Here is a 60,948-nt window from a genome sequence, read left to right on the forward strand (position 1 = left end):
CAAAGTATAACCCATTAATTTTTGTATATCTAGATAATTGTTGGCTCATAATAAAATCTTTTACCTGTTTATTTTTTTTTTATTATTTTTTTTTTGAATTGATGAATGCATGGCTTTGGGTCCAATGCTGATATAATAATTGACTATTCGATTCTTAGTTATCTCGTTCTAATTACTAAAAAGGAAATAAGACATCCCTATCTCTTAAAAGTTTATCGTTTTTTAGTTACATCTGAAGCAAACGAGAAGTATTATCAGAAAAATTATACTGTAATTCGGAAGCTAATTTATAAGCATAAAAGACTTCGATCTTCGTGATTAATTTCCATAATTACAATAGAAAACATCTTGATATCAATATTAGATCCATATAAAACGTAGTATCGTTGATTGATGGATAATAAAGGAATATGTTTATTTATTTATTTATTTTCCACTGTTTTTTAACTTAAGTATCACTAGATTTTTTTTTTAGGGAAGTACCACTAGATTAACGCTAATATAGTGCTGTAAAAAAATAAAGGATATTTTGTCAGAAACTACCTATTAAAACCAAGATTTTGGGAGAATTTACATAATAAAGGTAAAATGTTGTAAAATGCTACATATGGCTTCCGACGATCCCACCTCAAAACACCCCAAAACCACTTCCTTGTTGCCCGAAACTACCCCACCAACTCGGAATATCCCCAACCACCTCGAAAATAACCTTACCACCTTGAAAACCAACCCCTTGCGATAATTTTGGGGGTGTTTTGAGGTGGGTCAACGCTAGAAAATTAGGTCAGTGGTGGAAATTTGGTCCTATGTACCAATATTCCAATACACCGTGCATTAATCTAGCAGATAAATTTTCTTCAAAAAAAAAAAAGAAAAAAAAAAGCAGATAAATTGGTACGTAATACTTACTAGTATATTTTTCAAGTAGATTAAAATCCAATGCAATTGTTAAATATTCTTGACAATAATATTACAAAATATAAAGTACGTAGTATATAAAAGATATTCAGAAGTATTATTTGAGTATATATGGAATATGATTGGTCAAAGTGGAAAGAAAATATCATAAGGTATAAATAGTTTACCTAAAGATTTTGCAAAAATCTAATCTAATATATATAAATAAAGTAGGCATTTTTTAAGAGCATTCGGCGCGCCACATAAGCAAAGGTATTATTTCGACCAATTAAAAATTAGAATTCTATTTTATTTTAGAATTAAAAAATTCGTTTGCCACCTAAGTAAAAGTGACGAATGAAATTTAAGAGTCTTGCCACGTAAGTAAAACAACGAATATTGATTTATTAGGATTTAATTTATTTAAAAAACTAAAAGTTATCTTTTAAACTAATCATCTTTAGATATAGGATTTATATACCTACTATTATAAGATAAATTTTGATAGTCTTTATAATAAGAAATACAAATTATTCCTTAATTATAATTAAATTAAAATTTGTGATATTTACCATTATAAATTGATGTATCATATCACACCAACAAAATTTCGTATCAATACAAAACCAAACCAAGCAAATTTTGTGTCATTAATTTGTGTCAGTTTTATTAGGTCATCAATGGCTAGGTAATTCTTAGCCTAATTTTTCAAACCCATGTTTAAATGTATATATGTGATTATTGATTAAATTGTGTTTATTTGGGATACTTAATGATGATATGTTTATGTTTTGTTTACTGAATTTTGTTTTTACATGCAGATCTAATTTAATCAGAGAATTAAATTCGGGCAAAAATCTTTGGAAAATCAAAGTACGAGTTTTTCGCTTGATAATCTTATTGGATGAGAAGGTATTATATCTTTATAAATCGTTTAAATTTATTAAATCTTTTAATGAACCTTTTAGTTTTTATCAATTAATTTTATGATTAAAACAAATTTTTTGTGATTTAGGTAGCTTAATTAAGTCATAAAATTAACTTAATTTTTTATTTTTAATTACAGGGTGATTACGTTCCCTCAATTAAAGTCAACTTTGTTCTACAATTTTTTTCAAAATTGATTATTATAATTTTATTTTTATTTTTTATTTTGTTCTATGAATAATGATTTAGGATTTAAATTAATTTAAAAATAAAAAATTATTATCTTTTCACATTAAAGATTTTATGCTAATATGTAATCAATGAAATATCATATTTATATTATTTTTAAAAGATATCATATTATTGTCATATAACCAAAAACAACGAATAATATACAAAACAACAAAATTAAGTGACATTATAAATTACATTAAAAAAAATATACATACTTTTGTAATTGGCAATATCATTTTAATTAAATTATTATTTGTTTTTTTTTTGTCTGAAATTATTAAATTGTAAAATAAACAAATAATTATTGAAAAAAAAATATAAATTATACAATTATTATATGTTCAATATTTTAAAAAGGAAAATATATGTTCATTTTGTTTTTAAGAAAACGGTCAATCAATTATTTAAAAAAAAAATTAAAAGAAATATAAATTATTAATAATTAACTAATATTCTTCAATTTTTTTTAAAAAAATCAATATTCTTAAAAAAAATAAAAATAATAATAACGCTCGGTCTTTATCAATATTTTTCAAAAAAAAAAAAAACAATGATGTTCAATTTTTATCTTATCTAGCAACCCATTTCATGATTAGATAAATTTTTTACAAGAGATTTATTTGCTACTCCACAAATATATAAGATAGGATGATATTAAAGATTTGTATACATCCTCTCAAAAATATAATTTTGAGTTTATATATATATATATATATATATATATATATATATATATATATATATATATATATATACTATACTATACAAAAAACACAAACATGTGAATATTATTTATCTACACTTTTTCATGGTGTGAATTTTTTTCGGGTCTAATTCGTTGATTAACAAAAAATATTGGAAATAATGTAAGTATATCAAGGCTTTCTGATGGTAAACAAAATAAATTGATTGTCATTCATTATTTTATAAGATGTATGTTTTGTTTTATTTTACCTAATCTAATTAAATTACTTATCGTATTAAATTTTGTTAAACAACTTAATTGTAACTTAATATCAATTATTCTGTATTTGAAGAGATTATATCCATGCGCCAATTGAAAGAAATTATTGGAAAAGTAAGGGTATGTTCTCTTCAGCTTATTTTCAGTTCAGTTCCTAATTTCATTCTCTCATAAAATATTCAGTTCAGTTCAGCTTCAATCAGTTCAGTTCACCTAAGCTCAGTTCAGTAAATCAGAACAGACCCTAAGTCAACTATAATGTTACAATAGTAGGGAAAAAAAATTAAAGATTGTAAGAGATGTCTCTGATAATTTTTTTTTTTTTTTTTTGTGTATTATAGTTTCTGGTAGAATATCTATATTATTATTATAAAAATCATTGTAGTAGTGTATACATATAACTCTATTATTAAGACATATGATAATGAAATTTCATTATAAAGATTTAATTTTATTCAATTAGATTAATTTTAGTAATGCAACACTCTTGGTAGTATATATATAAAAACCAAAAATTAAATAATAATAAAAAAAATGCTGCCAAACAAATAGCAACCAATAACAGAGTTAGCCAAATTTCCTCTTTTCTTACGTGTCCCCACTCCTCACCTTCAATATCTTTCTCTTACTCTCAAGCAATAATGTATGTAAACACCTCAATTGCAAACAAAAACCAAAATTAATCTTCTACTATGCCGTCAAGGAGAGGTCAATGACGATAAGGTCGAGGAATTCTTTTTTTTTTTAACAAATTAAAACCAAAATTAACCTCAAATCAATGAAATCGGTTGATGACGTTGTTTCGGCGAGGCGGCGACGGCGGCAAGAGAAACGCTTATCTAGCTATTCCTTTAATTAAGTTTCCCAAAGGTTTCCAAAAGTTCCAAATTGTATGAGACGTTTCGCGAAGTAAGGAAACTCTTATAGGCGTTTAGTAAGTTTCCGAAACGTTTCGGAAACGTACGTTCCATGCATCAGAGAGGGAATGTATCCGAAGCCCATTCTCTAGCTCAAAAGGGTAGGAAAGAAAAATGGGTTTAGATAACCCCTGTCTTTTTATCTTGTTTGCTTCTTGTAAAAAATAAAAAAAAATAAAAAATAAATAAAAAAAAAACCTCAACAAGACAAGTAGTATTGAGTATTGACCATAGAGGCAAAATTAATGGAAGAAAGTGAAAAACCTTTATAATACATTAATACCTAAAGGTTTGAGATTAAAAATCAGTTATTATAGTAGCCCCGATTACTTTTAATTTTTTTGTTATCCATACATTGAAAAATATAGAAAATAGAAGATCGATCAAGCTCAATTTTAAGCAATAAATAATCTAATATATTAAACAAAATTCTCTGATGCTAATAATATAATGACTTATTATATTAAAAATATCAAAACTTCACTACTCTAGTAAATATAAAAACTTAATACATAAATATACACTTGTACGTACGTACAAGAAAATAAATCAACCCGATGAGATCGATTAATTAAAACATACTCAAGTAAATATACCAGTCTGGCGTTAGCTGCCGGATGTTTAATTTTGAGGTTGCGAATGTAACCTGCAAGTTGTTCATTATCAGGGATGGCCTGAACCTCTAAGGAGGTTATACCAATGAGGCAGTTTCTACCAATAAGAAGAAATATTTGTATTTTATTTTTGAATTAAAAAATTATGTCGCCATCTAGATAAAAGTAACCTGAATTAGATTTGATATATATAAAATTTTAATGCCACATAGATTATAATCCACGAATTAAATTAGTTTAATGAAAAAAAAAGTAAAAATATAGGAAGTGATAAATTTATTAATTCAATACTACGAGTATAAGAAATCCAAAAAAATATACTAAAAAATATTTAAATGATAAACGCTTATAATAAAGTTTGATACCTATCATTATAAGATAAATTTTGATAGTATTTATGATAAGAAATAAAAATTGTTCGTTAATTATAATGAAATTAAAATTTGTGATACTTACCATTATAAATTGACACATCATACGACACAAACAAAATTTCGTATCAATAAAAAACCCCATCAAGCGAATTTTGTGTTAGTAATTTTGTGTTAATTTTTGGTCATCAATGACCAGGTAATTTTTAGCTTAATTTTTAAAATCTTATGTTTAAATTTGCAGATCTAACACATCATACGACACAAATAAAATTTCGTATCAATACAAAACCCCATCAAGCGAATTTTGTGTTAGTTTTAGGTCATCAATGTCTGGGTAATTTTTCATTTATTGGTAAATATAATGATTTATTTTATATAAATGTAAAGATTTATTTTATGTCAATTTCAGTTTGGCTAGCATTTCACGGTTCAATATATGCATTGATGTAGTAGGTTGGTTGTGGACGAGGTTGGTGATTCTATCGAAATAAAAGATATGGTAAAACAATGAATGATTTAGAATTTAAATTATTAAAAATTTATCATTTCACATTAAAAATTTTATATAACGGAAAAAATATCATATTCACAATTTATTTATATTTAATAAATTCATTATAAATTATAGTAAAAAAAAACAATATTAAACTTTTGTAAATTTGTCTGAAATTATTAAATATAATAAATCGAATAATTAAAAATCTTAGATGAAAAAACCGTGCATCATATGGACTTCCATCTAGTTTCTATTATTTTAGAGGTTTGATGTATCCCATTGGGTTATTCTTGAATTTTTCATCATCATCCGAGCCAAACCAAAGAGTGTTATCGAAGCCTTAACAAGTTTTTGCAATGGTTCATGGTTGTTGATGTAGTTTTCATTGGCATCACCAAATGCGAAATCATAGGCTCATAGCTTCCTTTTTCTGTAGTTTTCAGTTTTTCACACTCAACATTGTTATTTAGTCCGTAGTTCCGTACTAGCAGTATTATGTTGTCACATGAAAAGTCAATTCAAGTAGTAAATGGGAGTTTTTTCAGAAAGTTGGCCTTTTCCGACTTTTTATTTTAACCCTAAGTTTGAGGCCATGTTAAATTGGCAATTTAGCCACCTCCATGCTATAAGAATGTAACAAAACTCTAAGGTACCTAGTCAATCTAAGAATTTTATATCTAGTTATAAAAAAAAAAAAATTGCATATAAAATGTTTAAGTATAGTATAATCACTAATCATAACTCATTGAATCAAATAAAGAATGCTTTCATATAACCTATGATCATCGAGTATTCATTTGATCGACTGACCATATTCGAGAAATTGAATAATCTCACATATGAGTAATTCATTACCAAGAAACAATTTCCCACCAACATCTTAATTAGCTTATTTAATAGTCAATAAGCTAATATTAGTCAAATAAATTAATTTTGTTCAAATAAGCTATTTATCAAAAACAGGAGTTAAATTTTAGTAAGAAGTTTAAGATCATGTTCAAGTTAAATCTAGTTTGCTAGCGTTCAATTTTTTTTTTCTTCCCATTGTTTTTAACTTAAAGTACCACTAGATTGTGTCAAAAAAAAAAGTACCACTAGATTAACAATTTAACACTTCGATAAACCCTACAATCAGTAAATCAGCCCTCTTTTAATTTTCCCTCGCAATTCCATAAACCCTAACTTCATCTTCCCCTTATCTCGCTCTCTCTCTCTCCTCTTCAATGGATACTTTGCAAAATACTTACAAAGACGATGAAGATGAAGAGCCAGAAAACATCCCACCTCAAATTTCCCCAAATCAAAACGACCCAATTCCTGAATCTACTGCAAACGACACTGATGACCTCAATACAATCGAAAACAACGACATTGTTGTTTCAAACCCTAACCTAAATCCACCTTCAAGCCCGAAAATCGCTACAATTGAATCCGAATCAATGGCTGTAGAATCGGCGGAGAATCCGACCCAATTGGCGTTGAAGTCCGAAACTTTAGGGTCGGAAGATATTTCCTCTGAATCAATCTCTGAAGATGAGCAAAACCCGGAAAAGAAATTATTAGGTTTGGGGGAAGATGAAGAAGAATTAGACCCACCTTCGAAGAAACAGAAATCGCTCTCGAATTTTGAAATTGATCAATTGGATTTGGATTCACAATCTGCGATGAAATCGACACCGGTTGGTGGGAATGGTGGTGGGAGTAGTAAGAAATCGTCGAAGAAGAAGAGCAAGGGGAATAATGTGTGGACGAAGACGACGTCGAGGAAAGGGAAGAAGAAGTCTAAGAACAACATCAATAACAGTAATCACAATCACAATGCAGTTCCACCGAAATCGGAAGATATTGTGTTGATTACTCCGATTCCGAGGTTTCCTGATAAGAATGATGATTCCCCTGAATCGAAGATATGTCTTTCCAAGGTTTATAAGGCAGAGAAGGTGGAATTGAGCGAGGATCGAATGAGTGCCGGGAGTTGTAAAGGGTATAGAATGGTGAGGGCGACGAGAGGGGTGAGTGATGGCGCTTGGTATTTTGAGATTAAGTTGGTTAGTTTAGGAGAGACAGGGCATACGAGGTTGGGGTGGTCGACGGAGAAAGGGGACTTGCAAGCTCCGGTGGGGTACGATGCGAATAGTTTCGGGTATAGGGATATTGATGGGAGTAAGATACATAAGGCATTGAGGGAAAAGTATGGGGATGAAGGGTATAAAGAAGGTGATGTTATTGGGTTTTATATTAATTTGCCAGAAGGGAATTTGTATGCTCCGAAACCGCCTCATTTAGTTTGGTATAAGGGGCAGAAGTATGTTTGTGCCCCGGACCCAAAGGAGGATCCCCCAAAGATCATTCCCGGTGAGTTGCTTTTTTCCTGTCCAACTTTTGTTGTTCTTGTTTTTTAGCCTGCAAAAGTTTACAAGTTTGGATATCTTGTTTGCTGGTTGGTTTTGGTTGAGCAACATTTTTGGGTTGTGTTATGATTGTGTTTGTGCAAAGTGTAGGTTAAAATGAAGTAGTAATGATGTTTGTGCAAATTCGAATGTTGTTTTACTTTGCTTTCAAGTAATGCAAAGGGGGATTGCTATTGTAGTTTGAGTCAAAGTCTAATTCCAAGACTTAAATAACAACTTATACTAGTGATTGAACTTTAGTGCATCAGTTTGTTGAGTACTTCCACCAAAGCAATAAGGTATATGGTTAATGTATGTTATAGCAAACAAAACGGGTCCCACAATATATTTCCTGTTTTCCTTCCTATTTTGGAGACCCAAAATGTTTTTCCTATTTCTATTTTTGAATAGTATATAAAGATCATTATACCCTCATTTGTTTTAAGTATATTCATTGAACTTACTAATTTACCCTTAAATTATCCATTTGCATTGTACTTTTTTCCACTTTCTCTCTAACTTTTGTCTATAATTGTACTTTTTACTTTTTTTTTTCCCTTAAATTATCCACTTGCCTTATACTTTTGTTTGGCTTTTTTCCACTTTTAATGTACTTTTTCCACTTCTTCTCCCATTTCTTAAATACCGTGAAAAAAACACAATAGGAACTATATTATGGGACGGACGGAGTATGTTTACATAGCTGCATTCTAGTTTCACTTAATAACCTGCTTTTCTCAATATGGGTTAGCTTTACCTCCAATTTATGACGATTGGTGACTACCTAAGAACCTTAGCCACGGCAACATACTTGTGAATGGCAATATGTTTTCTGCCTAGTTGGAACAATGAATCCAACAAGTATACATGATGAGAGATTCCCACTTAAGTTGGATTATAGAAAGTTGGCCTTTGGCATCTACGTGTATCATTATTAATCATCAGCAAGCTTGGGTCTTATGGTTATCTCCACCCAAAGGCTTTAGTAAACAACATCATGTCTCATAAATTGGAGATCATGTCAAGTTGGATTATGTTAAGCTTCTGATAATTTTAGTTTAGATCATGTTTGCTAAAGATATGAAGCTGATGCAAGGAAATTTACCGTGTGTATCTTGTATCTATTTCATGGAATATTGTGGTTATGTGGATGTTAACTTGTTAAGTCTCTTATGAGATGTGCTCTGATGATTTTCATATCGTGCTTGTTGACTTTCATTTTAAAGATTGTTCTTGTTTTTGGGCAGGATGTTGTGGAAAGAAATAAGGTATTTTAAGTTGCTAATGTCATGAGTAGGCAAATATGTCAGATTTTGGTGATCATGGAAACATATTGAAGAAAGTGTTTCTAGAGGAGTATTGGGTGATTGACAAGCCAATGAAAAGCTTCTGTTGGTTGATGGATGATATGTGTATTTTGGTAACTAAGGCTTAATTTTATTATGTATGCAGCATCTCCTCATAGAGTCTTAGGATATGAAAACTTCTATTACATATGAGAGTTATGCAATGAATAACAATTGCTTGCATGTGTGAGAAGGAACTGTTGTGAATATAAATCAACTTAATGGAGTATTAGGAGGCTTGCTACCTTGGGGCAAGACAGGGTGATTAACTGATCACTGAGAAGTATAGTAGTAGGACTAATACTCTGAAGTTGTACACTTGTAGGGCTGTACTAGACCTAGTAGGAGCACATTACTAGATCATCTAATTTGAATTCTTGGAACGAGCAAGGCACCTTAATTTTGACCCCTCCTGAAATCGATCCAATCTGACCTGAAAATAGTTAATTGAATTTTCTTCAGAAACTTACTAGCTGCAGACTCCAAATCTGACTTGACCCGAAATAACCTAAATAATAACCATGTGTCATAACTCATAACCCAAATATGACCTGAATTGTCAGTTTGAAGTCTTGAACCACCCTTTTCTCAGGTCTAGTGGACTGTAATTTTGTTCCGTTTTATAGTTATGTATGTATGTATGTGAAATGTGGCAATTTGACAATTGGTATTGTAATGCCTTTATGTCTTTGATTCTGTTGAGTTTCTCTGTAAGATTTTGTAATCTACTAATGAACCTTTATGTTGATTGTAATTAAGAGTTTCTCCTTATCCAATTTGTAATGCAGGAAGTGAAATATCCTTCTATAAGAATGGCATTTGTCAGGGCGTTGCTTTTAAAGATCTTTTTGGCGGACGCTACTTCCCTGCTGCATCAATGTATACCCTTCCTAATCAACCCAATTGTGTGGTGAAGTTCAACTTTGGTCCTGATTTTGAATTTTTTCCCACGGAATTTGAAGGCCGTCCAGTTCCAAAGCCCATGATCGAAATTCCTTATCATGGATTTGACAATCGAGTTGAAAATGGTGTATTAGATGAGGACAAGCAGTAGGATGTTTTCTTATAGTGTTGTATGAAAAATCTGGTGCTAGGGATCCTTATCCTTTCCTTTGCTCATTTGCTTTGAAAGGAAAAAGATAATCCTCCTAGGAGTGCCCAGTGTCCATGCTACAGAGAATGAGTTTGTACTATGATGAATGATTGATCTGATATGTTCTCTTGGTGAATACAAATGGCTATTTTTATTCGTTGCATCCTAAGTGAAAAAGTTAATCTTTATTCTTTTTGGTTAATGGTTTCTCATTCCTGCCATGATATTACTTTGAAGTATCTATGATGTAACTTTAAGTTTTGTTTGGTAAATTTCTTATGCAAAGTGATGAATGCTATTTCTAATACAATCTGTTGAAATTCTGATGCTTTAGAGCTATCACAAGTGTGTGATTTTTCTTTTTCTTTTTTTTCTTTCTTTATTTATTTTTTATTTTGATTTTACGCCATTTAAGTATAAATTGATTGCCTAAGTAACTGCATGGACCTTGACTATTTTTGTATCTACTTCAATTGAAAATATTAATTGAAAATACTGAAAGGTGATATGGCTGTCTTTTATTTATTTATTATCACAATGATGCTACCTCTTACTGGCAGGCGTGTCACACTAGCACATGCAGAATGTCAAGATATTTTAACAGTTCTCAGGTCAGTCAACCCTGTAAATTCATGGCATTCTTCTTACCATCTGCAGGCAGGTTTCCATGAGATAAGGTGAACTCAGCGTGAAAGAAATTCACTCTGACTGCAACACAGCCATTGCAGCTGTTTATTTGAGGATGATGGTCACCAAGGTAAGAATTTTTTTTAGGCCTCTATTTTGGTTTTTAACTAATCTTTTTGCTGTAGTATTTAAAGTGAATATGTTTCTCTAATATGCATTAAAGACCATAACTAGACTTTTTACCAATTGTTGCATTTTAACTGAGTTTGTTATTAATCCACTGATTGTCCTGCACCTGGGTTTACATTCCTTCTGGCATTCCTGAAAATCTGAAATGACAACATAAAGGGCCAATGGGTGGAAATTTGACTAAGTGAATTTTTTATGACTTGCCTGCTCCCCTTCGCCATCTGAAAATCTCACATACTTTCTGCTTAGATGCTATGGGAAGGGCTTTTGCAAGTGTTCAACATATAACTATATTTTACCTTCCCTTTTTTGTCGTGTTAGTTGCTAGAACCTTTGCTATTAGCTTTTTTACACTGTCCACTATATACAGATTTTTTCCGCAGTTTCTCCCCCTTGTTCTTTGCATGAATACCAGCCCAGCAAACTCATTTTTTCCTTCCCCATTCTGCACTAAAATCCTCATCAAAATGAGTATTCATGCAGTTCGTTTCTTGTCAATATGTGTCTTACAACTCTTTCATGATCTACCATGGCTGACACTGCTTCTGTACCGTAGTCTGTACAACTAGCTTGTTTATTACAATCAGAACCTTGTTATAGGTTGATCTTGTGTTACTGTATAAAGTAGATGGTGCAAGTGTGCAACAGAGAGAGAGATTGAGAGGGAAGAGCCTGGGGACATGGAATATTATTTGGATCATATATCAGTGAATGACTATAATTGTCTGTCTTATAAGAATGAACAATATTTCTTCTACATTGCGTGTCTTCTTGGTTCAACATGTATTCTGTATAGAGTTGCATTACTGTTACAGAAAAACTTTGTAACTTCATTTGTTTTCCTATATATTAAGATAATTCGTACTGCTCTTCAGCTTGAAATTTGTCTCCAATGGGCCTAACACCATCTTTGTGTTGAAGGTCTTGAGAGATATAGAATCATAGGTAAAATGCACAATGATAGAACTCTCTTATGAACAATAAGCTTACGGAATTGACACTGTAGATACACTTGAAAATTTTACTATAGCTTCTTCTAGGGGATTGGAGAACTAAGCCCTTCTTGATATGACAATGGATATTGAGGTTGATATCTCCTGGAAGGAAAAGCAGTCCTCCTGAAAGAGGGTCTCTTCTTAAGATGGTTCAGAGTTTTCTTTCTGTAAAATGTCTGAAACATTGGTGTCGCTTTCTCTCTGATCTTGAAGACAACCAAAAAGAGTAGCCTGTAAGTTAAGATGAGTAGGAAAATTCCGCCTAAGTCCCACCACTTGGACCGGTCCAAGGGAACCCCAAACATTTTTGTGACGATATACCTTCCCGTTAATTTGGGATCACCAGGTATAAGTGGATCAAACGTGAGACCAACAAGATCGTTTTTGTATCCACCCTGCATTTACCAAACTTTAAATTAGTAAAAGTCGACATCTAAATTTGACGGTGGTATGATGTATGAACCCTCTGACCTTATTGTTAAATGATCTGAACTTAGTGCCAACATTAATATGTGTTAAAAGTGTAACTTGTGTTTACACTCTTTAGTATAATTTGGCATGCATAGTAGCAAATATTGATAATTATTACCTGTATTGCCCAGGATCCAAAACTCAGGTATGAAATAGGATAGCGCCAAAACACCTTAGGAAGATCAGGTAGTAGACGGAAAAAGCCTGAGGTCATCATCATTATTCCCTGCATAATAACAATTTGTGATCAGAAAAGTCTTGTATTATAAGTACATGTAGAATAGTCATGAAACAATTAGTTGGTCTTACAATTACTCCAGCCCCTGTGACTAGTCCCATTAAAAAGTTGGGAACTAGTGAAGCCACCACCATCATACAGCTCTCAACTGCTGAAATGCTTGCAAAAAGACTGAGGCAGTAGTATACGTAGTGAGAGAATTCTGGACGGAATTTCACCATGTACCAAGTTATAGTCCCTGAAGCTGTTGCTATTGCTACCAGGTATGGGAATGAAGAGAGAAAGTTCGATAGAATATAAACTACAACTCCATAGTACCCACTGAGCCTCTCGCGATAAAAGATCTGCAATAGATAGAAATTTAGCATTGTGATTTAAAACAACAGTCCTTTCCTAAGAATTTAGAATGCAATGCTTGCCTTCATTTCTTCGATGAAGGATGGAAAACCTCCAATAGACATAAAAGTCATGAAACCTGATACGAATCCACCACACGCTCCTCTAGCCAAGATTGCACTGTAACCAGTGCCAACATCATAATAGATGGTACCCACACATATAGATACTACTACGTAGACAACTATCCGTAGCCAATAATATCCGATATCCCTGGACATATTTACAAAAGACCTCCTAGTCAGTGTTGTTAATTGCTTCCACCAGCTGGCTTGGCTACCCTTTGGTGCTTCTGTTGGTAGTCCTGCCTGCAAATAGATGGTTATCATTTAGGACTGACATAAGTTGCGTGGTTTTTTTTTTCCTTTTTCTTTTTTACTTTTCATGTTTAGATGAAATTTAGATTACATTGACTTAGCAAGCTTGTGTATAGGATGCTTACAATTGATGTTATTTCTTGGATCCTTGCTCGGGTCCGTTCTGCATACTCTGACCGCCTGTACTTCTCAATCAGCATTGCTTTTATCTGTGCTGTTTCCATTTCCATCATAGGATCTGATAACGTTGTGATTTGCTGCAGAAATCGGACAAGGAAAAGGCGAAAAAACAATATTAGATTGAGAAATAATTTAATTTGTAAATCTTAGGGTAACATGATCTTAATTTGTGCACATACTCGGGCTTGGTAGGATCCCTTCAGTGTAGCTGTAACCTTATCAAAGTCTGAGTTGATACAGCGCAGAAAATGGTCTGAGGGATTCCTTTTACTTGGGCATGGGAATCCAGCTTGTGCAAAGAACTGTAATGGTTAATTATATAGATTATAAATTTTTGATCTTTAAAAAATCTAGAATAGAATTGAATCATTATTAATTTTTTGCATTAAACATAGTTTTCGTATTCATTTCCTTACCAGAACAGCTTTTTTAGCATCGCCAAAGTAGACCAGCTCACCAGAAGACAGTAGGCAAAGGTCATCAAACAAGGTGAAAACTTCACTGCTAGGCTGGTGAATTGAAGAGATGACTGTCCTGCCCCCATCTCGTGCCACGCTCCTCAGGGCCTGGACTACGAAGAAAGCTGAAGCACTATCAAGCCCAGTGGTTGGCTCGTCAAGAAACAAGAGTCGAGGGCGTGTGAGTATTTCAAGGGCAATGCTTAATCTCTTCTGCTCTCCACCACTTATGCCCCTCAGATGCCAGTTGCCAATTATCGTATCTGCACACTCTTGGAGACCCATTTCCATTATGGCCCCTTCTACGATCCCTTCGATCTCTTCTTTCGTCAAGTTTGGTGGAAGCCTCAAATATGCCGAGTAAGTGAGTGTCTCTCTTACTGTCAGAGTTCCAAGGAGTACATTCTCTTGCGTCACATATGCCTGAAATTACAGTTAAGTGACTTAAGTCAACAAGTTTATTCTTTTGTTGTATATTTATGTATTTTTTGTCCAAAACTTTACTTCATATTAACTACTTACCACTCCACCATATTGCAGTCCCTTCTTTTGGCCATTTAGTAGAATTTTTCCAGTCATGACAACATTTGCTGAGAGTCTGCCTGCGGAAGGGACAGTTGGAGAAACCAAATGCTATCAAATTTGTATATACAAAGCAGATTTGCTGGTAAGCAATAAAACTCCTACTTCGTCTGTGTTCTTTTCTATACTACTTGACTATTATCTTCCGTTAATTCCTTTTTTTTTTTTTTTAATTAAGTATCGAAAAATATACCACTTAGAAGCTACACAAATTATGGTTTTTCTCACTATCAGTTTAGCTCTGTTTTAAGCTAGTGTTGCCAAACATAACCGAAATCCTTGATATGATTATGAACTTACATTCAACAAATCAATCATGTAAATGGGTGATCCATGAATTTGCTTAATATCCAATGGTTAGTTATCTCTAATACATAATCTCTCCTTCCGATGTTACTATAAGTTAAACTACTCATAAGTTTTAAGGTGCTAGTTTTTGCGCGGACACTTAAAAACTGACAAGTAATATCGCACTTTTATCTTAACCAAACAAATAATATTGCCTTAGTTAAATGGTCATATATTGCGGAACAAAGGGAATACTGTATAAATTTTCAACCACCATTTGAGTTTCAATTGACTTGTATAGGACACATTAATTGCTAAAGCTCAAAGTTGAGCAGTAAAATGGCACAAATTTAGAGAAAAAATTCTAAGTTTTTGGCATACCCTACATTGGTTAGCTGTTAATGAAGCTGGCAGTGAGTTTGGTGGAAGCATTAAAACTGAGTTTATGGAGGGTAGTTGAAGTTCAGTCATCTCTTTACAACTTATTTAAGAGAGAAAGAGAAATGTCCCTTTTTTGCAGTTAGATAGATCTTAATGCTCTTGTTTCCCGGGCTGGTGCACTCCTTTAATATAGGATGCTTAAAATTCCACGAGTTGTACGTAGACGAGATTTGCACTCATATCTTAACTACACTCGATATATTCCAGCTGTTTCGATTTTATAGGTGTATTACGAAATTTATATGGTTAGTCTTTAGAATAAGGAGTAGATTGTTTTATTTTGTGACAGAATTAATTAACCAAAATTGAGTTAATTGCTCTTAATTTTGGATATGATCCACCAAACCAAAATGGTCCATCCAATGCAATCTAGATATACCTCTGAAAATTGCACCAATTAATTAATCAACATGTGCTCTTTAATGATTTGATTTATTGTTTACAAAAGGACCACTTAACATTAAGATTAGTCACCCAAATTCAAGAAAAGATAAAAATGTGAATAAATCCAAATGAAATTCAAAAGGAAAAAAAAAAAATTGAACCAAAATTACCTCCTCAAGAAGGAAATGATGCTTTAAGTTGAGACATAAATGTAAAACACTATACACCTAGAATGCAAGATTTCCAAAACCCATTTTCGGGGTTTCTTTTCTTTATTAATTTATTGGCATATGATTTGTTCATGTACTTGTTCCTATTTTAAGCACACAATCAATGTCTTTTCTTTTTGAACTTAAGCAAAAAAAATGATAAAGTGTAAATAAAGTTAAAAAGATTCAAATCTATAAAATTACCTGTATCATTATGGACAAAATAATGGCTTATCATCTAACATTAACTCCAAAAAAAACCCATCAAAAAGATAATAATTGACATATCACAAAGTTGAATATTCTATTTATTTATAGATCTAAGCATCTTAACTCCTAAACTTTCAAAAATGGTGAATTATTATAATGTTTTTTCCCAAATCCTACAATATATAACTATTCTTTTTACACTTTTTCTATCTATAAGAATTTGTATGAGCTATTTTAGTTGGTATAATCCAAGTAAAATACTCCTTATGTGAGATTAAATTCCGTTTACATCGGTTATACTCAAGTGATGAGAAGAAAGAAAATAATCAAGTGAAGTGGGGAGAAAAGAAAGAAAAAAGAAAAAACCTGCCAATGAATCAAGAAGAGTAGATTTGCCAGAACCAGAAGGACCCATAATAGCCATAATCCTACCAGGCTCAGCATGACCATTTATCCCTTGAAGTATCCTCTTTGTTGGCTTATTCCCAAAACTTGGTAGCACCACCGTTAGATCTTCCCATACTAGATACGCCACTGCTGCACCACCAATACCACCGCTTCCTCCACCGCTTGTCTCCGAATCATCGTCGTCTTCATAGACGGCGTTTTTGTAATTCCTGTGTGAACCACCTGGTTCGTTTGTTGCTAATGCTGTTGCTGCCTCGATCTCCATACTACTATTACTATTACGATTACTATTATTATTATACATAGCTGCTCATATAAACCCTCTCAAAAGAATAGCTAAGTATATAGTATACGATCATATAACTTATGAGTCTTAACTCCTAAGAGTCCAACTGCCAACAACGTAACACTTAGTATTTTTTTTTGTATGATGTGATATAACATTAATAATGATAATAATGTATTAATTATGATAATGTGGTGTAGTTGAAGTATACTAGTATTTGATGTTATGCACTAGAACTAGTAGTACAAATTCTAATTTACATAAGATTTTTAGAGAGAGAAAGAGAGTGAGTTAAAAGGGTTTAAGAACACACGTAATGTGATATATGGGTGGCAAGTGGAGAGAGAATTTAATGCAAACAACGCTGTTTTTAGGTAGAGGGGAGGAGTATGAATTTGTTTCACCGCTACCAAAAAAAATTAAATTAAATGTGGTTTTCACATTCTTGCTATTTATGGCTCCATCTACTATCCAATTCTTTCTTATTGTTAAGAGTTGTCAATTTGTTATGGGTCTACTTGAAACAATCAAATATCTTAGATCATTTTGGTGGGTGGATTATCTAGCTATTTGATTTGTTGAATATTGATACGTGATTTAATGAGTCTAGTTTGTTTGCGAGCTGTTTGTGTTGATGTTGGTTTGGGATCGATAGAGGTTGTGAGTAGGTTCGAATGTACCAATCAAATGAAGTTAATGAGTTGTGATTATCAGTATTAATACGTATTAGTAAGATAGCAATTGTAAAGTATAGCATAACTCTATAAGGTTAGAAATGTAAAAAAATATCATTGTGTGAAAGAAGGATATTATATAATTTTGAATTTGAGTATGTAATGAGAATTGAAATGTGGATAAAAGGGATTATTCCCCATCGTATATTCTCATAGGTGGATAATCGAAATATTAGTTTTAATAAAAACACAAGAGACCATTTTTCCATCAATGAAAGGGACGGGAATAGATATTCTTTACACTATGGAGTTGCAATATCTTATTTTAAAGAAACTTGTATCTCCAATGCAACATACTTCGTAATTACATAATGACAAATAGACATGCATATATCATGGGTAGTGAGAAATTAGTGTGATATTGTCCTTCATTAATTTGGCCTTATCAAGGCCCAGTACCACATTGATCAAGGCCCAATACCACAGTTATTCTGGGTCCTGGAAATCTAGAAGCCATTAGGCCCACTAGGCCACTAGAATCATGGGTCCTGAACAATGTCAGACACTTAGAATGTTGGACATCTGAATACTTTTATTTGGGTCCATATCATTTATTTTAGTAACTATAATTTGAATTAAACTATGTTAAGGTGTTCAGGTTGATACGCACAATTTATTAATCAACATTGCAATTTATTAAACTATGTTATGTCGATATGTTTATGCTCCACTATGTTATGGAGTATGTATGGTGGCTTTTGTTTGATTAATTATGTGTCAAGATGAACATGATAACTTACTCTGTCAGTTAATAATTTTGTAATGTATTTTTCGCCAGCAAATTCATGGATGATTTTAATGTTATTATAATTTCATGAAACTAATCAACATTTTCTGGCTTACATAAGTTTCTCACTGCATATATATTGGAGTATGTCATGTTGCTGAATCTTTTGGTTCTGCGTATGCAATTGCTCCGTACATGTGCAAATGTAAACCTTACAGTTGAACTTTGTCTTCAGGATCGAGATGATGAAGTGCATAATAAAGTTGGAGACCAGACACCCCTTGGTCTAAGATATGCCTTCTTGTAAGTACTTTACTTTGCTGATTGTAGAAGCGTTTTGTTTTTGCTTTCGGGCTTGGAAAAGCTAGCAGTAAAATGTTGAAGAGCCTTATGTAAGGCAGTGTTTCACACTTTCACCAGGACCACTGCACCACTCTTAAATATTGCAACGCAAGATCACAATTGATACATGAACTGTTTGAATGTTGTTCTGCAATGCATTTCACATCCTGTATCTGTGTTGGACCCTCAATACATTCAAACACTTGACAGTTCATATATTTTACTATTAAAACAGCTTATCTGACACTTGGACACGAGTCTGTGTGTAGAATGTGTACACACTTCTGAGTAACATAGTTAAGAAAGAGGAATATCTCAATTGTATGAACTTGTTAAACTCATGCCTAGGAATTCCTTTTTCTGCATGTAGGAGGATAACCTAAGGACTTTTAACAATCCTTCGGAACCATTACAGGTTAACATGCATACGCGAACTGTATGAACTTGTTAGCTAATGAACATGACATTATACGGAGTAGTAATTAGATACAATAATATTCATTTTGGTTATCAAATTAGTGAAATTGATGTGAAAGCTTTGCCAATTCTATGATCTTGTTATCTGTTTCAAACTTTTTTTTTGTTGTTCTGTATTTCAGTTTTTCATTTTTATGCTAGATAGTAGAAGATATTGTATTTATATCACATTTTCATTATTGTTCCTCATTAGACTTCAACTTTTCGCTTTCTTAGAAATTTGTATAATACAGAGTACCTTCTCATCAATAACTACTTCATTACTTCATATTGTTCCCAATCTATAACACGAGTATCTACGACTTCTGTTTACTCCCTTCGTTTCGGATTAATCAAAATACAGAGTAGTAGACTTGCCCCTATTTGGACCAACAAGGGGAAAGGAAAGAGTTATGTTTGTATCAAAACCAAACACTTCTTCTCATACCACAAACTGCTAATTCAACGGCCACGTGTCATTACCTTACTAACTAAACAACCTTTTTCCAATAACGCGGGTTTAACTTTCATAACCGATCTTCTACTCCACCTCCCTTCCTCCATTTTCACGTGCTTTCCACAGATCCTAGCCGTAGATTCTGTTATCTCATCTCCATCCTTCACGTGTCCCCATTAACACGTGTCATCATATCAACGCCCAACCTATTTATCCGAAATCCCATCAAAATTCCTATATAAACACCCCACTTCTCCTTTCCATTTTTCAATCTACTTTAAATCTACTAAAAGAAATTAATTGATTGAAAAAAAGTGCGCAATATTTTTTAATTTTTTGAGATCTTCAAATTTGAATTAGGTCCCACGTTAATGGCGATGAGCTTAACACACCAGATCGGAGCACTCTCAGGAACACCACTTCCGGTGGAAACAACCGCAACAAACACCGGAGATTCATCATCGACACTGAACGCATCGGCGGTGTGGAAATCTCCAACACCGGCGCTAAAATGCAAAGTGACACGCCAAAGCGGTGACCTAACCGACATGCTATCACCCCCAGTGAGCCCATGTCGGTCTCCCCTAAGAGCTGATCTAACCGCAGCATGCCAGGCATTTGCAACTACGGAACATGAAACCGCGGTTGAAAACGAGTACAAGATATCTTCAAAAGATAAGCACGAGAAAGGCGTGCCGGTTTACGTGATGATGCCGTTGGATAGTGTTAAGATGGATAATACAGTGAATCGTAGGAAAGCGATGAATGCGAGTTTACAAGCGTTGAAAAGCGCGGGAGTAGAAGGGATAATGATGGATGTGTGGTGGGGTTTGGTGGAGAGAGATAATCCTGGGGAGTATAATTGGGGTGGTTATGTTGATTTGATTGAGATGGCTAAGAAACATGGGTTGAAGGTTCAGGCTGTTATGTCATTTCATCAGTGTGGCGGTAACGTCGGCGACTCCGTCTCGTATGTTTCTCTACCCTTCTATTTTATCTCTGCTTTCAACCAAAATTTGTCATCTTATTTCTTGCATCATTTCTTTCTGTTATATGGTCATATAACGGGAGGATTATGGAGTGGAGGAATGGATGAACGGTTTGTCCCTCCATCTCCCCCAGAGTGATCTGGGTTCGATCCTCACCCCACCCCTTTTATATATATATAGTCATATGAAGGAGGTGTTAGTTTTGTTTATGTATGTTTTTGTATTTGGTATATTGTGTTCAACATGTTAGATTAAGATTAGATATTCTTCTTACCAATTTTTGATCAAGGATTCCCTCAGTAAGGTGTATTTTTAGGATAATTTGTTCGGGTTTGTGTTTGATTTGTTGATGGATTGAAATATTTTTGGGTATAAAGAAGAGTGTGGTTGTACACATCAGAAATTATACGTATAAAGAAATAAGATGATTGCTTAAGGAAGAGTGTGGTTGTACACTAAATATATCAGATTGAGTTTAATTTGGGTTGTTTTGTGCTCAAGTTGAGTCTGAGTTTCTCCCAAAAATATTAAATTGGGTTCGTGTCGGGTCAAAGGTTTTAAACTCTAAACTAGAAACGTTGAAAGCAATGTTTTCTTAGTTAGGTAGTGTGAACTTTCACCTACAATTCCACTTATCTTATGTTATCTAATCTAAACTTTCTTATCTAAACTCATACAATGTATGAACCAATTAACGATCATTTGATTTTATCTGAACTTATTAACTTTTGTATCATTCTATCTGAATTTATCGATGTTTTATTTTATCTTATCTGAAATTATTAGCACTTATTTTAGGTCTTATTGTGCAGAAGTTTCCAACGAAGAGTTTAACTAGGATTTAAATATTTTGGAGATAATAGCTAGAACAATCCACACATTATCAATATATGATTGAGAGTGTTAATGTTGATGAATAATTTGTTGTTTGGTTATAAGAGTTTGGATATGTGGAAGATTTTTGTTGATGTCTTAGCGTAAATGTAATGGAGCCGTAGATTAAACGATTTTTTATTAGCCATACAATTTTTTTTGTAATTTATTTTGTTGTGGCTAAAGGTGAACTATAAAAAAGAGTGTACTTTTCTTGACATTATTATTTATTTTGGCAAAATTCACGTGAGGCTGATGTCAATTAAGAGTTCATGACAAACTGACAATGTTGCGGTACTTGACAAAAGTTGGAGTGGATTGCTTTTGGGATTTTCTTCTTTTCTTGAGTTTGTTGGTTGCTTTCACTTTCCTTTAAAAAAATTATTCGATTTTTAGTATTGAAGTTTGTTGTAGTGTAGACCCTTTAATTTTATTAATCTTTAAACGGATGTGGTTATTAAATGTATGCTAGATTTGATTAGGGGTTGGTTTACGAAATTGAGTTCATTTACCGTAGTCACCATCATATCATTAAAGGATGATGACGTGTGGCCTATCTTTCAGGGACGGAGGATTTTCTCTTTTTAGTGAGCTATACTCACATTAAAGTTTGTTTTGTGATGTTGATTGAATTATATATTTAATGACTTGCTTTTTGGGGGAATATTAGAAGTGATGCAACATTCAGCTAATGACTTATTTTACATCTGTAAGAAACTGAGGATTGTAGATGATATGTTTTTGGGCATGCTTAATAGTTAATAGATCATGCAGAAGGAGGTAGATTAATACACCAAGTTCCTTATGGATGAAGGAATTAAATTATGAATAAGATATGGTAGTACTTGTGCATGATTACTTGTTAGATTTGTTCATAGTTTGATCTCGGTAATTGATGTCTTGCTTTGCCTTTTGCGTGTACAGAATTCCTTTGCCAAAATGGGCAGTGGAAGAAATGCAGAAGGATCCGGATTTGGCATATACTGATCAATGGGGCAGAAGAAATTTTGAGTACATATCACTTGGTTGTGATACCCTTCCAGTCTTGAAGGGACGAACACCAGTGCAATGTTATTCAGATTTTATGCGTGCTTTCCGAGATCAGTTCCAACATCTCCTTGGCGACACCATTGTGGTAAGATCAATTTTAAGCTGTAGGAGACTTAATTTGTTGGTTGAGTCGAAGATGAGTCAACCAAACAATGATTAAGACCTGTTTATTTTGCCCAATTCGTAATTGTTTTACTGAAGACAAAAACATCTACTTTTAACAGGAAATACAAGTAGGGATGGGTCCTGCTGGTGAGCTGCGATACCCTTCATATCCGGAACAAGATGGAACATGGAAGTTTCCTGGAATTGGAGCCTTCCAGTGTTTTGACAAGGTATACTTTTTTATCTTATTCGTTTATGTAGTCTAATGAGTGATAAACTCTTTATGGGTTCAAATTTAATTATGTACGTTATTCCTAAATTGGTTGGTTGCTGGTATCCAGTACATGATTAGCAGCTTAAAAGCTGCCGCAGAAGCTTTTGGTAAACCAGAATGGAATTCAGGTCCAACTGATGCAGGCCACTACAACAATTGGCCGGAAGACACTCAGTTCTTCCGTAAAGAAGGTGGAGGCTGGAACAGCCCCTATGGCGAATTCTTCCTCACTTGGTACTCCCAAATGCTCTTGGATCATGGCGAGAGGATCCTCTCCTCAGCCACTGAAATCTTTAGGGACACGGGTGTCAAGATCTCAGTGAAAATTGCTGGTATTCACTGGCACTATGGGTCCCGCTCCCATGCCCCTGAGCTGACGGCTGGGTACTACAACACAAGGTATCGTGATGGGTACCTTCCTATTGCTCAGATGTTGGCGCGCCATAATGCTATTTTCAATTTCACTTGCATTGAGATGCGTGATCATGAGCAGCCACAAGATGCTTTATGTGCTCCCGAGAAGCTTGTGAGGCAAGTGGTTTCAGCCACTCAAGAAGCACAAGTTCCATTAGCAGGGGAGAATGCTCTGCCACGGTATGATGAACATGCACACAAGCAGATTTTGAAGGCCTCTGCATTAGAGGTGGATGAAAACTCAGGCGAAAGAGAAATGTGTGCATTCACATATCTGAGGATGAATCCGGACTTGTTCCAAGCTGACAATTGGAGGCAATTTGTGGCATTCGTGAAGAAAATGAAAGAAGGAAAGGATGCAAAACGATGCTGGGAGCAAGTTGAGAGAGAGGCCGAGCATTATGTGCATGTTACACAGCCTCTCGTTCAAGAGGCTGCTGTTGCTCTCATGCACTAGGTGTTGAGTTTAGAGAATACAAGGAGTACTTACAATATCAATTTTTACTTCATTTATCCAAATCAATTTGTAATGTAAGCCATGATATAAATGTTCAACTTCTTTTACTTCTGATCAGTACCCCTTTTATTATTATGGGGACTGTTTACTATGTAAAAATCAAACCATTATCATATAAATCTACGAAGCCTGAATATAAATTTGTATGACCTGAAAGCTTGGTCTGAATATTTTCTCCTGTAAGACAAACAAATTAAATTATAATTATAAATTTAGTAATATCTCAGAAATATTTTAGATATTCACTGATCTATATCCTATTTATGTCCTCTCGCATTTTTCTTTGTTTTTTTGGCATAAATAGCGTAATTTGTGGGATAATGAGACATTCAATAACTCAAAATTGCTTAACAATTGAGGGGAAAATAAAAAAAAAAATAAAAAAAAATAAATAAATAAATTATCAGTCCATGAATAATTGTGCTGTAATTGACTTAGTGATTGGCCTGTAATTGAAGTTTCTGATCTGTAATATTAAAGAAATTAATTATATTTAGCTTCTTCCCTTCGTAGAGTATATTTTCATCAATTATAATCCCGTCATTTTCTTTGATATCAAATTATCAGTAATTGATGTCATTTTCTTTGAAATCAAATAATTAATAATTGATATCCCTAGCAAACCAGGCCTCCAATGGCTGTTGCCATCACTCTATTCATTGTGATATTCTTATCGATTAGCCTGCACTTTACAGGTATATGTTTCTTGCCATATCTCGATATTAAATGTTGTTTAGGTTATATATGTACATGATTTTAGGAAGAGTTAGTTTTTGCATTGGTATTCAATACATTTTAATAGAGCTTTGATAAATTAATTAAATGAAAAAGTTTGTTAAGTGATCATATATATATATATATGATCTTATATCATCTCAATTGGAGATGCTCTGAATTGACGTTTACTCCCAAACTTGTACTAATTTTGTAATGACGATTTAATAATGTAGAGGCACAAATTGGTGTATGCTATGGAATGATTGGAGACAACTTGCCGAGTGAGAAAGATGTTGTGAGCCTCTACAAATCCAATGGCATAGGAGCAATGAGACTCTATAGTCCAGATATAGCAGCTCTCCAAGCCTTACAAGGCTCCGGCATTAAACTCATGCTAGACGTCCCCATTGAAAACCTTCGGTCTCTAGCATTCAATCCCTCAGCGGCGAGGCAATGGGTCAGGACCAACGTCGTGCCCTTTGCATCATCAATCAAATATATTGTTGTAGGGAATGAAGTTAATCCTTCCCATAAATTCGCCTCATCAGTCTTACCCACCATGCAAAATGTTCACAACGCATTGATATCAAACAACTTACGAGCCATTAAGGTTTCTACATCCGTTAGTACAAAAATTATGATGAACACGTATCCACCCTCAAATGGACAATTTAATTACACATCATACATTACCCCAATTATCAAATTGATAAATAGTAACAATTCACCTTTGTTAGTTAACATTTACACTTACTTTGCTTACATTAATAATCAGCATGATATTAATCTCAACTACGCATTATTTACGTCCCCTGGGACTGTGGTTACTGATCCGAATAACGGCAAAAATTACCAAAACTTGTTTGATGCAATGGTGGATTCAATATATGCAGCTCTAGCAAAGGTGGGTGCACCTAACACGGCGATTGTAGTGTCTGAAACCGGATGGCCATCAGCAGGGGGGGTCGCAGCCACAGTGAACAATGCCGGAACTTATTATAGGAATTTGATCAATCATGTGAAACAAGGGACTCCTTTAAAACCAGGGCAAGCACTTGAGACTTATTTGTTTGCAATGTTTGATGAAGATAAGAAACCAGGGCTATAACTGAGCGCCATTTTGGTCTATTTACCCCTACTAAGTTTCCTAAATATGGCCAACTTAATTTTAAATGATTAATATCTTCCTAATACTTTAAGATTCACTGTTTTAATAATTGCTGTTGTTGAACATTTTTATCATGTATTTCAGTATTTGTATTACAATAAAGAAGTTTTAGGCTCAATTATTCTAGAATATATATAGCAATTATGTTTCATGACAACATATTTTTATTATCCAAAATCTTTAGGTACAAGAAACAGACCAATAATTAGCGAGATTGCAATAAAAGTATTATTTTTGTAGTTCAAGAGATGAGGTTCCAATTTTGTTATGGATACTTGACGAATAAAGGCACCATATATATGAACAATTCTATATAGCCAAATCAATAATAGTCATCGTCTAAAATTGTGGATTATAGCTTTAATTTTAGTTACATTTTCGCTTTTTTGGGCCTAGAAAGGAAAGAGGATGAAGTGTATCTCATATACCCCCATAACATCTTGGGAGACCATTTAATTGGTTGGAATAGACCGTTTTGCCTTTAAACTATCGATGTAGTCAATTTAATATATGCCTCTCTTCATTAATTAACTCAAAGCCATTATGAGCCTCTATGTGAATGACTAGTTGGTGTATATGGTTCCAAACAAAATTATGCACCCCAACCCTTATCGTTAATTGAGATTTCAACACCGAGTGAAATCTCTGAGTTTGGTCGGATTTCATATATTATAGCCTTCAAATTTATACTATGGTGATCATTTTCGAATGCGACTAGGTTAGGCATTAACGAGTTTCATAATGTTTCCAAAGGGCCCCATGATACCTACTTGGTGCTCGGAATCATCTCATTCATGCCTTAACCCACTTCTCAACTCGTAGTAATATGCAGAGTTATATAACAACACGTGCATTTATGCAGAGTAATATGTTGACTACCACTGACTCGCTACAATAAAACCCCGAAATAGTAAAAAAGATTGTATCTAAATCAAATTCATTCTCGAGACTTTATAGGCTTACTGGTAGGCCTGTTACGTTTCCAAACCTACTTTTATGATCTTAGGGGTCATTCCCCACATTCACTTCAATTTTTAAATTTTTTTAGAAATTTGTTCTAAATCGTGGATTATAGGCTTTCATTTTAGATAATTATCAACATTTTCGGACTCGAAAAGAAAAGAGGACAAGGTGTTTTTCAGGGACCCCGCAAAGCCCTCAGGATGCCATTTGGCTAACTAAAACCATCTGCTTTGCCTTTAAACTATCAGTTTAGTCCGATTATGTGCCTCATTTCATCAACTCAAAGCCACCACGAGTAGTTTTGTGGCTAATTAATGGTCATATATAGTTCCAAACAATATTATATGACTTTGCAATGCATACCCTATCACCGCCTTATTATAGAATTCAAATTTGGCCTCCAAATAACACTTTTGAACTCGAAAAGATTATGCATTTAGGTGTCTCCTGGGATTTCAAAAGGGCCAAAAAAGCCTACTTGATCTCCAAAACTATCTCATTCATCCCTTAACCCCATTTTCTCTCTCTAAATCTCTTGTTGTCGATGTGTTATCTTTCCTTTGCCTAATTGCCTTAAGTTAGTCTTGCCTTGATCAAGTTTCACATATTTTCACCATTATTTTTCTAATAGGCATTACAAGTATAAACAAATATGTTAAGTTGTAATATAATTATAATTGCCTAAAATTGTTCTCGTAGACCGTAGTATGGAGCAACGTTACGTTGCCAACTTGCCATACCTAGAACCAAATAAGTCACATGACATACACGATATATCTATTTCATAGAGAAAATAGGATAGTGGTCCAAAATAAAGATAAAAAAGGGCAGTACGCCGTTTTCATGGCCGAAACACGTTCGTTGTTTTTGGATCAAAAGCCGACCACGACAACTATATACCGTCCTCTATATCGATCTCTCTGCCTACGATTTTTGATCTCCACAAGCTCAACCCTCAACGAAGCTCTTGATTTTATTCTGTTTACTTTATGAAAAAATAATTATTTGGTGGTTTGTTGATTAGTCAAAAGATTTGAGGTGATTATAACACCTTGTATGAGTACAAATCTCATCTTATCCGTTAATATATAAAACTGAGTCGTCGTTCCCCTCATGTGATAGGAGGGGTCTTCCTTTATATCTTACTGTAAAAAATAAATTTGTCTGAATTTGTGTATGTATAGCCTTTAAGTTTGGCCTTCACATAACCTTTTTGGGCCCGACAAGATAATGTATCTAGGTGTTTTCCGAGGTTCCCAAACAACTATGAGAAGCCTATTATTTGATACCCGGAACGACGGAACCATCTCATTCATGCCTTGGGACACCCACTACTACATTTTTAACCAGATGCAACAGCCAATAAAGGGCTAATGCAACGTCATTTTTGTTACCGTCGCAATAAATTAGGCTAATGCAACGGATATTAGTTTACACTTCATAAGATAGAGCTAATACAACGGCTTTTTAGATCCGTTGCATTAGTTGAGCAGAAGAAGCTAATACAACGGCTAAATAAGCTAATGCAACGGCAAAGAAATTCAATAATACGGAGAGGCGCTGAAAATTTCACTTATTCCCTCTAATTTTTTCCCCAAATTTTGAACCTTCTACTACATCACCGCCACACTTACAAGATAAACCAAAAAGAAAACAAACTCTCTTATCCTCTCTCTCTCTCCTCCTTTCCCCAATTCCTCATTTTTTCTCAATCTCATGCTCCTACAATGGCAGTCGCTGCTACTCATTTCTTCGTCTACGCTTTAACCCTTCTAAAATTGGCTCATTAGTTTATTATTCATAAGAAATTTGGGTTGAGTTCTTTTTATAAGTTTTCTCTTTTCTTTGTTTCCTTCTCTTCCACTCAAATTCTTCTAATTTCTACTATTGCCCAAATCTCAAGGAAAATATCGTTATTTCTTCTCATTTTATGGGCTATTAGCCCCAATTTCAACTAGTAAAATTGGTGAGTTTGCTGATTTGAGCCTCGTTAATTCCGCCATATTTTTTTTAATAAGACTTTAATTCCGTCATTTACCTAGCTCATAAGTTAAATTAATTTTTGGTTTTTATCTTGTTGTCTTAATTTGGTGTTATATATGGAGTGGATTTCGATTTTGTGGTTATTTACCAAATCTATACTTTTATCAGTTCATAATTTTGTTGAATATTTTTTTGTTTTTTGTTTGGTGAATAGTTATGTATAGAACTCGTTATATTGTGGTCTTAGTTAGTGGTTTGCAATTCTAAAATATTTTGCTCTATAATTTATTTTTCTAAAAATTAATTATTTTGAAAATGGAGCTCCCCTTTCTAGATCTGTTTAAATTGTAGAAGAAAATTGAGGAATTAGGATAGGAAAGGGCCGATAACGACCAAAATATATGTAATCACTGTCGAGAATTTTATTGAAGGTTTTTACTTTTTCTCTACCACCTTATCAATGGAAGATCAAAGGTTTCTAGGAAATAGATAATTGTTTGTTGAATATGGTTTTGTAGAGGAAGTGAATGGAGGAGGAGACACACTTTGTGTGTGAGGTGTGGCTTTCACCATTCCCTCTTCAGCAAAGTCGTTGCTTTGGTTGTAGATCTCCCGTCATTCGCAAGAAAAAGTATAATCTTTCTCTTCATTTTTTAATCTCTTTTTGGATTATTTTATAGCTTTGATTTGATTTGCACGGTCTAATGTCGATTTTTATTTATTTATGCATGATTTTGTGAATTAATTTGAGTGATAGGTGGTATTATAATTGACTATGATTTGAGCTAATTTGAATTGGTAGATTGGTTTTGGGAAATTGGGTTTAAAAGTTTATGGTGTAAATCTAGAATGTGATTATAAATTTTTGTTGTAGCCTCCATTGTTATTGTTGTAGTTGTTATTATTGATATCTAGCCTTTAATATTGATATTGTTGTGGGTGTTGTTGTCTCTGCTGTCTACTGTTATGTAAATTTTAAATTTTAATAGTCGAAGAGCCACTGAAATTCTTAGTCAAAACTTATGACATACTTATGCATCTGTCTTTCAAATGGCCTATTTCTTGTTCTATAGATGATTTGTTGTCAGGTCAAATCTAGGATGCTTAAAAATATATGGCCTTTCAATTGAATGTCTTTTATTTTACTACGAATTGTAATTGACTTTGTAATTTTTTAATTTTAAGGTGCCCCTCTGTAGGCTACGATGCTTCTTCTGATTTCGGCTAGTTCTTTGTCACATTTCTTTCTAACCACTTATTTGAGGTAATGCTCTTTCGCCAACGTTATTGTGAATAACTGCATCTTGTAGACTTATAGTATGAAGTGATAAAAGTTACAAAATAAAGCTAATACTTGGGTAGCAGAACATTGTTTAGTGGTCCAATGCAATTTATATTAGAAATTGTTTCCTCTACCGGGTTCTTGTTTGAAGATTTTTCCTGCTGTCAGCTTTTTGTATCATGAGAAAGTTGTGAATATTGAATCTGTTGGCCTTTTGGGTTACTCTTAATAAAATGTAGTGGAAGACACATGGTTTGTAAAATCAGTTTTCCATTCTATTTAAATAATTATAGTTGATCAGGCCATTCTTGATTCTTGCTACTAATTTTCTTTATGAGTTTGTTTAGAGGTATTGGAGTATTGTTAATGTTCGTGTTGGATATGAGTTCACAGGGTATGATAATATGAAGATAAAGCTTCACAAAGACAATTTATCACTTTGAAATACTTTGCTTGGTTTCGTATAATTTTGTTGCATGTATAGTAGTTATCATACTCAATTCTGATTAAGGGTGTTTTTTTTTTTTTTGGTTTATTCTCCTGTTTTATTATCTATATATTAAAAGAGCACAAGGATCTTTGATTTTGTATACATGCTAACTTTAATTTTAATTGATTTTGCCTAGCTTAAATTGACAAATGTACAGAATGAAGCTTGGAAAACAGTGACAAGATATATAAGCAATAAAAAACAATCTCAGATCAATGTCAAAATGTGACTTCTTTAAGCTTTTGTGTTGCTGCAATGTTGGGATGTTTATGTTGGTTGTTATGTTGCTTTTGATAACTATAGGACATCTAGTGCTCTAAATTTATCTTTATTTTGATCCAAACACCTAATTTTGTTGTTAAAAATGGTTACAGGGAGAGCAGACTTAGTTGTTGTTCTTTTGAAGATATTGCATTCTTGAAAGTCTGTAAAATAGGGGCAATTGATGTGAAAGGGATGGGGGCTGTTTTTACTCATTGTATGGATAGCTGGGTGCCCTGGTTTATTGTTTTTTAGATGTGTTTGGTGTGTGCCCTCCTTATTTGGCTTATGGTTGCTGCAGGTTGCCGCTTCTGGTTTGGTTTCAGTGTTGGATCTGATAGTGGCAGATTAGCAGCTCTGGTTTAGGGTTCTACCTGCTTGTAGCCTGTTTTGTGCCTGTTGTGTTTTTGTTTGGTTTTGGGTTGGCTGCTGCCTATATTGGCTTTAGGGTGTTGTTGTGTTGTGGCCTGCGGGCTAACATGAGTATTATTGTATAGCTGGATTCTCCATGCGTTTTGAACTTTTCTCATGTTGATTATGGCATTGATCTTATAATTTATAGTTTAGTTTAGTTGTATTTCTATTATTTTATTCTATTTTACGTGTAGGTGCATGGGGAGCTAAATGGAGCTGAAGTATAGTAACTAGCTAGTCATCTAACAAATGGCGCATATATGTTGGCGACTCTTATTCAAGTTCAAGTTTGTGAAGATTTGGAAATTCCGGCTTAAATATATGTTGTAAATTTGTATTTTGGAGGATTAAATTAATTATATAACTTTTATTTATTATTAGTAGGGTGTCATACAAAAAACAAGAAACTAATATTTTATAATATACGTATTTAGCATTATAATTATTTTATATAAATTTAATGATATTTTGTTTCTTAGTATATTTAAATTTGTACTGACTATTTATACATATATTATATTACCATACCATTCAAAATAAAAAAATAAAAAAAAGATCAAATGATCAATACGTTGCAGTAGATACGTACTCCATATATCATTTGTATTAATTAGCTTCATCCGTTGCAATAGGTGTCAATTTCATCATAATTAGTAGTCAGTAATCTATTGCAACGGGTAATTTATACCGTGGCATCAGGTGTAGAGCTAACGCAACGGATTATAGCTGCCGTGGTATTAGGTGTTGTATACCGTTGCAATAGACTTACTGCAACGCCAACAAATGCCACGGTACATGGCCGTTGCATTAGGCCTAATGCCACGGAATTTGACGCCTAATGCAACGGATTTGGGGGTTGCAATAGGTAAAAAATGTAGTAGTGACCTTTCGTTTTTATTATAACTTATAATCTAAAATGTTTTACCTTGGCCTTGAGTTGGCCATGTTGCCTTGCCTTGGCCTTTTGGATTTTTGTATCCATGCCTTGGCATTAGTAATAGGATCTATTTTAAGGTGATTTGTGAAGGATGGAATATACCCTGTGAAATCATAACATTGCATATTGTTGAATGTATTAGAACATCACAAGTTTCAATCTTTACGCTTTTTGTAGTAGCTTTATATAAGATGATATGACCACTAATTTTACGTTTCATATCATATCCATTTTTCTCATTTGCTTAGACATGACCACTACTGCAATTCATAAACAAAACATCTAAACAAAAGTACATCTAAAGTGAGTGAAGAAACTTGTACTCTTCGAGTTCATTCATGTTCAATGCTTTATGTGTTGCAACCCTTATCTAGATTGACATGTAGTGATATGCTCATATACTTACACCCAAATACACATGCCTAACAATTGTTGAAGTGACAAACACTAAAAAATAAACCTCATTAGAAACACAAGTGGCTAACATATCTTCAACTTTCATATTAACTACTCGTACAATCAATTTTATCTTTCCAACCCCAATTATAATCACACACTTATTGTCTTTTTTAATCAAAAAAAAAAAGCTTAAGTTGTTTAGCACCTAATTCTTAAAAAAGAACCAATCAATCCAATATAAAAAAATCTCATCCAAACCCACAAAAATAAAACCAATTAAAATAGGGGAGAATATCCTTTTTAAACCCCCAAAAAAGGAAATAATAGATATTATAGATATTTAGATTATATTTTGTACTAGTCTGGTAAAACTCTATATATTGTGATCAATGGTATACACATGATTGGTTTTCCCAAAATTTAACAGGAAAAATGAATAAAAATAAAAACCTAAAAAAAACATCGTGATAATTCCCAAAAATGGGGGACTTCTCATATTGTCAAGACTGCAAGAAGAGCACCGAAGTGGTGTTTGACCACGCCGCAGGAGACACCGTCTGCGTCGAGTGTGGGCTCGTTTTGGAGGCCCATTCCATCGACGAAACCTCTGAATGGCGGACTTTTGCTAATGAAGGCCACGACAATGATCCAGTCCGAGTTGGTGGGCCTACTAACCCATTACTTGCCGACGGTGGGCTTTCCACCGTTATCTCTAAGCCCAATGGTTCGTCCGGTGACTTTCTCACCTCTTCTTTGGGCCGCTGGCAGGCCCGTGGGTCCAACCCTGATCGTAATCTTATTCAAGCTTTCAAGTCTATTGCTACCATGGCTGACAGGTTTTCAAACTTTTATATGCGTGTTTGATTTTGTTGTTTAGTTTGAGTTGAATTATGTGAATTACAAGTATGTAGGAAGCTAATTTATTGGGTAATTGATTAAATTTTGTGAGTTTAATTTATCAATTTTGTTTGTCTAAATTGGTTATTAATCATCAATTTGTTATATGGGTGATTGACTTCTTGGAAATTTGCTGATTAATTTCTTACGGTTTTTGGTTGTGTAATTGTGTTTGGTTGAATTAAGGAACATTCTGTATCTGTGATTAATATAGAAGCTTCTTTTTAATCAATTGGAGATGTTTGTGTGTGTGATTTTGTTAGTGATTTGATTCGAGGAATTGTCGAATCGAGTGTGCCCATATTGCTTATTACTCTATATAATGATATTTTGTGGCTATAGGTTTTTGTATATATAGTGGATTGATTTTAGGGTTTTGGTTGATATTATGAAATTAATTGGAGATGTTTGTGCGTGTGATTTTGTTAGTGATTTGATTCGAGGAATTGTCGAATCGAAGTCATGCCCATATTGCTTATTACTCTTGATAATGATATTTTGTGGCTATAGGTTTTTGTATATAACGGATTGATTTTAGGGTTTTGGTTGATATTATAAACTATAAAATCGGTTGTGGTGTAGATTGTAGAATTGGATAAATTTCCATTTTTCAAATGCTAAGAAATGTCTTTCAGGTCTTAAGTTGTTGGGGTTGATCCTATGTACATTTTGAAATCCCTGTATTGCATTGATGGGGTAGTTCGTGTTATATATAGTTGATACAGGCGTAGTGGGTGTTAATGTGTTATGAATTTATGATCTACTGTAATATCTTTTACTTAAAGAACTGGACACAATAAGCTTGTTAAAAATGCATCCAGCTTAGCACATTTATATTTTGGTTTTTCAATATTTAGCTATGAATGACCCAAAAAATCACTAACTCAGCAACTTTCTTGTTGCAGGTTGGGTCTTGTTTCGACCATCAAGGTTAGCTAAACTGCTCCATTATGCTGCTTTAGGGTTTTATTTTAGATTCGCTTGCGTAATTGCATTCCATTATGCTGCGACTCTATGAGTTATTGTCTGAATATGAATTATATTTGATTCCGGAGGTGGCTTGTGTAGCCTGTTTTGGAAGAGTCATCCCTGGCATATTGGTCTATCTTCCATAGCTTGAGCCCTTTACTAGTGTTACTTATATGCCCACTTGTTTATATGAAGAACAAGCTTTATATGAAAGGTAGGGTGTATCAGCCAATTCCATGATATTAGTATATCCACATAGAAAAAATAAAGTCCTAAGTCAATTTTGCAAACCTTACAGCTTGCAATGTTTTGATCTGCCTTTACGCTGGAAGTAATTTTTCGTGAAGTTGGTAGGATGAAAGTTAATGACTGAATATTTATCATGATTACATGAAAAGATATCTGATGTCTGATTCTGTCACCATTCTATCATTGTCTGTGTCAAATTGGCAAATTCTCTTCCGTTTTGAATGTACAATAATTCATTTGTGCAAAGAATATCTTAGAATTGACCGTTATCTTCCAGGATCGAGCTAATGAAATATATAAGAAGGTTGAAGACCAGAAACCCCTTAGAGGAGGAAGGAATCAAGAAGCAATTTTGGCTGCTTGTCTCTATATTGCTTGTCGACAAGAAGACAAACCCAGAACTGTAAAAGGTAAGAGTAAGTCTAAGAATATTATTCACCTGATTTGCTCTGCCAATAACTAAGTCCTAACTACACAAACACCAGAGATATGCTCGGTTGCTAGGGATACTACAAAGAAGGAGATTGGCCGTGCAAAAGAGTTTATTGTCAAGCAACTAGAGGGAGAGATGGGTCAGTCAGTGGAAATGGGAGCTATTCATGCAGGAGATTTCTTGGTTTGTCTACGAAAGAATAATTCATACATTGTGGCCTTCTAGGCATTTACTGCTTTAGTTGTGATCATTGGTTTAAGGTGTGCCTTTTTGTTAATATCTTCCTTTCATGATTGTAGAGGCGTTTTTGTTCGCATTTAGGCATGGAAAAGCAAACTGTAAAAGCTGCCCAAGAAGCTGTACTGAAATCTGAAGAGTTTGATGTGAGGTAGTATTCTGCCACTCATAAACTGCTGCATTGAATTGATTGAAATAGCTAATATATAAACTTTTTGATTAATTGTTTTGCAATACATTTGCGGAAAATTACTTATACTTCTATTTGGAAATCTTGATCGTCCAATATTGTTGAGCTATGTTACTAAGACTACTACCTAAAGTACCCTTCTTGGATCTTCACAGCATATGGACATTGGACACTTCATTTTAGACCGAAAATCTGGAAATTTTTCGAAAATAGCAAATTTGACACTTGGACACGTGCCTTTGTCCAAAAGATTTATCACTTCTGGGTAAAATAGTTGTTGAGATAGGTTCTAGGTAGAGCCACAGAACACCTGAGCACATTTGCTATAGGCATTGATGAATTCCTGTTATAAAATTCACCTGTTTGAGCTATGAGAAGCATTTCGACCTGTGAAAAATTAGTTAACTCACGGTTTGATATATCTTTTTCTGCAGGAGGAGCCCGATTTCAATTGCTGCGGCTATTATTTATATCATTACCCAACTGTCTGACGATAAGAAACCACTCAAGGGTAAGCTTGCTGCTATATCCTCCTCCTATAAGTCTCTTAACTGCTAAGAACGATATTGATTCAATTTTTGAAATGTGACAGATATCTCTCTTGCTACTGGGGTAGCTGAGGGCACTATAAGGAATTCTTACAAGGACCTTTATCCCCATATTTCGAAGATAATACCAAGATGGTATGCCAAGGAAGAGGACCTTAGGAATTTATGCAATCCTTGAGAACCATCTTAAGGTTATAGAACAAACTTTAAGAACTTGTTCGCTAATGGTAGTGTAGAAGCAAGACATTTGTTTGAGGTGATTCATTGACCTTATCATCTCTTTTAGCTGGGTGGTTGCTGGTTAGGTTAATAGATATTGTTCATTTGTATTATATCTGATGTCCGGTTCTTCTGCTGTTTACTCTTTAGTCGGCAGGTAGTCATAGCGTGTGATGTTTTCAGCACACACCATAGTGTTTTGAATTACTCTCAGAATTCAGATGCTGCTCTCTTCTGATTTTGATTCACCCCTTTCCCATTCTGTTATTGTCCGCGTTGTATATAAGAGGAATATTGAATAAGAGAGAACTGAGGGCCAATTCTTTCTGACCCTTTGGCTGTTCACTCAAAAGGGAAAATTCATACGAAAAATGAGAGGATGTTTAACAGTTCCTCCTAGTCGCTGCGATTTGGTAAACCAACAACTTCAGTCACACAGAAAATGTGTAGTAGTTTCATACTTTGATCTATATTACTGAATTGAATTCCATATTTTCAGCTTTAATCACTCCAAACAAACAATGACAAAAGGAAATATTACAATATTAAGAACAAAAAAAAGGGGAGGATATTAGATGATGTGTATGATTAAGAAGAAAGAGATTAGCTAATCAACTTCCCCATTTTATTTAAGAACAGAAAAAGGTGTCGAGGCGTTAGATAAATCCTACTTGTATTTCCCTACAATGTATTGATTGATGAGTCGATATTATTCGAAGTATTATTTATCTATTTATTAATGCTTAATAGAGAGTTGCGTGATTTTTATCGTACTTATCAAGCAACTTGAAAGACATTTGGGAGGGTGCATATAGGTCAAAATTAGCAATATAAGTAAGTTTTTACCATTAAAGTCAAATGTATTTCAATAATATATTCCAGAGAAAAAGAGGTGAATGGAAACAATACAAACAGTTTATTGTAAAAAAAAAAAAATATAATCCTTCAGATCTGAAAACAGAGTTTCTTTATTAATAATAGGCTACTAGCACATACACAAAATCATAACCATCAAGATCAAGATATATAAATGTAGTATTACACAAATAATGGGAAATAATAAAGTCAAACATAAGATTCTTTGAATCAGCTCAAGATTCCAAATTCATGTGGGGCCTACAAAATGATCAGCTCTCACAACCGTTGGATGAAGGCTCCACCGCCATTGGATTTGTCGTGGCTGATGATTGATCAATCAGTGATCTAACTGTTAAAATCATTGATGATCATGTAGTTTACAATTTAATTTATACACTTGTAACATTTCGCTCTCACCAAAAAAGTTGAACTTTCTTTAGGTGAGATAGCTTATCTCAGCTGATACTTACCATTTTTCTCTTACAATATGGTCCATATTCATAGGCTAAGAAAATTTGGACTAAGACGTTAATTTATATCTTACACCCAAGTATACGGAACAATAACACGCATTAATTTGTAGGTGAGAGTTCGTGACTTCAAATGTCAAAAAGTCAAACACGTGTAGTGCACACGCTTACTAAATACATTTATACACACCAGTGTGTTACCAAACGTAGAAAATACGACTGGATGTATGATTTAAAAATCGAGCCGAAACCTATAATGTAGAAGAACTCATCTAGTTAAAGAGCATATTATATGGATAAAGATTGGGACCCAGAGGATAAATCCCCCCTTTGCTTTGTACAAGTGATGGAGATGAATCCAAAGAGCTACTCACTTAACGCAAAGAAGGTGGGAATAAAATAATGCTTCACCAATAAAGAAAAAATTCTGAGCCTAAGAAATTAAACAATCAGTTTAAGTAATCATACTTATAGAAAGTCACCACATTAGGTATGGAAAATGAGGCTACAATAACCCTTTCTAAAGTTCTCTAAAGCAATGCCACATGAATCTAATTATTTCTTTAACTTGCTCCTTCCAAAATTAATATCACTAAAAAAATTTTGTATAATAGTCGGATCAATATACTCAAACCAACATACTACAAATCACCCGAATATAGATTATAACGTCTCAATAATATTTCAAGAAAAATTACTATTTTAGAAAAGATGAAAACTTTTCCGTATATTTCAAAATAAGTGTAAATACGACTATTAATTCCAAACTGAAAGAATGAATACCTTATGATTTAAGTCATTAACCACCAACTCTCTCCTTCAACTCTTGTATTTCTGATCTGTATAGCTAGATCAATAGATTTTGAAGACCTTTTCTCTGATGATCAGCTAACCCCACTTAAGCTCCCATTTTATGGTCCCCCAAAAATATTTGCATATATATATATAAGCTTTCATAAAATTTAGCATGGACCAATTTTGTTAAGGACCCCATATCATATGGGTCACCCCTCCATAACCATAAGAACAACCAACAATTCAAATTCCTGCCTTTTTATCACAAAAATATCCTTCCTTTTTGTAGTATAGTCTTGGATTTTTTTCTTCCCCTTGTTTTCTGAATGTTTATGCATAATAATCATGTCAGATGCATACTTGGTGTCAATCATCTTGGTTAGCAGCTTATCATTGACTTGGTTTGCTGCTTTTGGGTCTGTCACAGCCCCTCCAAGACCGAAAATCAACCGGTATTTTCGGTTTGATGAGAAAACAGACAGTTGGGTGCCTGTGGAACTGCCTTATGATCTGGTTACCTGTATCAATGGTAATTGTACAGTTGTAGGTTCTATCCGCCAAGCGCCGGAGAAAGAAGAGAGTCAACCGAGGAATGGTGATAATACAGGAAGGAAAGCAAATAAGGAAATTTACAAAAGACTTTTACCTTTGAGGAAGCGCGTCTCATTGACAAAAATGTCTGATGCATCAGTCTGGATCACTGGTGAGAGCGGGTCAATCTATGAGAGATTCTGGAATGGAGTACAATGGGTGATTGCTCCCCATGATTTGCCTGTATCTGCAGAGCCTGCAACATCTGTGTTCTTTGTCAATCAGACTATTCTCGCTCTTTCTGAAGCAGGGTATCTATATCAGGTACAGTTCTGAGTGAATAATAAGACTCAGATATATCTAACAGTTAGGTGACAATCACCATGTGAATAGACTGCAATGCTCTTTTATATCAGGTGAAAATTTGAGAGCTATGTTACTCGAACTTGGGTATTGGTGTCAAACATTGGTACCTCTCCAAGTGTCAATTGCCCGTACATATGTTGGATTGTCGAGGATCTGACATGGGTACTAGAGGTTGAATGAGAGTCCGATTAAAAGTCTCTGAGTATAGTATATTAATATTAGGTTGTTCTGCATTTGCTGTCAGTTTTGATGAGTTCCTTCCCTTTTCAGATGCAACTGGTTGAAAACTCGCAACTGGTTTGGACAAAGCTTGAAGCTTCAGTTTATCACAATACAAGAGGAGAAAGACAGCAAAGTTTGATAAAGTCTGGAGTTGTTACTAAAGATGGGGAGTGAGTAGTTGGATTTTCTTATTGCTCAAGCTGTGTTGAGCATAACAGCTTCCATAATCAGAATGACTGACAAAATTTGCCCATCCCTCAGGAGAATTTACTTCTGCACAAAAAATGGATCACTGATAGAACTTGTAGAGGTAGAACCTCCGAGGTACGCAACAAATTTCTGTTATAAATTCAATACTTATACATTCATGAACTATATGATCAGTGTAAATTTTGCTTGAACTTCCTGCTCAAGAACAAAAGTTTCTAAAGATGATTTTAAATTTGTCACTGATGATATTTACATGTTCTGTTTTGTGAACACAAACAGGTGGGTTAATTATGGGCAGCCTCCAGGAGCAGATGTTGCAGCAGTAGCTGATGTCGGTACAATCAGATCAAACCTTATCTTCACAATCAGGTGAGCTAATATAAGTGCAAACAAACACCACACTCCATGTGTCTCCAACAAATGTCCCTTCAATTACTCAGGAGCGAATATCCATAAATTGAATTTTATTTTTATCTGCTATTCTTTCCAGCAACTTCCTACCTGAATCTGCATAGATAGTGACTAAATACAAAGCATTGTTGAAAATTGTGAATCATATGATATGAAATTTGCATACCATAGTTCGGCAGGAGACCTTTACGAGCATGATAAAAGTACGAAACCACCCTGGAAGAAGCACATATGGAAAGAAGGGTCAGCTGAAGATACTTCCTTGCTACCATCAAGAGGTTGCAGTGCTCAAGGACTAGGAGGAGCTTCTTCGATATCACTGTTTCTGTTAAACAAGGTGTAGTAACCTCAAACATGACAAAAGTGCATATTTTCTCCACCAAGAATTAGTTGTCATGATGTCACAACTGATTATGATTAAACACTACATGATTTTACGAAAGCACACTATAATTAATAAGACTAACAGTAGTATTATTTCTGTAACACAGTTTTTTCGGAAAGATCTACGTTTTGTATGACCATTGATTCCACATAGAAAAAATTTATTATGCAGAATACTTCATTGATTCCACTTCCACACACAAACACACACACACACACACACACACAAAATGTTCATCACAGACGTTTTAGTCTCAGGTCTAAGATTTTCAACACTGACATCCTTGGGCCTTAATCTTCTCACTGTTTATATTCATTTACCTGCATATGCAGGCGGGTAAGCTGGTTGAGAGGCGACTGAATAAGAGAAAATGGAAATGGATAGTACATGGGAGTCCAGAAGATCAACTGCTGACATCAATCACACCATTTCCAGAAGATGAATCCAGTGAGAAGTATTCAGTGCTCCTGACAACCGCATCAGGCTCAATACTGGAATATCAAGTAGGAAAACAGACAGGTAAACAATCAGGAAAAAAGCTCTCTAGAGTTTAGACTTTTTAACAATTTTAACACAGAATTCCTCTTTAATATGATAATGCAAGTTATGCAACAGCAATTTAGAGTTATAGACAATGCTTATATGAGATGTAGCATAGAATAGAGGTTAGTAGCATAGGTATAAAATTTAATATGAAAGAAATCATAGCCTCTACAAGGAAATTTGTCCTTGTAATGTCTAAAAGAGTTCAGTCTTGGTGAAAATCTAATATAATAAACCTTCCATCCAGAGTTGAAAATCACATTGTCTCAAACCCTCATAATCTAAGATATGACATGATTTTAGAAAAAGACACATTATATAATTGGGTCATTCCTATCCTCTCCCATCAATTAGTTTGGATCATTACTATACTCGCCCATCAATTAGTATTAATAGTTGAATTTTTAAAAAAAATATCATTAACCATTAGTATATGTAATAAGAAAAATAAAGTTTATCAGGAGATCCTAAAAGAGTAATAAACTGGATGATCAATTGCATGGAGTCTTAAGCCTCTAGGGGGCTTGTACGAGAGAAATTTCCTAAATCATTATGCATTTATCAGCCTTTAATCTCTTATACATTGAAAAAAAAACATATATATAAACAAGGGAACTGATGTTTATATTTGTGTCCTGATAGGAGTGGCTCAAGAGTACCAACTAGAAGAGCCATGGGTTAATCATATGCATCCACCACATGCAAAGGTAGCAAGAGGTGTAGAAGGGATACCATATCAATTTGGTAGGATCCTTTTCCCACTAGATGACGGCAGGATTTCAGAACTTCATCTATCAGGTTTAGGCGGTGAAAATTCAGGACCAAATCATCAAATCAGTATCCGTAAAAGATTGTCATTGAAGTACGTTTGGTCAATATTAGATGCCCCTGAGACTGAAGGATGGAATGCAGAGTATTGTACAGAGGACCGTGGACCCTCCAATTGCATAATGGGTGTAAAGGATGAAACAAATGATTTTACAAACACAAGAAGTATGACAAGAAGGCGAAAGGGAATGCAACAGAACTACTTGATCCTGGATATGTCAGGCATCAACCTAGAACAACCATTGGAAGAACATAAATTGGAAGAGAATTGGGTGAATGTAAACTTTGGCATGAGAGTGATACAAGGAGGTAGATCATTTTTCCTGGTGTCAAATAGTGGCCTGACTTTTGAGTATCTTTACAATGACAACGTAGGACTATGGCTGAAGCATGACCACCCAACAGCTATGCAGGGTGCAGTTGGGAGCTATAATGGGAGTCTGTTTTTGGTTGACATCCACGGTACTTTGCTAATCAGAGAGAGAAGCAACAATGAGTTGCAGTGGATAAATTGTACTGCCATGAAGAAAGGGAAACCGATAATTGGTGGCCCTCCATGGGACAGGATCCAAGGTACAGGAAAGAAAATCACGGCAAATGATGCAATTTATCTTGTAAGCAAGAAGGGAACACTACTGCAGTTCACTGTAAGTTGTGAAGCACCAAAAATGCAAGACACTAATGTTTGCTCAATTGCATTTTCCAATTGGAAACAATCACTATTTTTTTCCTGTTGCTTTAAAGCTAAGAGGCATAACTATATGTTTATTTCTTTTTAGTCGTTGCCATCAAAAATCCAACTAGAATGAGCATTCTAATGCTTTCCCAGTGACAAAATATGAAACCTAAACTAGAGAGTTCAAATTAACTACATCCTGTCATCCTCTATCCAGAGATAATAGTCACATAGTATTTGAGGATGTCCAGTAGATTGTCATATTTCCTAAAATAGTACTGGTTAGTTATTGGCTTTCCCAAATCCCTAAATAAGGTTGAAGAATAATGAGAGCGGGAAAATCCAAACTTTTGTGCTCCCCTTTATAGGCTAGAACAATGTAAATTGATCTCCTCTCATTATGCCTCCCTAAAAACAGATGCCAATATTTTATAACAACGGAGTTTATCTGATAGACTAACAGCAGACACTATTGTCTAGGTTGCTCTCAGGAATTTTAAATGGAAAGATTGCAAAAGCCCTGCAGATACAGAGATTGCAACAATAGTAGACCAGGAAGTGTGCAGGGATAAGGTAATTTTTGTAATCGGAAGGAATGGAAGATTGTATCAATATAATAGATTGTCTGGATTATGGCATGAACATCATCAATCTCAGCACCTAGTTCTCTCAAGATTACCTGGGACAGCTATGAGGCCATCAGCACTATCTTTGGAAGGCTCCCTTTTCATGATTTCAGGAGATGGTGCACTTGTCGAATATCAATGGAACTCACTTGATGGATGGATATGGGTTGAACATGGCACACCAAATGGAGTTAGAATAGCTGGAGCACCTGGGCCAGGCTTTGAGGGTCATCAGTTGTTCTTAGTTGGCTCAGATGGGAAAGTTTACCTAAGGCACTTCAACCAAGGAGAATGGAAGTGGAGAAACTGTGGATTTCCAGATTCAGAAAATACACCAGTTGAACAAGAAAGAGAGGAAAAGGTGAAGCATTGGAAAGAAAAAGGCATCTGTCTCGATACTGTTAGTGTGGACAGTGCAGAAGAGCCCAAACTAAGAAAGACAAACCAAAACTGCGATCCTAAGGTGAGTTTCATATGTAATTAATCTAACTATCAACTCTATTGCACATTTTGAACTGCAATGATGAGTTGATAACTGATATGTAATTCATCTGATCTTACACAGGTGGCATCAACACGGCCAATTCGTTCTTCAGAAGATAAAGTAATATTCGAGCTAAGGGATGGCAGAGTAAGCATTTTATAACAAAGATATCATAATTTTTACATTTTAAAATAATGACACATCAACATGACACTATATAAAGTTTTAAAGCAGAAAATTCAATGGTTTCCACATTATAAAGAAAACTTTTGGCTGTAAAGACTCAAGAGTTGGATTTAAAATTAAAACATACGCAAACATATTTGCTCACTAACAATTGTAGCTAAATACTCACCTTGTCATATGACAGTTGGCTGAGATGCATCAAGTAAAGGCTTTCGATTGGATATGGTCAAAAATAATTGCAACTCCCACAAGCCTATGTACGGAAAATTTCTGGGCTGCTGCTGCATCATGAAGCTGGAAGATACAGACAGAAAAGCACCTTAAAGATTGTAACAACCATATAATGCAAAAGCACAGAAGCTAGGAGATACTGAAACATACCATACTGTACATAGTAAAGCAAGGACACCAAACTTTTCACCCTCAATCTAGCGCGGCAGGACAAGATGAAGCTTAGAAGCCTGATGCCTTAAGCTACCCTGAGCATTGCTTGTAAATTTGTCTCCAATGTTCACTGTACAGTTTCATACAAAAATAGACACTTCATTTTCTTTTTTTCTTGTAAAATTGAAACTATTGTATCTCTGATATTAAAAGCAGTGACTTCAATAATCAGAATATGAAAGCTTCCTAAATACAATGAAAACTGGTGGGCTCAGTCAAATAAATTCAGAATTCTACTGATGCACTCTATAACCACATATGATTATAATTGTGTGTATGTCATTATCGTCTCAATAATCATATGATTATGAATTTATGACACATCTAGAATCGAATCGTGATGTTGGCAAGAGGCCCATCTGCAAGAAGAATAATAAATCACTAGTTTTCTATTAATATGAGAGACAAGTACATTTGCATTATGTTAATAGATAGTTGCTGATCTCTAAAATGAAAAGGACATATGGATGAGATACACGGTGGGACAAGATGGGAAATCCACAACATGTTCTACAATGCTACCCCTATATGAATTAATTAAATCCTAATCTTCATAGATCGCGGCTACTACTACCGCAATTAATTTTCTCAAGAGAAAGTACTACGTCATAACCAAATTTCACCAAATCAACACTCCAAAGAAACTTTCTTCTTCCATGTCTCAAAATTTTGTCAAGAAAATTAGCATTAATTATTGTACAAACACATTATTGTAAGCTTAATTATGACGTGTAGTCATGAGTTATCTTTGTATCATATCTCAATTATTAGTCAATGAATCAAGGTAAACCAATCCAGTAAGAAACAACTTTTAGAGCTTCTTTGTTCTTTCTAACAAGTCAAGCTTCTTATATTATTACTCCTCAATTTCGATTCAAACATTGTCAATTAAGATAAAGCCTAAGTTAATATCCGATATTGATCAATCTCAATCTCACACCCTATCAGCAGATCCCAACTCTATAATAAGCACAAACTCATTGAAAAAATATCCCCGAGCCTCATCATCTTCATCTTCTTCCTTATCCCTCTTCTCCAAATGGATGAAGAAGAACTAGAATCATTTGAATTCAACAACCTTCCAAAAGACATAATTTTCGACATTTTTTCAAGAATCCCATTAAAACACCTCTATCAACTACGATGTGTTTGTAAGAAATGGCTATTTTATCTACATCAAAACCCAGAATTCAGAGATTTTTACCATCAAAAACACAAAATCAACCCAATTTTACTCTTCACTAAACAAATTATGGAAAACCCATCAACCCAATTATCTTCCTACTATATTGATGGAACCCCAATAACTCAAATTTCAACCAATTTTGATCAATCATTAATTTCAACCCTAACCTGCAATGGAATCCTCTGTTTAATCACAAAAACCAATGCATTTCTTTATGATCCTATAACCATGAGAATCTCTAATCTCCCTAATTCAAACCCTCGCCGTTTCGATTCATCATTTGGGTGGGCATTCGGGTTTTCCCCGTTTCGAAACGTTTTCAAAATCCTACATTTTTACACCATTGAAAAGAAATTTGACAATTTTCATTACTGTCAAACACAGGAAATAATGTGTGAAATTCTGAACAAACCCAATTCAGACCTCGGGTTCGAATCCCAAGAAGAGTGGAATAATCTTGGGATTTGCCCATTTGATTTTCTGGGTAGAAAAAATTATGCATTTGTTGATGGGAAATTTTACTGGTTAATTGGAGAAAAGAAATTCAACCCAGAAAACATAAAGATCATGTCTTTTGATCTTGAATTTGAGGGTTTTGGGTTGAATTATTTCCCCAAATCATGCTCAAATCGTTCAGTTGAATGCTTGGATTTGGTGGAAATTAGGGATTTTTTGTGTTTAACAGATAGATTACCTTGGGAATCGAGCATGGATATTTGGATGATGGAGAAAGAAAATAAGGGTTTTCCAAATTTTTGGGTAAGAAAATATAAAGTTGATCTTATGGGAATTAATCATCATGATGTAAGAATTTTGGGCCATGTGATTAAAATCAACGGTGGAGATTGTGAGAGTGAAGGAAAGATTATGATAAAATTTGGGGGTCAAAGTTTTGGGTTTTATGAGCTTGATAATGAGGTTTTTACAAATTTGGCGGGTGAAATTAATTTTCAAGGATGGGATTTACAGTTGATGGTTAACAGAAAGTTTCTATTATAGAAAGTTTCAATTACAGAAAATTAATTTTGTACTGTAGCTTCCATTTTTGGAGAGTTGATTTGTACTCATAATTGTGAATCTTCAATTTATAGAATATACGAGTAGTTGAGATTTTTCTTGTCAAAATTTCGAGATATTTTAGCATGGAGATTTTTGCCTACACAATTGGTATATACTGTGTACTATACAAAGATACACAAAGTGAAAATGTTTCTTTGAAGCTGTCTCTTTTTATTTTTTATTTTTTTTTTTTATTTTTGGAAATGACTTTGAAGCTTTCTAATTGTATAGCACATTATAAAGATTTGATAGTTTACTTAGAGCAACTCCAATGGTTGTAGCTAAGGACTTGCTTGCAATATTAAATAATCCTTAGCTACTAGCTTAACCATTGGAGCTAGAAAATGCAATTAGCTTGGTCAAAGCTAATTTGCTTGGAAAAGAACTTGCTAAAATAAAACAAATTAGAATAAATAAAATGAAATTTACCAACGTAAATTAAGGAGGTGTGGTTCATTTAAATAGTAAGCCATTAGCTAGCTATTGGAGCTAAAATGACAATTAGCTTAAAAACTTATGTGGCATAGCAATTAGCGTGCCATTGGAGTTGCTCTTATATGGTGGAGCCATCACATAGCCAAACTTTACGTTGCACAATTGATACTTAGGTCATTAACTCATTATTGATCAAACGAGCATTCTTTTTGGGTAATCACTCAATTCATTGAAAATTATGAAACAAAAGTTGTCTTTATATCGTAATAAATTGGTTTAGAATTTCATGGCACACACATTTTCCACATGTATACTCGATTACTCGTATATGGTCGTATTTTTTTTGGCATCGTCTATTACTATAATTGAACGCCCAGTACATCAATTAAAATCATTGAGCGCAGAATGTATGTCATTAAAGAACACTAGCACACATTTTCAAAGGAGGCTTTATAACTTTGTAGATATAACTGACTCATAATTCATTAAGGCCACAACTCTTCAAAGTGTACACTACTTCATAACTTCCCTATCCCTCTTTCCAACTTTCTATGAACAAATCATGTACAACCACATCAGCGCGCCACATTAAAGCAATTGCCCGTATTGCACAACACGACATTCAACACTACATTTGATGTTGAAACTTGAATTCCCATGAAAGTGGACTCTCAAGCCTTGAAGCCAACGTCCATTTACCATTTTACTTAGGTGGAAAGTTGGTACTCTGTATATCAACTAGAATAACCTCACTCGTAAGTACCCCATTACGGGTAGCTGCTTATTACAAAATGCAGTAAGAAACAGATCAACAATCGAATTTCACCGGAAAGGTAACTGTCGTTCAAAACCCACCCACGTCATGCAAACTAGCTTGGACCACGAGAGAACAAGGATTATATTATCTCATTACCAGCCGCCATAGGCATATAGATATTGGCTTGATTTGCTGTAGAGCTTCAGAAATTTCATATCAGAGCATTAGATCCTTTTTTGGGGTGGGAAAAGGGAAAATGCACATTAGTTAAAAGAATAACCATACAAATTCCACAAATATAAAATTAACAGTCATACAGCTAAAAACCTAGACCAATACAAGAAATAGTGTACACTCAACGTTGAGAAAATGATATCCAAACCGCCACTCTTCCATAAGTAAGAATTCATTAACAAAAGCATGTATAAGGATGAATCATTCAGTAAACAAATACACACTAATGCCTCACTATCATGGCAAAAAAAAAAAGTAGCTCCACCACATGCCTTGAACTCGAAATCAGGAGAGGTATCCACAACTTCCAAAAGCAACAAACAGGATTAATATCGTCTTCTAGGACTCCTTGATCGGTGACCGCGAGGGGATCTGCATTAATAAATAAAACCTTGTCAAACATGTGGAGGCAAAAGCATCTATAATAGGAGTGTAAAACAGCTGATTAGCAAAAAGTGCAATACAGATTATCTAGATATATCCACTCATGTACTCGTTCATAGCAAATGAGGAACTAGTGCATTGCTTAAACAAAGTGATAGAAGAACAATGTAACAGTCGATAAGTCAGTTAGATTTTTTTTTTCTTAAAAAAAAGTCAAAAAGTGATGCTACAAGTCTACAACTAGTCAACTTGTATTTACTCTAGAAAGTAACAATACTCGGGTACTAAACGAAGTTGGAAAACCAATGTAGTCATAGTATGAAACCAAGAAATCCCAAAACTTAATAACTGTTCAAACTTAAAAAGACAAACCTTCTACGGTTGCCCCTCCTCTTGTAAGGCCCATTACTGAAAGCCCAATCAACATTTATCGGCTGCTCAAGCATTTGGGCACCACTCATCTCCTTTATTGCAGCTTGTGCTTCTTCATATTTCCCATACTCAACCAGTGCATAACCCTAAAGATAAACATCAAACAAGGGGAATATAATATATGAGGAAACCAAACCAAAAACTTAAACATAAAAGGTGATAAAACAATAGCTAAACATTTTCCAAAAGAATAGAGAACAAAGCTAAATGGAGATTTCAAACACGTCCACATAGAAAACGAAAAGATCAGAGAAGCACCTCCACAGAACCAGCAACACAACCACCTCAAACCCCCCAAGAGCTCTGTATAGAGTTGTAGAACATCACTGTTTTCCACAAACCAGGTAGAGCAAGAAAAGCAGCTGATCCTTTCTTTAGCAAGATTTGACACATTCATACAAATAAACAAAACTTGGGGAAGGGAACTCAGTGGCAGACAGAAACTCAACTTAAGCCATTTACAGACTAGTGTGTCAAACACAAGCCAAGAGAAGCATCACAGCCAACCAGGACAATAAGCATACATACGGAATCGCACATTTGCAGACCAACCCCACTATCCAGAGTAGGCAGCTGAAATGGTTGTATCATTTGCAGAAAGATGGAACCTTTTGAAGCCTGTTCTAAAATTGACTCGCAAATTAGGTGCTTCTATTCGTTTCAGAAAGGAAATAATTACTTCGCATTAGCTCAGAATACCTTCCAAGTATATCAAAACCAAGTCACCAAAATTCTACAGACCCTCACAGCTCTAAGCAAAGCTTCCCATGCCTAAAGGCTTGAACCAAGATCAAAGCAACATCATAACTAAAGCCTAAACATCTTATTAGACTAATGCACTTCAACAATCTGACTAGTTGAGTTATAGTTTTCATACACATGCATCACATGATTTAACCTATTTGTTTGTGTATGTGTGTGTGTGTGTGTGTGTTGAGTGGGTGGATAGAACATAGAGCTCAACAGAAATGTTTGCTACAGAGGCCTTAACCTCCAACTGTCTAACAGCTCTTCTTTGCATGCACCTCTAATAAAGTACTTACACTAATTGAAGTTTTGTGGTGCTGTTGTCCATAAGGACTCTCATCACTGATGCTTTCTCAAGCGCCCACCAAGTCACACCATGGACCTTTCCCAAATCTAAATGGCGGAATAAGCAATGTGCAAGCTTAAAATAAGACAAAATATAGCATTGTCAAAAAAAAAAGGCTTATTCTCCCTGTGCTAATTAACCACACATCCTTCACATAAACTGCTACACCCTCAATTACCTACAAATCGTATTGCATAACATATTGTCCAACTGACCCCAACCTTTAAAACTCACCAAATTGAAAATAACTACAGTAAAACTACATTTGTCCAATCAAGTGAGATAGGGTACATAAATATCTCAGGAATTTCATCAAATAATTAATCCTCAAATGCAGCGATCAAAACAGTTTTTTGTCATCAATCCCCATCAACCAAACCAAAAAATCTTCTGAACAAGCCACGCTTTACATTGCACCAGGAATGTATAATAAGTGGATTGGAAGAAAAAGTTGACACCAGTTATAAAATCCCTTTCTCAGAAACTTCAGTTACAGTCAAAATCCTCCAAAATGTCCAATCATTCATCACGATCATCCTTTATCTCTACATGCTTAGCGACATGCAAGTATGTAACCCCTTCCTCTCTTCATTCTAAAAGGAACCACAGACTTTACTAGAACCTATGACCAATGATTTGCACTTACATGTATGCTTGCCCAAATCAACAAAACTACTTAATAAAACGAACAGGAAGCAATAAACACTTCTGGATTCAGTATCAGAGTAAGCATAAGAAAGAAAAATGCATCAAATCAAAACGACCAATACACTTTTAAGTGAGAACTACTATCGCACCTTGACAAATCCAGTACGGCGATCCAGATTCAAATGCAAGTTCTTAATCTCACCGAAATCTCCAAAGACATTAAGGAGATCCTCTTCCTGTGCCTCTTCATGCACTCCTGTGACGAGTACAATCCAGCCTTCGATTGCTGCAATGAAAAAAAAATTGTTAGAATTTTGCTTGCAGAAATTTTAATAAAAATAAATTCACAAGAAAAGAAAACCAAATTTTCATTTTAACTTCAAGACCTTCCACAACAAACAAAGAAAACCAAGATAAAAAGAATCCACAACCAAAAACTATCAGCAGTACATGAGAAAGTAAATCAAATAAATCTCTGGACGATCAAAGAATGATAAGCTCGTCCACTTTTATCACTACTAATTTCACTAAGGATCAATACGTTATATGGAGTAATCTACCAATTGGAAATTGTGGCCAAAAAAACATCCAAAGGCTTCAAAATTTTGGGGCTTATAATGATCTTTGCCTTCCCCGACAATTTCTTTTCAGTTAATTCAAAAAACTAAGAAAAATTATGGAGTAAATTTTTACTCATGATGATTTGATTTCTGATTCTTCTCGCTTAAATAGTGTTCAATCTTTATAAAAGCATATAGTGTTTACCGTTATAAAAACAATTAGAGCAAAAAATTTGGGACATCCAAAATACACAAATCAATCTAAATCTAAACCATAATTCAAAATTCACAATCGCCTCCATAAATTGTATCTAAACTCACCAAAACATCTAATCAGATGGAGAAATATGAGAAAGTCATAACTGTATGAAAAGTCAGTGACAGAAGAAATTTGATCTCCTATATGTCCAAGCTGGGGGCTTATGTTTGAAATCAGATTCAGCAGCACAAAAAATGAGGTCAATAAACTGGTTGAAAAACCTACATGTCCTCAACTATCAACATTGAGCTCCGTGGTCTCAGTACAGCAAGAAATCTTGTTCCAAGCAACAAGAATTGGCACATGGTTCCTATGTATTGCAGGAGAGTGGAAAAAAAACAAATAGTTGGATCCATGACATCAGGCTTTCAATAAGTCATCTTTTTACAGCCAGCTACAAAACCTATGCTTCTCCAAAAGTTCAACTATAAGAAATATTTAGTCCCCAAGTAAGAATAACTTGTTAAACAATGCAACCAATGAAGTAGACTAATTGCTCTTATAACACTTTAAATGTACTAACTGCAGTTCTTTGTCAAAAATCCCAACTTATGTCAAAGGCAGGAGTTGCTGGACAGCAATACAAATATATACACCTTCATACCATGTTGCATGACTTGGGAAGATCCCAAAATTAAAGGTGCGAAGGTAAATGCCAATTCTTTCTGGGAGTACGGGAGTTGGATATGAAAATATCTATGAGTGTTGGATAATGAAAGAAGGGTTTCTAAGTAGTTACTCCATCGTCAAGAGTAAATGTATTGATAAAACTCACCCTAAACATTCGAAATAAGAAAGCCGATCATAAACTTATGCGGATATACCATAATACTACAAAACCAGTTTTATCCATAACCAAATGAGACATCAAAAAAAAATTGAAATCTCAACATTGATGCAACTTCCAAACAAGGTCAAGATATTACATTTGTTTAATCTAATAAGAAAGTCCATGAAGAAAGTAAAAATAGAAAGTAATCAATAATTAGCTTCTGAGATCTTTACAACATTTTGGTTCATATCGCGAGTAGCCTAAAAACCCTTAACACATTAACAGCCAACACCAGTACACAAGCAAGATGTAAACCTTCCACCAAGAATAAACAGAAAAAGAAACTTGAATGTGCTAAAATCAATGAAGGAGTTCGGCCAAAGATGATGGACTTAAAAAGCTCCAATTGCTCCCTCACAATTTCAAGTAAACAGTCAGACATCAGACTACAACGTTTATAAAATGGTTTAAAAACTGTAGTTCACTGAAAAGTAAAAACTAAGTATTAACCAATTGGTTTTTCAACCTTAAACTACAATTCCAGCTGCACCATTCAATCACCAACGGTAACAGTGAATACACTCCACTCGATCAAGACTATATGATGCACATCTTGTAAGACACAGAAAACACAAACGATTTTATACTTCGTACGTTGTTCAACCGCCTACTTCCTCCACTAATATCAATCAATCACAACCTTACCAAAAATACAAAGTAAAAATCTATTTCCAAAACCCTGGCAGTTCGAAACAAATACAGTTGACATAGAAAAATGCTAGCTTAGAAGCTAGTAGTTTTCCAAAAGAGCTAACTTGCTACATTTGCTACCAGAACCCGAAACCCTATACTTCGACAACTCGTAACCTAAACCTTAAATTAATTTGCAACATTCAATTACCACTCAATTGAGACTAGTTGACATTACAATTTACAAATTAGCACACAAATATCTAAATATCCCCAATTACCACTTAATTCCACCATAAATTCAACAAATCACAACCTAAATCCCCAATTACACAACAAAAAAAAAAATTACCAAAACCCTAATAATCATAAACAAATTCAATTAACTAATACCCTAACAACTACTATCAAAACCCGAAAACAACAATAAACACAAACAAATGAGCAAATTAGCAAAATCAGAGAGAAGAAAACTAACAGCGAGCGGGACCAGGTCCACCATCAGAATCAAGAGATTCAAATTCACGAGCAGCCATACGACTATTACGCTCAGCATCAGCTTCTTCACGAAAACCACGACCTTTCGTCTTCTTGACGAATCCAGCAGCGGAGCCGCCAGCAATGGCGGATTTGAGCTTGGGATGAGAAGCCCTAGGAGAGCCGTCGGCGTCACCGGCGGTGCCATCTTCGTCCATGAGATCGTCTTCCTCTGGTTCGAAGTCGACTGCTTCAACGTCAGGTGCCGCCATTGTTAGAGCTTCGAGCAGTTGTTGTCGTTGATTTTCTCTCTCCTCGGTTTTTTGTTTAAGCCGAAGTTGTGTTGAGTTGTGGTTTTGGAGAGGTGGGAAGAGTAGAAGAAGAGAAGGTTGTTGTGTTGGGCTGGGCTGGGTTGTGAATGTGGGCTTTTAATGGTTGGGTTTTATTGTTTTATCTCCTAATGAGCATAGGATAAGGTTGAAAAACTTGGAATAACATATGTTTCAATTAGGGTGCTAATTGAGTTGAGCAGCTTGCGAGCAATTTGAACTTGACTCGGTCAATGCTCGATTAAAACTCGAATCGAGTTAGCTCGAATCGACTCGATAATATATTTTATTAATATAAAATTTACAAACAAAATAAAGTTACCATGTTTAAACAAATTTGACACTTAATAAGTATTAATTTATATTATCAAAAAAGAAAGAGTAAATCTTTAATAATAAATATACTACTATAAAAAAAGAAAACAATATAAAGTGAACAAAAAAAAATACAGGCATATAATTATAGAAAGTTCAAAACTTTAACGAGCAGATCATGAGCTACTCGACTCGACTCGAAATTTTAACGATCACGAGTCGAGCAGGTTTTATTGGTTCGAAATTTTAGCGATCACGAGTTGAGCACATGTAAAATGTTTTCGAGTCGAGTCGAGCACCCCTCATCTCGTGATCGACTCGCTGGATAAGCACCCCTAATTTCAATTAAACAATGTTACCAACAAGAGTTTGCTCAAGTGGTAAGCAGTTTGATTAGGGACGGGTCAAATAGGAGACCCACCTCATCCCCGCCCCGTTGGTCTTGGTTTGGCGAGTGATGGGGATAAAAACCATACTCGCCGTGGGTGATGGGGGCGAAGGTGGATTGTAGGTTGTACCCACCCCATCTCCACATCCATATATTTTTAAAAACAAAATTATATACTTTTATACTTTTTTTTAAAAAAAAAATATGTAAAATAAAATAGTAAATATAATACTTTGTAATACACTTATATTATAAACAAAAAAATGTGTAATATTAACGATAATTTTTTCTTTTTGCAATCTTTATTAATTATGAAGGATTGTGTATTTGGGAGGCGGGGATTAGGCGAGTCTTAGGTGGGGATTAGCTGGGGGTAGATATCCAAGTGGGGGGTGGGGCGGGGATGGGTTTGGAGTTGTATCCGTCGGGGCGGGGATGTGGATGAATTTTAGATCCGTCGCGGGGATGGGGATGGGGATAGATATGAAAATTTTAGGTGGGGATGGAGATGGGAAGGCCAACATCCGTCCTGCCCCGCCCCATTGACATCCCTAAGTCTGATGTCGTCTAAGGGAGGTCTCGAGTTAGAGTCTCACCAAATGCAGAAAACTCTTGTTTGGAGACTCACCCACTAGGCCACTATAAGCTAGGTGTGCAACCCGGGTCGGATCCGAATATAGTCGGAGCTAAACTCCGGTGAATTGGGTGGGGCAAACTCAAAAAAAAAAAAAAAAAAAACAATTAAGCACATGTTTAGTGCTTTGGATGCCTAATATTTCAACTTTGACATAATTAATAATTTAACAATGTGACTAGTGCGTAATAATATTTTATTTCTTGAATTTCTAAATATAATCTAAAATAAAAATTAGCAAACAATATTGGAAAGAATGAATGAAAAAAAAAACAAAAAAACAAAGTCATGAGTTCAAAGTTATATGACAATACGGCATGGCTTCAGCGTACAAGAGAGATGTCACGTAGCACATATGCTTTCTTATAATACATATGCTTTCTTAGAATGATTAGGTTGCTATGTATGATGATCCCTAATTGAAATTTGACGATTCAAAATCTGAAGCCGTCAAAATGGTATGTAGTCCAATTCTCCAAGGCTAAGCTACTATTGATTTCACTTATATCAAACTCTCTTGGCACTTGCTACATTTTGTTGTAGCCTTTTATTGGTGCTGACTTTCCTAGATGCAAGGCTATTCTACTACCTCTTGGTGCATGCTATTGTTATTACTGCCCATCCTATTTGTAGTTGTATAAAGAACATACTATTCATATTTGTTCCAGCGTCATTCTGGTATTTGAATCTATGTTACAAACTCTTTATTTCAATGCATGATCTGTGCATCCGGGTGCACCATGCACATGGTGCACCTGGTTAAATAAAAAAAAGACGGAAAGAACATTTAGCTGTTTGAAAAAGAACATGCAGGTTTTTGAAAAAGAATATGTTTGTGTTTAACAAAGAACATGCATTATTAAAGAACATAAAGACATTACAAAAAGAACGTGATAAAAACTTTATTAAAATTTTATGAAAAATTACACATTAACTTAAAAAATATTTACCAAAGATATCATTTCCCCAAAAATTGTTTTTTCTCTCTCCAAAAATTAACTTTCCATAATAATTTTAGTTTTCTCTCTCTAAAATATTTTCAACTAAGGAAAAACCAAGATTTCATTTTCAAATTAAATTTCGAAATTCAAAAATATGTTAAAATAGCATAAAATATAATGTAAAGAACATATAATTTATACCTGAATAACACACTGATCAAACTCAAAGAACATACGATAATAAAAAATAATGATACATGATAATTCAAAAAAGAATTTGTACGTCACTCTTTACCTCAAAGAAAATACGAGCCAAATTCAAAGAACATACTTTGTATTATTGAAACCCAAATATGTTTTAAAAATGTTTTGAAAATGGAAAATGCCCATTAAGGATAATAATTTAAAACTGAAAGCAGTTTAAGGGGAATAAATTCCCTATAATTTCGCCCAAAATTTTTTATTTTTTTATATTTTCCACTAATTTTTTTTATATTTCCCCTAATTTAATGCTAATTAGTTATGCCACATCACCAGGTGCACCACGAGCATGGTGCACCCTAGTGCATTATACAATTTTCACTTTATTTAGTCTTCATAAATATCAACACCTCTGCCTTACAACATGGGACACATACCGTCACACTAGTATCCAACACTTTATGTAATATATATTTGAATTTTCATCATATCTCCTACAAAATTCATGAGAAAATCACGTGAAACACCAATAGATCTGCTTTTATTAGAAAGCTAACATTGCTCAGGATTACATGCAACTCCATGAGAAGTATAACGAATTGGCACATGATGAAATTTTCACCAAAGCAAATTATGAAACCTAAATTTCAACTTGGAAGGAGAGAGGGAGGGACCTATTGTAAGCTCATAAAATGGACCCATATCAACTAGGAGGAAATGGCATGTATTTTTTGCGGGAGACAATGATACGGAACAAACACAAAGTATCTTATTTTAGATTTGCATTGAAAGTGATATTGACTATGGCTCGTGAATGTAATGTTAAAACTAAACTTTGTAGCATATTGGACAACTATGAGTGGTATATTATACATACAATTATTAATTCTCGTTTTATTCACGAATTATTAATTATACTTGTATTAGATAGACTTTATGTCGCAAAACATGTTCTCTGCATATTATTTGATTTATTTCCGACACTTTATTTTAATGTTTGTAAAGATGTACTCGGTATTGTATTTTCTTTTGTGTAAAAATACAATCAGAATTTTATCATATCGACAATAGACCGAGCCTAGAAGATCCAGTCCAAACCTAACTATAAACCTTGATAGGAAGAGATCAAATCCTTAGTTCTAACAGAATGACAACCACCAACCAATTCACGAGATTCTCACCTTAAAGTGAGATTTGTGATTTGTTGATTGGATTACATGTGCATGCAAATATACAAACATCATAGTTTCCCAGATAAGAGTAGTAATTATCCTATACTACCAGACAATGGTGGAGTTAGTAACTGTTGGATTTTTATGTTTCATAGACTCACACTTTAGCTAAATTGCCCCCACAACCCACTTCTTCATACTTCATAGACTGGTTGTTGTGGGAAGGGAAATTGAAACTAGGTTATGTCTTAATAAAGAAATTATGCACTAATCTAGTCTTTAACATTCAAAGTACATTTATTTTTAGTCTGTTGTTTGAAATATAAATTAACTAGGTATAAAAAATTTACTTGCATATGTTTGTAATATAAATATTTTAAACAAAACATAATAAATTGTGATCGATCCCTCTTGGTAGATTAATTGAGCTAAAAATATTCTAATTAACTTCATGTTACAATAAAAATTTTAAAATGTTAGCATTCGTTTTTGATTCATTATAATTGAAAAATTAATAAAGAGGGGAAAATCTAAAATCTTCTATCACTAATAAAATGCATGTTTTGTAAAAAAATTCTATGTAGGAGGAAACAAAAGAATGTGAGAGAGACCAACCGCCAATTGTTTTACTCCGTAGAAAATTGTGTAATTAGTCAATTTAATCATAAAAGCTTTTAGAAAAATGTATAATTAATCAATCATTTTCAAATATTAGCTTTACCTTGAAAAGGAAAAATGAAAAATAAATAAATAAATAAATAAATAATGTCACAAATAGTTTAGGAGGGAAATTTTTTTATAAGAAGACGACACATGGACAATGGTGATATCAACGGTAATTACTTTAGTATTAGTTATAGATAGGTTATACACTCGATAAGAAGGTCCGAACAATTTATTTTAAACCAAACTTATGCTATTAAAAGTTTAAAACCTATGGTTCAGATAATTAATTTATCACGGTATTTTTTAATTAAAGTTACTGATTTATACTGAATCGAACAAGACCTACTTATGTCGAATCTGTTATGAAGCAGATAAGTAGAGCAAGTTGGTCTGAGTTGAAGCCCAGGGACGTGGGCCATAAAATGGATTGAGATGTTTCTGTTTAGCATTAAGCCAGTGTTTGGGCTTTTTCGTGTAGGCCCCTGAAATCATATTTTACTGGGCAATCAAATTATGGACCCACATGCAATTAAGATTTCCCAGAGGTAGTTCGGTAATTTTTTTTGCCCACATTGGATTCATTAACTTGACTTACTATTCCTTGTCAAAAAAAAAAAAAAAAAAAACAACAACTTGACTTACTATTCAAGCTTTTAAGTTACTAGTAATTTTTTTATATATAAAAAATAAAATAACTCTTTGTACACAAACAAATACAAGTAAATAGTAATAACTGTAAAAAAATTATACCATGGCTAAACTCTATAATAACATCAATAAGTGACTTTGTCTACTTTGTGAGAAGTGGGATTAACAAATATACGGGATGACGAGTTTTAAAAAACAAAAAAGTGACTAAATTTTTACGGAAAATGTAGCAGATTTTATAAGATGAGACAAGAGGGATATAGTTAGGTTCACCTATGCGATGCTACAAAATATTGTGGGGGCAATCGAGAATAAGGCTCCTAGATTGACTGCATGCTCTATTGGTCATCTAGACCATACTATGATAGTAGAACAAAAGCCACTCTCATGAAGGTCCATGGCCTAATTAGCTAGTCAAAGAGAAATCGTGATAGAAAAATGAGACACGAGTAGAAAATATTTTAGAATATCTCAGTAGCAATTGTTATCAAAAAAACTATCTACAAATTTTACTATCAAGAGCATGAGTGGCAATTGAAATAGTTGTTTCTACGAGTAGTATGTCCACAATTAAATAGTTTAAAAGGTACATATCATCAATAATGTTGAAAGATAACAAACGGTTTAGCATATTTTGATGACAAAACCTCTATTGGTAGTTAGGTACTTAGTTGCTTACTTGAATATTGTTAATACAAACAGCGTTATCGAATAATTCGTTTTCAAAATTAGCGTAAGTTAAATCAGATCAAATCATGTGAATTAGTTCAAGTCAATAAATATTATGGATAGGCCAATAAGTGAGCTAAATTAGTGATTATGCCTAGAATATACTTGGTATATAAAGAAACATTAAACATGCCCTTTGATTAAAAGGGTAGTTTGACCCACCAATTTTCATCTGGTCCATGCACACGAAATTAGTGAGGGGATTTCAATGTCCCCCTGACCCTCGTACTTATTTGTCACTACATCCATGCTTTATATACTTTTCTGATCCCTTCTTATTTACTACCGTTCGATTGGATTTTTCAAACCAAATCAACGGTGTGGATTATAGATGACCGTTTTTAATTAGATTTATAACAACACCACCATATCTTTAAGTGTTTTGGATTTAGGGGATTTAAAAGAAAGGTCAAATCAGTACTTGAATACTTCCTCTGCCCTTATTTGTTTACTTTTAAGTCGTTTTCTATTTTAAATTAAATTTTGATTTGTGAGGTTAATGGTAAGATTAAAAGCTTTTTATGTGACAATAAATTATGATCCTTTGTAAATCCTTACCGTATATGTACTCTTAAGTTCGTATGATATGAGTATTGGACGTCTGCTAGAAACGACCAAAGAAATTAGGGTAATTAAGTTTGTATAATATGAGTATTTAAAAGAAAAGTCAAATCAATACTTGAATACTTCCTATGCCCTTATTTGCTTACTTTTAAGTCATTTTCTACTCTAAATTAAATTTTGATTTGTGAGGTTAATGGTAAGATTAAAAGCTTTTTATGTGACAATAAATTATGATCCTTTGCAAATCCTTAACGCATATATACTCTGTAAGTTCGTATGATATGAGTATTGGACGATCTCTTAGAGACGACCAAAGAAATAAGGGTAATTAAGTCCGTATAATATGAGTATTTGAAAGAAAGGTCAAATCAATACTTGAATACTTCTTCTGCCCTTATTTGCTTAATTTTAAGTCGTTTTCTACTTTAAATTAAATTTTGATTTGTGAGATATATGGTAAGATTAAAAGCCTTTTATGTGACAATAAATTATGATCCTTCGTAAATTCCTTACCGCATATATACTCTGTAAGTTCGTATGATATGAGTATTGGACGATCTTTTAGAGACGACCAAAGAAATGAGGGTAATTAAGTCCGTATAATATGAGTATTGGACAATCTTGTAGAGACAAACGAAGAAATTAGGGTAATTGAAAGGAAAATACATGACAAATCACGATGAGATTAAGGCCCTGTTCTTTTGAGTTTTTATGGTCTGATCTGATATATTTTGCTCTGATCTGCTCAAAAGAAATCGAGCCTAATTATGTCAGATATTTGGGTGATCTTGGGGCGTGTATATGATCAGTATTTTATGCATTTATACTTTATTACATTTTTATATTCTGCATGTATAGAAGGTTAAAATAGTGATTTACGCACGTGATGCCAAAAGGGCGTGCTCATCACTTGCCACTTTATTTCACTAGTTGATTGTTCTATGATACTCCTATTTTATTTTCTGATTCCTACTGACAATATTAACATGACCCTTTGCCCTTTGGGTTATTTTATTCTTTGGTTTGGATAATGATTAATGATACGGCGTATTCCGTATTTGGTTTGGTTGACCTTGACTAAGCTAAATACTTCGTACAAAGATTAGTCGCATATT

The 60,948-nt window shown here is 34.1% G+C and overlaps 8 protein-coding genes and 1 long non-coding RNA gene across 10 annotated transcripts; 7 read left to right on the forward strand and 2 right to left on the reverse strand.

Annotated features, from left to right (window-relative positions):
- Positions 1 to 6,484: 6,484 nt before the first annotated feature.
- Positions 6,485 to 10,415, forward strand: LOC110736248 (protein TRAUCO-like). Its single transcript, XM_021916420.1, has 2 exons — positions 6,485 to 7,778; positions 9,948 to 10,415. The coding sequence occupies exons 1-2, from the start codon at positions 6,647 to 6,649 to the stop codon at positions 10,211 to 10,213; spliced, it is 1,398 nt and encodes a 465-aa protein (XP_021772112.1). The 5' UTR covers positions 6,485 to 6,646; the 3' UTR covers positions 10,214 to 10,415.
- Positions 10,416 to 11,744: 1,329 nt separating this feature from the next.
- LOC110736247 (ABC transporter G family member 12-like) lies at positions 11,745 to 17,231 on the reverse strand. Its single transcript, XM_021916419.1, has 9 exons — positions 16,604 to 17,231; positions 14,646 to 14,725; positions 14,082 to 14,546; positions 13,845 to 13,967; positions 13,611 to 13,742; positions 13,192 to 13,476; positions 12,844 to 13,116; positions 12,653 to 12,760; positions 11,745 to 12,458 (listed from the first exon to the last, which is right to left on the reverse strand). The coding sequence occupies exons 1-9, from the start codon at positions 16,947 to 16,949 to the stop codon at positions 12,105 to 12,107; spliced, it is 2,166 nt and encodes a 721-aa protein (XP_021772111.1). The 5' UTR covers positions 16,950 to 17,231; the 3' UTR covers positions 11,745 to 12,104.
- Positions 17,232 to 19,907: 2,676 nt separating this feature from the next.
- LOC110736249 (beta-amylase 1, chloroplastic-like) lies at positions 19,908 to 24,039 on the forward strand. The gene is made up of 4 exons (XM_021916421.1): positions 19,908 to 20,617; positions 22,434 to 22,644; positions 22,784 to 22,894; positions 23,006 to 24,039. Exons 1-4 carry the CDS (start codon positions 20,019 to 20,021, stop codon positions 23,807 to 23,809), a joined length of 1,725 nt encoding a protein of 574 aa, XP_021772113.1. The 5' UTR covers positions 19,908 to 20,018; the 3' UTR covers positions 23,810 to 24,039.
- Positions 24,040 to 24,155: 116 nt separating this feature from the next.
- LOC110736250 (glucan endo-1,3-beta-glucosidase-like) lies at positions 24,156 to 25,769 on the forward strand. Its single transcript, XM_021916423.1, has 2 exons — positions 24,156 to 24,564; positions 24,820 to 25,769. Exons 1-2 carry the CDS (start codon positions 24,504 to 24,506, stop codon positions 25,692 to 25,694), a joined length of 936 nt encoding a protein of 311 aa, XP_021772115.1. The 5' UTR covers positions 24,156 to 24,503; the 3' UTR covers positions 25,695 to 25,769.
- Positions 25,770 to 28,050: 2,281 nt separating this feature from the next.
- On the forward strand, positions 28,051 to 31,592 carry LOC110736251. Of its 2 annotated transcripts, XR_002514225.1 has the most exons (4): positions 28,051 to 28,683; positions 29,219 to 29,331; positions 29,886 to 29,964; positions 31,342 to 31,592. It is a non-coding gene; the product is annotated as an uncharacterized LOC110736251 (long non-coding RNA). The 2 variants fall into 2 exon arrangements; XR_002514224.1 differs by lacking the exon at positions 29,219 to 29,331 and having other exon boundaries at positions 28,063 to 28,683.
- A 1,280-nt stretch (positions 31,593 to 32,872) lies between these two features.
- On the forward strand, positions 32,873 to 36,577 carry LOC110736252 (transcription initiation factor IIB-2-like). The gene is made up of 7 exons (XM_021916424.1): positions 32,873 to 33,319; positions 34,286 to 34,310; positions 34,876 to 35,008; positions 35,084 to 35,214; positions 35,331 to 35,419; positions 35,893 to 35,969; positions 36,051 to 36,577. The coding sequence occupies exons 1-7, from the start codon at positions 32,964 to 32,966 to the stop codon at positions 36,182 to 36,184; spliced, it is 945 nt and encodes a 314-aa protein (XP_021772116.1). The 5' UTR covers positions 32,873 to 32,963; the 3' UTR covers positions 36,185 to 36,577.
- A 2,091-nt stretch (positions 36,578 to 38,668) lies between these two features.
- Positions 38,669 to 44,451, forward strand: LOC110736253. Its single transcript, XM_021916425.1, has 10 exons — positions 38,669 to 39,203; positions 39,516 to 39,637; positions 39,729 to 39,791; positions 39,957 to 40,046; positions 40,260 to 40,425; positions 40,806 to 40,992; positions 41,659 to 42,491; positions 43,001 to 43,609; positions 43,712 to 43,777; positions 44,001 to 44,451. The coding sequence occupies exons 1-10, from the start codon at positions 38,694 to 38,696 to the stop codon at positions 44,106 to 44,108; spliced, it is 2,754 nt and encodes a 917-aa protein (XP_021772117.1). The 5' UTR covers positions 38,669 to 38,693; the 3' UTR covers positions 44,109 to 44,451.
- Positions 44,452 to 44,544: 93 nt separating this feature from the next.
- On the forward strand, positions 44,545 to 46,662 carry LOC110736254 (putative F-box/kelch-repeat protein At3g17280). Its single transcript, XM_021916426.1, has one exon. It carries the CDS (start codon positions 45,300 to 45,302, stop codon positions 46,443 to 46,445), a length of 1,146 nt encoding a protein of 381 aa, XP_021772118.1. The 5' UTR covers positions 44,545 to 45,299; the 3' UTR covers positions 46,446 to 46,662.
- Positions 46,663 to 47,964: 1,302 nt separating this feature from the next.
- Positions 47,965 to 53,610, reverse strand: LOC110736255 (RNA-binding protein Y14-like). Its single transcript, XM_021916427.1, has 4 exons — positions 53,248 to 53,610; positions 50,638 to 50,774; positions 48,688 to 48,833; positions 47,965 to 48,303 (listed from the first exon to the last, which is right to left on the reverse strand). The coding sequence occupies exons 1-4, from the start codon at positions 53,516 to 53,518 to the stop codon at positions 48,258 to 48,260; spliced, it is 600 nt and encodes a 199-aa protein (XP_021772119.1). The 5' UTR covers positions 53,519 to 53,610; the 3' UTR covers positions 47,965 to 48,257.
- Between the last annotated feature and the right edge of the window lie 7,338 nt (positions 53,611 to 60,948).

This window comes from Chenopodium quinoa, unplaced genomic scaffold, assembly GCF_001683475.1.
Source record: "Chenopodium quinoa cultivar QQ74 unplaced genomic scaffold, ASM168347v1, whole genome shotgun sequence".
Classification (NCBI taxonomy): domain Eukaryota; kingdom Viridiplantae; phylum Streptophyta; class Magnoliopsida; order Caryophyllales; family Amaranthaceae; genus Chenopodium; species Chenopodium quinoa.

Bases quoted from the DNA above. Each gene is read 5' to 3' on its own strand.
- LOC110736255 (XM_021916427.1), bottom strand. From the start codon at position 53,518: ATGGCGGCACCTGACGTTGAAGCAGTCGACTTCGAACCAGAGGAAGAC. The intron at 48,834-50,637 runs GTGCGATAGTAG...GTTTATCTTTAG, and splicing joins GCCGTACTGGATTTGTCAAG to GGTTATGCACTGGTTGAGTA. The intron at 48,304-48,687 runs GTTTGTCTTTTT...TTATTAATGCAG, and splicing joins AGGAGGGGCAACCGTAGAAG to ATCCCCTCGCGGTCACCGAT.
- LOC110736249 (XM_021916421.1), top strand. From the start codon at position 20,019: ATGGCGATGAGCTTAACACACCAGATCGGAGCACTCTCAGGAACACCA. The intron at 20,618-22,433 runs GTATGTTTCTCT...TTGCGTGTACAG, and splicing joins AACGTCGGCGACTCCGTCTC to AATTCCTTTGCCAAAATGGG. The intron at 22,895-23,005 runs GTATACTTTTTT...GCTGGTATCCAG, and splicing joins CCTTCCAGTGTTTTGACAAG to TACATGATTAGCAGCTTAAA.
- LOC110736253 (XM_021916425.1), top strand. From the start codon at position 38,694: ATGTCAGATGCATACTTGGTGTCAATCATCTTGGTTAGCAGCTTATCA. The intron at 40,047-40,259 runs GTGAGCTAATAT...TGCATACCATAG, and splicing joins AACCTTATCTTCACAATCAG to TTCGGCAGGAGACCTTTACG. The intron at 40,993-41,658 runs GTAAACAATCAG...GTGTCCTGATAG, and splicing joins TCAAGTAGGAAAACAGACAG to GAGTGGCTCAAGAGTACCAA.
- LOC110736252 (XM_021916424.1), top strand. From the start codon at position 32,964: ATGGGGGACTTCTCATATTGTCAAGACTGCAAGAAGAGCACCGAAGTG. The intron at 33,320-34,285 runs GTTTTCAAACTT...TTCTTGTTGCAG, and splicing joins ATTGCTACCATGGCTGACAG to GTTGGGTCTTGTTTCGACCA. The intron at 35,009-35,083 runs GTAAGAGTAAGT...CACAAACACCAG, and splicing joins CAAACCCAGAACTGTAAAAG to AGATATGCTCGGTTGCTAGG.
- LOC110736250 (XM_021916423.1), top strand. From the start codon at position 24,504: ATGGCTGTTGCCATCACTCTATTCATTGTGATATTCTTATCGATTAGC. The intron at 24,565-24,819 runs GTATATGTTTCT...TTAATAATGTAG, and splicing joins GATTAGCCTGCACTTTACAG to AGGCACAAATTGGTGTATGC.
- LOC110736254 (XM_021916426.1), top strand. From the start codon at position 45,300: ATGGATGAAGAAGAACTAGAATCATTTGAATTCAACAACCTTCCAAAA.
- LOC110736247 (XM_021916419.1), bottom strand. From the start codon at position 16,949: ATGTATAATAATAATAGTAATCGTAATAGTAATAGTAGTATGGAGATC. The intron at 13,477-13,610 runs GTAAGCATCCTA...ATCTATTTGCAG, and splicing joins TCCAAGAAATAACATCAATT to GCAGGACTACCAACAGAAGC. The intron at 12,761-12,843 runs GTAAGACCAACT...GTTATTATGCAG, and splicing joins TCACAGGGGCTGGAGTAATT to GGAATAATGATGATGACCTC.
- LOC110736248 (XM_021916420.1), top strand. From the start codon at position 6,647: ATGGATACTTTGCAAAATACTTACAAAGACGATGAAGATGAAGAGCCA. The intron at 7,779-9,947 runs GTGAGTTGCTTT...TTTGTAATGCAG, and splicing joins TCCCCCAAAGATCATTCCCG to GAAGTGAAATATCCTTCTAT.